General features: G+C 43.8%; 2 protein-coding genes across 3 annotated transcripts in view; both read right to left on the reverse strand.

Annotated features, from left to right (window-relative positions):
- Window positions 1-4,319: 4,319 nt before the first annotated feature.
- SLC2A12 (solute carrier family 2 member 12) lies at window positions 4,320-37,745 on the reverse strand. Its single transcript, XM_054819976.1, has 5 exons — window positions 37,349-37,745; window positions 28,333-29,655; window positions 9,667-9,789; window positions 7,413-7,545; window positions 4,320-5,590 (listed from the first exon to the last, which is right to left on the reverse strand). Exons 1-5 carry the CDS (start codon window positions 37,479-37,481, stop codon window positions 5,494-5,496), a joined length of 1,809 nt encoding a protein of 602 aa, XP_054675951.1. The 5' UTR covers window positions 37,482-37,745; the 3' UTR covers window positions 4,320-5,493.
- Window positions 37,746-65,647: 27,902 nt separating this feature from the next.
- The window catches only part of SGK1 (serum/glucocorticoid regulated kinase 1), an 8,698-nt gene continuing 2,860 nt past the window's right edge, over window positions 65,648-71,485 (reverse strand). Inside the window, exons 1-12 of one of the 2 annotated variants that reach the window (XM_054819833.1) lie at window positions 71,272-71,482; window positions 71,090-71,165; window positions 70,578-70,653; window positions 70,027-70,131; window positions 69,489-69,572; window positions 69,254-69,385; window positions 68,854-68,966; window positions 68,528-68,651; window positions 68,097-68,192; window positions 67,823-67,978; window positions 67,627-67,716; window positions 65,648-66,885 (exon numbers count right to left, since the gene is read on the reverse strand). In XM_054819833.1, the coding sequence (XP_054675808.1) occupies window positions 66,718-66,885; window positions 67,627-67,716; window positions 67,823-67,978; window positions 68,097-68,192; window positions 68,528-68,651; window positions 68,854-68,966; window positions 69,254-69,385; window positions 69,489-69,572; window positions 70,027-70,131; window positions 70,578-70,653; window positions 71,090-71,165; window positions 71,272-71,350 (1,299 nt within the window). In that variant the 5' untranslated portion in view covers window positions 71,351-71,482 and the 3' untranslated portion in view covers window positions 65,648-66,717. Of the gene's footprint in view, window positions 66,886-67,626; window positions 67,717-67,822; window positions 67,979-68,096; window positions 68,193-68,527; window positions 68,652-68,853; window positions 68,967-69,253; window positions 69,386-69,488; window positions 69,573-70,026; window positions 70,132-70,577; window positions 70,654-71,089; window positions 71,166-71,271; window positions 71,483-71,485 lie in introns of those variants that run through there. The other variant, XM_054819832.1, reaches the window with a different exon arrangement.

A 71,485-nucleotide genomic window follows, 5' to 3' on the forward strand; every position in this document is an offset into this window, starting at 1 on the left:
CCCTTTTAAGCTCAATGTATGTAGGAAAGAGAGGACTTAGAACCATGAAATTGTGAAGTTGAGTTCAAGTCATGGTAAAGAGTAGGGAAACGGATGCTTGCTTTATGCAAGCTTTCCAGTTTGTATAGAAGGTAATGTGGACCTCAGCACTCTTGACACTAATGAGGATTTTGTGAAATGTCATAAAGAGCAAGGGACAAACCACCATTAGGGAACACTAGTGTATTTTTATTACAATTTAAAAAAGAAAAAGCAGAAGGCATTTGAACAATGAACAAAATTGAAATGGGTTTTCCGGGAACAAAGTGTACTCCTAAGCTGATGAATGAGGATTTGGCCATTATAACGACAATAGCTGCCTTAGATGAGGCCTGCCTCTCTTTCTTTTGGATCAAATTACAAAGCACTTGAGTGCTACCAGTGAAATGCTGGAGCTTTTGTGAAGCATATGCGTCTCCTAAATTTATCTATGGAGAAAGAGGAACATTGTGCTTTTTTGTTAGCACTGTCACATAATATGAAATCTGCCTGTTAGAACAAAAATGAAAGGTAATAATAAGCTGCAATGTATTAAAATGGGAACTGTTTCTTTTGAAGTGCTGCTTAAATCCATGCTAGCCATTTGAGGCCGCCTTAACAATCCGTAAGGGAGCCAAAAAGCACACAACTGAACTTGCAGGGGAGTATTGAGAAAGAGAGTAATAGCAAATAAAAGATTCCTTGCAATGTGTGCACACCTATCCTCCTTGCTCCAAGAGAGCCTCAAACCATTTGTGACAAATACGCTTTAAAACCTCTGATGATGAAGGGCGTTTGGCAGCGTACGTTTATAGTCGGGGGTATCGCTCTATTTCCCATCGCTGCTCTGAATCAGTAGGTCCCTGCCTCAGTGTGGAATGAGCCTTGCTGCTGCTGCTGCTTTCTGCATGCATGCATACACATGCACACCCCTTCCCCATCCTCACGAGTTGGTCTTTGTTTCCTTTGCTGCCGTGTTGTCCTGCCTCCACCTAGTCTCTCACCATCAACTCCTGCAGTCGTGATGCAGACCCCAGGCCAGACGGTATGCCCCAGCGTGCTAGCTCTTGCCTCAGTGTGAGGAGCCGTGCTCTGGGCTAAACTTACTTGTCGATCAATCAGCTCTTCCCCAATGGCCACGTTTTCTAGAGCACTGTTCATCGGTCCCTGGATTCTCCAGGTGGATTCCATGCAAAACTCCACACAGTGCTCAGCTGTGGCACTAGCAGTGCCATGGAAAGTTTATTTCATGTCGCTAGAGAGAAGGGCTGGTTCTATTTATGCAACCCACATAGGGCTCCTTTTTGCAGTAGAATGATAACTCTGACTCACTGCTAGCTTGTGAGTTGTCATAGCCACTAGATCTTTTCCTGCGGTCTCTAGCTCCATTTTATCGTTCTCTGACTTGCAATTAGCGTTACCAGAGAAATTTGCACTTATGCTTTCAGAATTGTATCCTTTTTTCAGACCTTTCTCACAGATTTGCAAAGGTCTGAATTACAATCCAGTCTCTCCTAGTTTAGTATTGCCTGCAAATTTAATAAGCATATTATGTTCTGTAATCCAGTCCATTAATGAAGATACTGAATAATTTTAGATCTGGGACAAATTTTTTTGTGGAGTGCTTCAGAGATCCCGGGATGTGATTTGTGAGACGTGTCCCTTTTTTCCCTTGTATTTTCATAGTTGATGAGGTTGTGAGTGCCAGTTCTGTCTCATCAGATGTGCAGGCTTTGTTATAAAAGACCAGTACAATTAGGGCTACATTTATAGGGGTATATAGGGCTAAGTCTGTAGGACTACAAATAAGACTAGCTATAAAGATTTAAAAAGCCCTTGATCACCACCTTTTGGAGGTATCTGAAGCTATTAGTGTCTCTGCAGTTAAACCGGTGTAGGAACTATGCCTTTGTCAGAAAGATGGTATTTTTACTTATTTGTTTCTGCACTAAATAGGTGTGCGCGGGGACAGTTCAGAAGAGCTCATAATGAACCCAAAACCTGTAAGGTGGGGAGACAATTTCTATGGTATTTTCTGAGTTAGATTTATTTTTGTAAGAACACTCACAAAATTATTACAGCAGAGGTTTGTTTGGGAAGCTGCAATGCTGAGAAAGATTTTGCAAAAGCCCCTTTCACTAAATGTGATGTAATAGAAATTGGAAGCCAGTATGGGCTCGGATTGCTTGTGCAAAGGTCTGCTATCTAGAGGCAACTGTCAGAAAATGGTACCACCAGAGCAAATGGGGATGCTATTGTCAATGCAGGTAATCCACTACCTGCTAAAGTCACAGATCAGGAAATGCAATTTCCTGCAATATAGTCTTACTAAAAATACATTGTATTACTGGATTTAATCTCAGGTACTTGATAGTATAAGAATGATGTTGATAAACTGGCAGTATATTTGGAAGACTACCCAGAGGCACTTTAATATTTCTTGTTCTGAAGCTGATTTAGTAGAACACATGATACTGATAACCATCCTCCATGCCTAACATGAAGCAGGTGGAGAGGTTTCAGTAGACATCAATGCTAAAAAACTGAGGAAGGTACTAACATGCCAAAACCCAGAAAATGGTGGGTTCAGACTGTTTTTTGACAAGATCATTTTGCAAGTGTTCAGAACTGATAGTGGAATCTGTAGGTTTTATAGAAAGAAAATGTCACTGTTGATCTAAGAAAAAAGCTGTACAGTATTAGTAGGTCCAGCCTAATAAGCACCCTTTGCTGGTGCTTGAGAAGTTCTCCCATATCTTTTGCTTTTCTTCAACAAATGCTTGCCAGGCTTCCAGGCTTGACACACACTCATTAGGCAACACATGGCACTGACAGTGTGTCCCATATTTTACTATTTCAGCTGCCCCTTTCCCCCCATCGCCAGAGTCAATCTCTGACTTCGCTTGCCCTTGCATTTCATTTGCCTTCATCCATGGCTCCAAACCCAGTTCTCCAGCTCTCCCTGTTTCACGTGGCTGAGCTCTCACACGTTTTGCATCCTTTTTCTGACTGTTTGTAGAAGTTACAGGAATACTCTTACCTTTTCCAACTCTTGCTGCTGCAGTGTGGAGTAAACTCTTACTGCTGTGGTCAGGGAAGCACAAGGAGACTCTTTGCTACGGGCGGTCTCCCATGCGGGGGCAAAGGGAGCTCTTCTCCTGGCCTCTTGTGGTCCATATGAGAACTGTAGACCTCAAACAAAATTCTAAGCAGAGTCTTCAATTTTTATTGGAAAATTCAAAGTAAAAGAAACCAAAGGTTTTCATGTCTGTGGAAAAGGAGAAAGCACCTGAGATCCGGGGTGGAATTTTAGCTTGGGATGGAATCTGCAGCTTCCCCATAGAGAATGAGAGCAAAAGGCTTTTGAGCTAACTGCTTCTGATGGGGCCTTTGGTCTGAGTCACCTACGTCTCAGGTGCACAGTCCCACTGTCTGTCCATGTGTCCTGGGTGTGCTTGGTCTCTTGTTGCTTCCTGTAGACTATATTGAAAGGGCTCACATGTACCCTTATCAGATGATTTTACTTAATCTTTGGTACACTGTGTATGCCAAAACCTGTGTCTTGCTGAGCCTTACGCATACTATCATAACCATTCTTAAAAGCAGCCCAGGCTTGTGACACCCATGAGGTTATTGTAAGGACTGCAGGCCCTAGGATCAGGACAGAAAAAAATAAGGCAGCCAAAAGCCAACTAGCTAGCCAGTGGCTGGTGGAATAGCTTCTTCCAGAGTCTCGCTTGCTTTAGATGACATCAGATCTGCATAGTTAAGAATCCTGCATTGCAATAACTACTTACCTGACCTTTGTACCAAAAGTTCAACGGGGTTTTTAAACTGATTCCCTGAAAGCTCACAATGCAGGAAAGTTGTGGTACAGATTTGGCTGGTAGGATCCCATCTTGAGGTAGCTAAATTTCCAGTGACTTCTGGCAAATCACATCCTTGGCTTCAATAGTTTATTTTCAGGTTTTGGACACATGTTCACTGTCTGAATAGATGTGCTCCTATAAATTTACCATGTCGGTATCTAGAAGTGCGACCATGTGAGAATCTGATCAGAACTGATCCGGTCTGCTCAGAAGTAAAACTTCACCTAGATCAGTAAGTTACTGTTCCTCCAGTGCAGGACACAGTCAGGTGGTTTTAACACTATGAGACAGCAAATAAAGTGGGATCATGTGCCTAGTTCGAAGTAGGATCTGCACTCCAGCTGACAGTGTCAGTCTTCTTTCCGCAATTAAATCCTGGAAGAGATGCCGCTGTGTGGCTGCTGAGACAGCCAGCATATTTTTAAAGCATGCTTTTTTTCTTTAAACAAAGAACCATTTATTTATTTGCTAATAAATATTTATCTACTGATCATTCTAGCAAGCCATTAACCTTTTAAGAAAAAACCACAAAGTTCTTTTATGAGAGCCGTATAGATAACCCTTTGTAGAGGCTTGTTGAGTACTTCAGGATACACTTACTAAGCAATAACCAAGAATTTGACACAATTTATGATTTGCAGTGATTACGGTTTCTGAACTCCCTTTGTGCTGCCCTGTACCACACAATTCTCCCTTTCTGAATCCAAAAGTCAAAGTCTAGTGTGCCCTGTATTGAGAAATAAAATTATTTTGGCATCAACTCTGGTACCTCCAGCTTCCAACTTTCCTGGGACTGTGAAGCCAAGGAAATCCTCTCTGTCTTCTGTAAGGACATCCTCATTCTAGAGTAATTGATTATGCAAATGTCCCACCATTAAACAGTTTGACTATGTTTTCTGAGGACTGTTTCCTAGGTCACTGAATCCTGGCCCTCCTAGGAAACTTTATGCAAAATTGTCTTATAAGCTGAGCATGCTCTGGTTATAAATAATTAAGTTCTGATAAACAAGATCCTTTTTCAAGTCTTGTTAAGCTGAAGCCTAAATTAATTCATAAACAGTTCCTACCCAGCAATTCTGCACTAACATCATCCTTTACACTCCATAGTTGTCCATTTTTGCTCCGTAGTGGCGTCTTCCCTAACGTACTGACAGAGAGTTGTTAACTCTTTTCAGCCCCTTTTTGGCTAGGCTAAACAGACCTGTCTTGGGTGGGCTCCTCCTGAGAGACAGGCTCTTCCTTCTCCTTGGCACCTCAGTTGTTCTTTGCATCTCTTCCAGGCTGAACTCGTGATGAATATGGATAACTAGAATTGTGCACAGCATTCCAATTTCCATTCACCTCCTATGTGCAAGAGCTAAGTAACCTCAGGGGAGGTGAGAGATGGTGGTTTGAAACAGATGGAGCCTAGGGTTCCAGTAAGTTATAAACTACAACAATCTTTAATGTTGGCTGTAAACTGCCACTGAAAGAAGCTCTACTAAGAAATGAAAGAGAGAGTATCTTGTGTATAATAAAGATGTCATACGTCCCATCAGAGCGTGAGCATCGCTGAACTTTTTTTTGTCTCAGTCTTTTGGTGAAGGCTGCCTTGGTCGCCTCAGGTCTAGTAGAGCTGCTGTTTCTCTTTCTTGGCAAGTTCCACCGGCATCAGTTTCTCTCTGCGCTGGCTCATCCAGCACAAGGGGGTCTTCACGTACTTCCTGGAGGAGCAAAAAACCCGCAAAGCTTTGCCATCGAACACAGCCGGCAGAGTGCTCTCCCTGTTCAATACGCCTGCCGCTGAGGACGCGGCTCTACAGGCTGCCCGCACCTCGGCAGATGCCCGAACACCCCGGGCCCGGGGATGCTCCGGCGGCCGCGGCGCTTCCCCGCCTGCCCGCGCGGGGGCGGCCCCGCCGCACGCTCCGCCCGGCTCCCCCCGCTCCCGTCCCCGGCTCCCCCCGCTCCCGTCCCCGGCTCCCCGTGGCTTTATGTCTGTCTCTAAGGAGGAGGCAGGAGAGGGCGCACGGGGGGAGGCAGCGCAGGCCGGACCAGAAACCCCTGTGACCGCGGCGAGGGAGAGCCCGGGGGCTCCGGCAGCACGGTTAGCTCCTGGTTTTCTACACTGGGATAATTGCTCTTAATTAGCCCATAAACAACCTCCTTCACGTTGCAACCTTTATATATTCTCTGGTAATCCAAAAAAACGCAAATAGAGGATGACCCACCGCACTAGGCTCTTCACACATTAATTAATTCCACTGTCAAAAAGTCTGTGTCTAATTTTCAGTTTGAATATTTCTACCTGTGCCTTCTAGCCTCTTTCTCTCCGTGTCCTTTCTCTTGCCGACAGGCAGCGGCCTGCTGGCAGGCTGTCAGCAGGGAGAGAGTGAAGGCGTCTGTGTTGCCCCATCAAGCCTGGGTGCGTGGATGAACTGGGGGATGCTGCCTCGCCTGTAGCAGCATGCTGCCAGCTGTGGTGAGGCCTGACGCTCACCCCAAGCCATCAGCCCTGCAAAAATTTTGTCCACTAAATTGTTTTCCCTATAATTTCTGTATCCTTTTATTCATTATGCTGATAACTTCTTGAGATGAGTCTAAAAAAGCAAGTAGCTGCTGTAGAGCAGCTCTTTGAACAGATCAAGAAAATGCTGCATTTTAAAAAACAGGGATGCTTATCTTTTTCTTATAATTTTTTATGACCAAAAACAACTCAAAAGAATGGAGACAGTAGCAAATTGATAATAAAAATCGCCAGTTCATTTATGGTCAATGACACCTGCATTTGGAGATTGGAAACAAACAGCATGTGTATCAGCAGGTCATTTAATTCTGTTATCCAAATTGATGTGCTAATTTTGTTGAACGTATGTAACTCCAAGGGCCACTCACTCTACTTCTGAGGGATGAGAAAAGACAGGTAGAGTCAAAAGACACAAAACCAGTCAGAATGGGTCATGTTAAAGGAGCAGGCACATGGCATTCATGTCGCCAACACTCTCTCCCTCTCATTGCTCTTCTACTCTTTTTATGTGGTGAGGTGGGGACACAAAACTTATGCTGGAAGAACCTTTTCTGGGTATAAGCTCATAGAGTCTACAGAGTCACGGGACTCAGTAAATGCACAAAAAAATGCCCATCTAGAAGAGCTATCAAAACTCACATGGAGCCTTGAAGTATTTGAGATACAGCCTCTCTCCTTTCCTCTTTCTGCATGCAAGCCAAGACACACAGCCCTAAATGTGAGAACACAGTTGCCCTTCTCTCCAGGAACACCAGTCAGCAAAAGTGCTGGGAAGCCAAGCCTGGCTGCAGGCGTTCCTCACAGGGGTACTGGAAACCACCATCCCTTTAGGGCCAGTCCTTCTGCACCAACAAAATGTTTGCTTGGCCACTGAGATCAACATATGCAAGCTCAAGCTTTGAGGCAATCTCACTTTTCCAGAAAAAAACCAACGCAGTTTCCTTTTTTTTAGCATGTGGCATTGAAAGGCTTTGTCCCTCTGGGCACTTGAGGCATGCGGTCACAGGTTCAGTACTTACTGTTTTGCTAGTTCCATGGATATTTGCTCCAAAGAGCATCCTTTCGTCTCTGGTATAAACACAATGACAAAAGCCAGGGATGCTAGGCTCATTATTGTGTAAATGAAGCACACCCAGGACAAGCCAATGAGCTCTACAAAGGAAGAAAACATGTCTTTTTAAATTTTCAAATATTATAATTTTTTTTCTGTTGCCATATCTTTATAGGATACAGCCCCTAATGGACAGGAAAAGTTAGAAAGAAACTAGGCTGTTATTCTTGGCTCACTTATTTGTGCCTGGCCATAATTTGAAAAAGAAGAGTGGTTTTGCTTTTTCTAATACTCCTTATGAAAGAAAATTGATGAGCCCATATTGACCCATTTAGCATGAACCTATTGATTTATTTTGCCTGTGGTCACTCTGCATGAAAACAGTGAGTAGCCATTGTTACTGGTCTGTGCAAAGGCACCAGGGGTCACAAGCGCCTCAAATTTCCACCCATGTCTGGTTTTGTTGCACATTATTTCATGGAACAAAACCAAGCATTTTTTCACACTGTTGCAGTTGTCTCCAGCTAATCCTCCCTGCCTGTCAGTTCCCAGCATTTCCACTACAAGTCACGGGTTCTGCGCCAGAAAGGCGTCCAAGAGTGAACTCCTAATGGGTCCAGCCAAGAACTAGTGGTTTTCTGAGCCTACAGTCCAGGGACAGGTAGGTCCTCAGGCTGAGGGATGCACTCTGCAGCTCCTGGAAAGTAAAGCATATACAAACAGGCTGCTGCAGCCCACTTAGCCCTTTTCCCTGCTAAAACTAAACCAGGAGGTTAAAACATTTGTCAGTGGTGTCATAGGCTAAAAATTGCAGCTGAAGCTACTAATCCAGCCGATATCTTCCATCAGATACCTAAGTGCAGGTGCTGCTGAGCACTGTGACCTCCACACATATTCATTTTAAGACAGAATTTCCAATTCTACCTTTCTGCTATAGACTAGGAATGCATATTTGCTTGTAGTTACACTTCCATAAACCCAGATTAGACCCAGCTAAGCCAATAGAGTTACTGGGGCTTTGCATTCATTGAAACTGAGACCAGAACAATGGGTGTGCATTCGCAAGTAACGCTGCACAGCAGGAGGGGGCCTTCAGGTGAAACAGTTGATGCTGAGGACCTGAGGTCCACACTATCTCTTTTCAGTGACATTTCCTTAGGAATAGCTCTAGTCTGGCCCAAGGACTGAGCAAGTGTTGGCAGCTGGAGTGCATTCACTCTGCATTTTCTGGTTTGGTTTTGTCCAAAAGCTTGCTCAGTTCAGGCTGCCCTGTGATGCAAACCAAAGTGCAGTGAGCGGAGGCGGCTGGATGATTTGCTTCTGAGGAGGACCCTTGATCTAACAAAAGTGCTAGTGTGGACACAATGAGTTTGGCTTGGCATATTTTTCCTAGTTTTAGTCAAGTTAGTACTCAGGGTTTTCTCTTTTTTTTTCCCCTAGGAAAAGAAAATACCAATGTGAAACCCAGTTTAGTCACAAATCACACTTATTTTCAAATCCATCTCAAAATGCATCCAACAGGATGAAAACCACCTCAACTTTTTGTGGGTTGATTGCCTGCCTCCGGTGGAGAGTAATGTAGAGTTAAAGGAAACCTGGAATTTCTGTTCTCTTATATTTTGATTTTCAGCACATATTTTCCTCTGAATAAGACTGAAAACTAAAATTTGCAAAACTTCTTATGAAATACAATTAGAAACAAATATTTGCCAATCAGTGAATTTCAACATCAGCATTTTCCCTTGTTTATCTTCACATTATAAGTTACTGTATGATAATCTCTTGCATTAAAGCATAAAACACTTCAACATGTGAAAAGGAATGATTTCAATGGGATTGTCATTAAAAATATTTGATCAGAAAAGCTGCGGTCTGTTCTAGAGCAGAACTTCCATTGACTTCAGAAGGTGCAGGAATCCTAAATATTATGTATTTTCAACCTACTGAGGAAACAGTGTTTTTAAGAGGTGGGTTTCAGAGCCTATGGAGTCGATGTGCAAGGTGCTCTGATAGGCAGCACCGTGAGGCTGTAATTACTAGCACAAACCTAGAACGATGTGGTGGGAATGGTGAAGTTACACTAACAAACAGCACCTAAACAGAGATCTGAGTCTGGCTCCTGAGGCATCATGGCTGCAATTTTAGCAGTGCTGTTTGTATAGGAAAGATTGATTTTGCCCACTAGAAGACTATCAACTTGGAATGATACAGAGAAATCTTACCGGTTACAGTCAAGAATGTCAAGGAGATGAGGAGATTGATACCCCAGTTCATGCTAGATGTCAAAGCCATGGCCCGTCCTCTGATCCCACCGGGGAAAATTTCACTCAGGACCAGCCAGGACACTGAAATGGAAGAAGAAAAATAAAAAGATGTTATCTTTGAAAGGATGGCTTTCTTTGATGTAAATTCAGGTAGTCCATGAATGCGGGTGAGGTGACCTGAAAGAATAAGGTAATTTTCAGCGAAGTTAGGTTTGTGTGGGTCCAAGCCCCTCAGGACCACCCTGCTCTGCAGTCAGCATCACCCCTGGTAGACAAGGGAAGGGCATCATTGTGGACGGAGCCTGGCAGCCAGCAGCCAGCATTCCCTTGGTGGACAAGGGAAGGGCAACTGACATCATCTACCTGGACTTATGCAAGGCATTTGACACTGTCCCGCACAACATCCTTGTCTCTAAATTGGAGAGACATGGATTCGATGGATGGACCACTTGGTGGATAAGGAATTGGCTGGATGGCCACACTCAAAGAGTTGTGATCAACAGCTCAATGTCCAAGTAGAGATCAGTGATGAGTGGTATTCCTCAGGGGTCAGTACTGGGACTGGCACTGTTTAACATCTTTGTTGGCAACATGAACAGTGGGATCGAGTGCACCCTCAGCAAGTTTGCCAACGACACCAAGCTGTGTGGTGCCGTCGACACGCTGGAGGGAAGGGATGCCATCCAGAGAGACCTTGACAGGCTGGAGAGGTGGGCCTGTGCGAACCACATGAAGTTCAACAAGGCCAATTGCAAGGTCCTGCATGTGGGTCAGCGCAATCCCAAGCACAGCTACAGGCTGGGCGAGGAATGGATTGAAAGCAGCCCCGAGGAGAAGGGCTAGGGGGTATTGATTGATGAGAAGCTCAACATGAGCCGGCAGTGTGTGCTTACAGCCCAGAAAGCCAACCATGTCCTGGGCTGCATCAAAAGAAGTGTGACCAGCAGGTCGAGGGAGGTGATCCTGCCCCTCTACTCTACTCTGGTGAGACCCCACCTGGAGTACTGCGTCCAGCTCTGGGGGCCCCAGTACAAGAGAGACATGGAGCTGTTGGAGAGAGTCCAGAGGAGGCCACAAAGCTGATCAGAGGGCTGGAGCACCTCTCCTGTGAGGACAGGCTGAGAGAGTTGGGATTGTTCAGCCTGGAGAAAAGGCAGCTCCAGGGAGATCTAACTGCAGCTTACCAGTACCTGAAGGGGCCTACAGGAAAGCTGGAGAGGGACTGTTTATCAGGGAGTGTAGTGACAGGACAAGGGGTAATGGGTTTAAGCTGAAGGAGGGTCGATTTAGATTAGATGTTAGAAAGACATTCTTTACTGTGAGGGTGGTGAGGCACTGGAACAGGTTGCCCAGAGAGGTTGTGGATGCCCCCTCCCTGGAAGTGTTTAAGACCAAGTTGGATGGGGCTTTGCACAACCCGGTCTGGTGGAAGGTGTCCCTGCCCACAGCAGGGGGGTTGGAACTAGATGATCTTTAAGGTGCCTTCCAACCCAAACCATTCTATGATTCTATGATTCTACCACCCTGCGAGTGGTGGGTGGTAACCATGGGCAGCGCCAGCGCACACAGAACCGGGGAAGTGAGCTCTGACTGCACATCTGTGTATGAAAGGGAGCTCTGACTAAATAGCTCTCAAGTGACGTAATGCTAATGGAAGTGGGGCAGCAAACCAAAGTAATCTTCAGCCTCAGAGCAGCACTGTGTGTTTATGCCACCTTATAAATCAACCTGCCACACTGAAGCAGGTTTGCTATTCCAGCTGTCTGCTCTATATAAATGAGATTGCTGAGGTATAAATGAAGAGAGAGGGCCTGATTTTTGGCTCCTTCATATCACACCACAACACAGGTGATCTAAATGCTGTTGTTGCTAGCCCACAAAAACAAATTCAGACATGAAGAGCTGGCTGCACAACCACCTCGATAGCAAGAAAAAAAAAAAGACATCACGTTTCTGCACCATTCCTGGTTATTAAAAAAAAACCAAACCCAACCCCTCAAAAAAAAAAAATTAAAAAAATCCCCTCCTTTTGTTCATAAGCAAGATGCATTAGCAAGAGGTTGTTGCGTGGAGAGGTTGTGGGTAGGTAGATGACCACAGCACAAGACCAGAAAGGTACATGTGGATGAACTGTATCTTCAGACCCTTGGACATGGCTCCTGTGCAATGTTGGTTCTGCAAAATAACAGATGGGAATTTCCTCAGGACACCGGGAAATCTTGAAGTTACATTTTAAAAATAGGCTCCTGTGCATCTGAGTGTGCATTGTGCTTGAATATCCCCTCTGATATTTGTAGGAATCCTATGTGACAGTACTGGTAAGGGTATAAAAGCAAAAAGTGCTGTGGAAACAGACTATAAAGGACCAACTGAAAAAAAAAAAAACCACTGAGCCTTGAGTCAACAGAGCAGATTCAAGCAAACTCTACTCTAGTTTTCTTTGTAACACAGATTTGAATTAACTAATGTTTTTTGGAGCTGCCCCAGATTTTTCTTAATTTTTAAGGAAAAAATACAACGAGCCTCATTCCCATACTGGAAGTGACCTAACCAAGTGGTGACTTTATTCTGGAGAATCAAGACTATACTGCATAACGGTCTGACGCTGTTAGGCATAGTCGAGTGGCACACAGTCATAACACAGCCACCGTGTCTAACAGCACCCGTAGAGAACCTTGGGGTTTGGTTCTTTTCTGACTTGGGTCACAGCAAAGTTTAATGCACTCACTGCTGACAAGACAAACTTTGCTCTAAAGAAATGCCCCGGGCATGTTCTGTGGGGTCTCTATGCATGGGGAGGGGGCAAAGGAGAAGAGAACTGGCTTTGCAAGCAGGTGTTTTCCCCTGTCAGGCCAGCTAGGCCTGCGCCTGAGCAAACCCAGGCCTTGGCAATGCATGGGCATCTCTTTATTGTATTTTGCCCCTCCTCAGCATCAGGGCCGTTGAAACCAGTGTCGTTAGTCACAGCCGATACAACATGTCACAACAGGGAGTGCTAGCTGAAATGCAAAGCTGCAAGTAAGCGAGAAGCAAAGGAGCCCTTCTGAGCGGTGCACGCACAGCCCGTGGAGTTTGTCTCCGTAGGAGAGCCTGGCAGCCAGCAGCCGAGCTCAGCTGGAAAAATGGTTATTCACCGTGACTGGCAAAGGAGATGGCATAGTCATGTTTGTTAGACAGGATTAAAATAAAGTTTGAAAGAATTAAACTTGCTTTCTGCTGGGCGTAAACCAACCTCCAGGAATAAACTTTTTCTGTGGGTACTTTGGTCACGCCACAGCTGAAATGTGCGGCACTGTGGCAGCTCCACTACCATGCATTTTTCCAAGGACAGACTGGCCCTTTCAGGTGAACTACAATTTGTCTGGAGGTTTGAAACATGTTGTTTTCCTGTTAAGTAACCAAAATACTTGAGCATCTGCATCAGCTGCGGTGGTGCTTTGCTACTCTTATTTCAACCAGTTATTCAGTTCAGACAGATCCCACCGACATACCAGATCTGTTCTTCATGTCTGCTAATGGTAGCTACTTCCTCTGGCATGGCCCTGACCTCAGCTTAGCTGGGAAGGAGTGGATAGGCTTATTCCCCACGGAGAAATAGCACTTACAGAAATCTGAGACTTATTACATTCTGTTTATCCCTTTCCCCAAGCTGAGGCAGCGATAACGATCGATTCTTTGCTTTTAGCACCTCTCTGGGATTGTTTTTGCTATTTGTACCTTTGCCAAAAAGCAGCAGCTGCTGTAGGTACAGCGGGGATGTGGCTTTCCCTTGGGGAGCCAGTAACTGGGTTCAGGCTCCTGTTCATAGTGACTGCTGCTACCTCGTGCGCTGTGTGCGTGCAGCGCTGCGGAATTTTAACCTGCACGCTCCCAAAGTCACTGCAGTCAACTACGTGCTCTGCCTTCGCTAGCCTAAGCAGTGACATTTTACAGGGGAAATCAACCCATCCTTGAAAAGAGGGTCCCAATAACCCCACCACCACCTCTCCATCTGCTGTGTAATCTAACATTATTTCAAAAAGACGCTGTAATAGTAACCGCATTGCACGCACTCAATAGTTTTCAGTGTCTGCTCTGGCCACCCTTGGCTGGTGTTTGTGAGCTGGTGCTTTCCAGGTCAGATGTGGATAAGAGATAAGGCTGAGGGCTCAGTGTGATTCTGTGTGCTAGGTTCAACAACTACAGGATTTGTTCTTATAGTGGCTGCAGGTAATAACTCACCTTTGCTGACCTGGAGTGAGTAGTATATTGACAGCAGCTGAGAAAAACTGTATGGTTGAATAGTCTTTTATTATGGTACAGTCTAGAGAAAAGAACACCCAGTGCAAATGCAGAAGAAAATAATGCATTGACTCAGAAAGTTTAACTGTTTCATTAAATATCACTGAAACCTTGACATTCCTTGCCCAAATAGGAAGAGCAGATATACAAACAACACCTTGACCAAGATGGTGACATGCACCTCTAACAAAGTCACAGGAGCTGTAAAGGCAGAAAACAGAATAATAATGGAAGATTTCAGCTGCTCCCATTAAGGCTGAATAAATTGCATAATGGAGCACAGAGCTGGGACTACCATAATCTACTTTTAGATACCATTGATGATGGTTTCTTTTAGCACTTTGCCCGATACTTAATGAGAGAAAAAAAGCAAATCTTGCTTCAGTGCTGAGCAAGTTCAAGGGTAGTTCAAGGTGTAACTGTCACAAAGATGCTCTGTTATATTGGTTATAACATTTCAAATTCAATATTCTTGCAGAAATGGAAGAGCCAAGAGCCTACTACATTTTATTTCAAAAGGAGAACAATATTTGAATAAGCCTGCTTTCTACAAAGAAATTAAAAAGATGAGGGTAAATTCTTTAGTGGTGTTATGGCAAATGTTTAAATTAGCTGATTAGAGTTGTCTAGTTTTTGCTAAGGAAAGCCGTGTCTCTCTGAAATAGCTAAGGAACATGAGGATCAAAACGAATGAGCCACTGTGCTTTTCAGTTTCAAAGAGCTTTGGTGAAGTGTCAGGGGATAGAAGAGAAGGTATTCATATAGTTCAATAACTGTTAATAATAGGAAACAAAGGACAAGGCCAGTTTTCACAGTGGAAGGAGATTACTAGATCTGCTCAGTATATTTCCAGATCTCTCAGGAAAGTGAGGTGAATGTACATGCAGAACTTACTGATGGTACAAAATTTTGGGGGTAATAACAATGAAGAAGGATCATAAAGAATTGAAAAAGGACCTCAAAATATTGAGTTCTTTGAAAAAATAACCCATAAAATTCCTTATAAACACATGCAAAGTAACATGTATGGAGAAAATCAGCCACCAGTCCCCACACCAGCATGCCACCACTGCTCAGGGCAGAAGTTCTGGAGCCTCTGTGGGTAGCTCATGGACAGCATCAGCTCCCACGAGACAGAGGTTGTGGATGCAAACAGAGGCTTGGCAATTTTTAGGAAGGGAATACTGAAAGTGCCACTGCGCACGCCTGTTGTGCCTCTGTATTTGACACGCTGTGTGCAGATTGGGTCAACTCAGAAGTAGATGAGCCACAGGGAAAGGTGTGTAATGGGATCTGCAAAGAGCAATTAAACAGACGAGGACTCTTCAGCTGAGATAACATACAGTGTAGGGAAAGAGAGTTGAAGTTTATAACATTGTGGCAATGAACAGAGGACAGGTTTTCATTACATTTTTAAAGACACAAACCAAGAGAATCCAAGTGAAGTTACCAGGGACAGCAGTTAGGAGTGGCAGGAGGATATGCTTTTTCAAACAATGCGTATTTCAACTATGGAACTCACTTTCACAAGATGCTTCAGATGTGAAAAATATTAGTGGGTTAAAATGATTAAATGCTGGGTGTTAAGACATTATTTCTCTGTATGTGTGGAAAAAGATCCATCAAGGACTATTGTGCACAACAGTAAAAATAAATCCCCAACATTTTTCTTGAATCTCCCTAAACTACAGATAGCCGGAAGGACACACTGTGCATGCTATATGTGTCTTTTCTTATGTATTTTCCCTCAGCATCTGCTACTGGCTATTGCTGGAGGCAGGGTAACAGATTGATTGAGTGGCCCTTTTGTTTGAGCCAATATGGCCAACTTAATGAGCTTTATATTTGGGCTATAAGCAAAGAGATGTCCCAAACCCTCATGTGATGTCTTCCTTACTTTCTTACTTTACAGCTAGGCAGTAAATAAAAATAATTTTAAAAAAATTAACAGGCTTGCATCAGAGAAGCAGAAACATCTGTGAACATCTGAGAAATACTGTGAGCTTGAGGGTACTCAACATTCAAGTGAGGTACGTGAATGAAAAATGTCCTTGTTTCGACCTTATTCCTGCCAGGAAGCAGAAGCAAATTGGAAGCTGCTCAGCAGTTCTCATTAATGAAATGTTAGATTCCCTTGGTATTCATTTACTGCTTAGCATTTTTTCCTTTCCTATACCTGTATTGAGTGAGGTCAAGTTCTTTATGATGAGATTTAGAAAGCGACCATTGCAATACTTGAAAGAATTCAAGTTTCTGAGGTATAAACTCTGGGAAGAGATTAAGTGGATTTACAGCTTAGGAGGGAAGTAGGCAGAAGTATGTAAGACTTTGAAAGCGAGGACTGGGTTGTTAGCAACAAGACGTCCAAGGGAAGATAAGGAAGGGATTATCGCACCAGCAATGCAGACAGACCATCTAAGAACACGTAACAAATGGTCAACGTTGGGGAAGGATGCAAGCAAGCCACTGCAAAGCTGCCACGAGAGGAAGGAAGTCAAAGGACATGGCTATTGACTGGCTTTGCCAGGGCCAAATTTTTTTCCAGGCTTATGAAACCCCACAGGTTTTTCATTTAGCTGGTTTCTGGCTCTGCTGAGTATTAACACAAATAGCCAGCTGGCCAGCTACTTCTCACAAAAAGCTGCTTCAGCGCTGGTTTGCCTTGATTTGAAAATGCAGGTTTGCAGGGGACAGCACAACCCTTTGCGGTGTGCATGGTAATGAGGTGCGTACCTGTGAGGGCATGCAGCACTGGGGCAGAGCTGGGGTTCGGGGTGGGGGGCACCTGCTGCTGTAACGCACCAGCACTGCCCCGGCACCGCTCCAGCACACACAGAGTGCAACCCCTGCCAAGGGTTTTGCAGAGAGATTTGCAGGGCCTGGCAAAAGTGAGGGATGCTTAGACTGGAAAGAAGAGAGGATGAGAGGGAGTTTGTCCTTTGCCAAAGCAGGTAAAAGAGATATGACGCAAGAAAAGTGGACTGAAACTCTGCCCATTGTTTTGTGCAAGCAGCCAAAGCAGACAATCGTGACTGGCGTTAAAAATCAACGACTCTGCTTAATGAGAGCCATTTATCTCTCTGGCTCTGCCCCATAATATGAGACTGAAGTGGCTGCTCAAAATTAATAACGGGCAAATATAAAGCAAATGAGCAGCTATATTGCTTTGGAGAGTGTGTAAGCTGCCAGCAGAGTGCCAACCTGCAAAGGGTCAAATCAAACCCTGCGTGCGCACATTAAAAGGAATGGAATTACTCTGTTGCTGAGAGATAGGGGAGTCAGGAGAAGCCTCAGTTAATCTCACGCCCCTGGCTGCGTCCTGATCTCTGCGAGTGAAGGCAATATGTACCTCATTCTATGGCTTCCGAGGCGCTTCTCTCTGAGCAGCTTTATGACTACGGTTGCAAGATACCTGATACCATTGATGATCCAAAAGGAGCTGATGTGGTGTGGCAAATCTTAAATTCTTTTTCTTTTCTTCTGGTACACTACATTTCTGTTTCTAATGGTTAATCTTTTAGGCTGACTTCTTGAAGTAACATATGTTAGGACAAGCGGAATTTAATGCTTTTATCTCTAAGGCTGTATCAGAGTACATAAACTTTGTTGTTCAGTGTTTGTACTATTTGCATCACTATCTAATAGACAGGCTCAACATGTACTTTTTTAAGGAACCTTGCAGTGGCCCATGGAAATCACCCTTCACTTGTGCCTCTTCCAGTTTACATTAGAGCAGCAGGAGCATTTTGGGGGAAGGGACTGTGAGACCAACACATTAGCTCCTTCCCCTGTTTTCTGGGCCACTTGAGAAGGAGGGCAGTGAGATGTACTTCACCTCCGATTTTCCCCAGCCATCCTTCCTCCCCTAATCTTCTCACCACTGTGTGCCTGCATTTTAACACTTTCTTTTTTTACTATTGCAATTTTCATCTTCATGAATGTGAAAAAAAAATTTAATGCCCAGTATGGGTTTTCCTGTTTCAGGCAAGCTTTTCAATATATTCTTAAATCTATTTTCAGAGATTTTCAATTACCATCCATTTTCAGCTTGAAAGAATAGTCACAAACAAGAGCTTTCTTACAGACAGTGATTCCCATCTAAAGGATTGCTGGGCAAGAAGTGATAGATATATAAGGATCTAGGAGTGGTAGAATTGTCTTAATTAATGTGATTTGTGGCTCATCTTGCCCAATAACAGTACTCAGCAGCAAATATATCAGTAGGATGCATCATAGCTTTACTGTAAGCAGGCATGTAATAGTCTGCACCTTTTTTAAGGTCCCCTCATAGAAGTTGATTTGAATTGATGTATGAGATGACAATTCTGTTTGCAACTGGATCTCACAGCCACTGTCTCTCTCTCTCATCCTTTGTTATATAGACACTTACAGTGTCCCATCAAGACAGAGCAACTTGCAGAGCAAGCAAAAAAAAAAAAAAAGGAGAGAAAAAGAAAAAATGAAAACAAGCCTTCAGGGGAGAATGTGGTTATTGTAATAAATCACATACTATCTACAAAAAAAGAGCCTTTTAATTAAAACCTGAAATGTGTATTCCTGTTTGTAGGTGTTTATTTGTTCGGAATATTGAATCTAGGATAATCCTCTTAGGCATTTGCAGAGGAATGACTGCAGAAGCCAGGGGCACTAATTCACGAGGAAGTTGTGCATGAATTAGTTCAGATTATCACATATGTCACTTCTAAAAAGTATGGAGAGGAGAAATTACCCAGCTAAGTTGGTAAATGAACCCGTTTTTCCAGTATGCAAGGGCCAATGTTGGTCCTTAAGGGGGTGCACAACAGAAAAGAGCTGTTGAGACACAGCAGTTTGGGGAAATGTAAGCCTTTGCTCTTGCAACATAGAGATTTGTGCGTATGCTTTAGAAAACTCCCAGTGGAAAGGATAAGCAACCATTTACAACATGGCTTGTTTGGTGAGAGACCTGCAATGATCCATTTTTTTAAGTCCCTCCCTGCCACTGCTGCTCATGCTTTGCTTGGGTTGCTGCTGGAGGGAGGCAGCAAGGAGGAAGGTGTGAAGGCTCTAGGTCCACTCACTACAATGTGTCTTTTAGTTCTCCTTCATTCATAACAGTTTTCTGACTTGGGGTTGATTTTCAAAGGCAACAGAAGCTGGGTGCCCTCCTGTGTCCCCTTTCCCTGGCTTCCCTCCCAGAGCTCAGTGTGACACAGAAACTCAGGTGCCACGGGGAGAAGCAGCCTCCTGACCCCATGCTCTGACTTACCATCCTCTCTGCACTTGGGCTGCCAGTATCCGCCTTCCCTAGCAGTGCCAGTAAGTTACGTGATTGCACATTTTTACCTTTCTGGCATAATTATTTTCTCATACTTTATAATACATGTTTTATATTGATGATCTTTACAAGTGAAATAAAATACTGACTTTGCACTTGAAGTCCTACTGACAGTTCTAGTTTTCACACAAAGCTGGCCCAAGATCAGATTCCCTCTACAAAACTCCTCCCAGCCCTCTCTCCCAAAGGAAGCTAGATTTTATGGAGCTTTTATGAAGCTTGTCATATATATACTTTTTATAAACATATATAAACTTTTTCATAGATTTCAGTGTCACAATGATCTTCTTTCCAAGAACATGGTCAGTGGAAATGAATGTAAAATCATTCATTGTCTTTGACATGATTATCAAAGGCCACTATCATTTACTGAATGCTTAAATGCAACATTAACCTACGAAGTAAGAAGGGCAAATTTGGCTAATGATAGGCATCCTTGATTATCATACAAAAGCTTGTACTAGATGGTATGCTAGACTCACTTGACTGTGCATCACTTTACAGAAGATAATGTCCCTGTAGAACAAAAAGGGATCGTTAGTTCCAATAACTAGTTAGAATGGCAGCAATATTCATTCTCTAGATTTTTTTTTATAAAGTGCGTCTGGAGGTAAAATGCTTCATTTTGGTCAGCAACGACTAACTAACCTGAGTCGAACTTTAAAACTATGCCTAATTTTAAGCACAGGAGCCATTCCTGTTAAGCAGTGCCCTTGTGTCAATAGCTTTATTAACATATTAGTAGAGAGCTATTTATATAATCCAGAGCACCAAGATCAGAATATTGACTCAAATTGCTGTTTAAGTGAAGCATAGTATGCCAAAAGACAGGTAGTCCCCTACCTTTTCTAGGTAGTTCCCGGAGCGCCAAATTTCGTGCTCAGGAACAGCAGATTGAACCACCGTTCACAGGCATATTGGCTGGGGCATGGCGTTGTCGCTCCCTCTTTTCACAGTACCGAGGGTTCTGTCTTTCAGAAGGCAAAGTCCTTGGCCTGATCTGCCAAGATTTTTCCTTATTTATATACTTAAAAGTAAAGTTTGAAGAGAAAATGATGTCCCACATTTCAGTTGTGCACCTCAGTGTATAGTTCAAGTTCAGTGTTGAGGTTGAGCAAAGCTCCTTGCAAAATGGTGTCCTAAAATAATTAAGGAGAAGCTCCCACTGACATTGTCTCATTACTGCAAAAGCATTTTTTTCCTTATTATGACCTTTTTCACACCTAAAAAAGCCTTCCAGACTTGTAGGTTCTATCAAGTTAGATAAGATTAACCTATGTGGCTGGTATTTTAGAGAACACCTCCTGCAATTTGAAACCCTGTAATTCAGCATCCAAGTATCCAAAAATATCTTAAATTGACTTGCACTTCACCACTACCGATCATCCTGTGAAAAGGCAAACTGATTCCTGGGTTAGCTGATGTGTTAAAAAGGGCCTTCAGATAAACTGTGTCTGAGGCAAGGCAATAGGAAGAGCTGGCAATTTGCAATCCTTGCTTTATTTTTTATTTTAGCTTGCCCTGTCCTTCTACTGCAGCTTCGTAGTACAGATGCAGTGTGAAATAAAGGCCACATGAGGCACTATTTGAATAGCACAGGAATAATGAACTAGATAAATGCTAGGAGTGTCATATTCAAACCATGTGGATGCATACATTAAAAGATGATTCAGTACAAATGAACAGTGCTAGGAATCTTGTCATAAAATAAAGAATCCAAGATAATTTTTTAATTAACTAAAATAGGACTTTCTTTACTGCTCCTGAGTGAAACATGCACATTTCCAAGGCTTATTATTCTGCTTCAGATCCAACAAAGCATTTAAGCACCTGCTTATTTTTGAGCACATGATTTAATCCCCACCACTATCTCCCTTTCCAGAGTAAACCACAAAACAATATAAAACTGATGTTGCGCATTTCTGTGACATTTAAGGCCAGGCCACAGCCACTCTGCAAAGTGTAGAAGCTCAAAAATAAAACATTGCAAACAGATGTCACACAAAGCAGTGCTGAGCATGAATGCCTGTTAACATCAAATTTATGTGCACTATAAATTAATGCAATAACCACGTTTTGTAAAAGCCTAAAATATTTCTCCAATGCCAAAGATACTGATGTGAATTCTAGATGCCCCTATCTTTTACCAGTGTTTTCCAGGCTAGTGCAAGGCCATACAGCTTACAATATTTCAAAACATAAGACCAACCCACTACATCCACAGAAGGTCAGAATTTCCACACTGACAGTTCTCTCCCACAAGATTTTCCAGCTTCTGGTAGGACATTTGGAGGCCAAAAGCAGATCCGAGAGCATTTTGTGGTAGAGAAAAAGCAGTCCTAGGCAATCTGGATCATAAGGGTGGCAAGAAAGAGGACCTCTGTGATCAAGTCCTTGGGCTGTTCAGTGCCATATGTGAAACTAGCTGTTCTGGGGTTTGTTCATATATGCATTTAGTGACTGAGGTGAAAGACACAGAAAAGGTTCTGCATTTACCCATGCTAATGAATCATGCTTTAACTCAGGCAGCCAGTTAATCTAAGAATCACAGGAGCTAAGTCAAGGAGACTAAATTTGTCTCAAGCGTAATTCTCTGGCTTTAGGGGAATGTTCCAGGTCTGAGTTTTGGCTTGCTTAATCTAACAAAATGCATAAAGACTGCCACAGACCACATAAGATTGCATAAGAGGGACAGAAATGGATGGAAAGACAGACTTATTTCCTTCCTCACCTCCATGGATTTCACTTTTCTTGTCAACCCTTGAGCTTTCTTCCATCCTCCTTGATCTTTCTTGCCTGATCCTTCTTCCATCTTCCCCACTGTCCCCAACATGGGTTTAAAACTGCATTTAAATTACTTCAACAACTCACAATAAAATGTAGACAAAACAAGTGGGTTTTTACATGGGAATGGAATGGAATGGAGTGGAATAGAACAGAACAGAACAGAACAGAACAGAACAGAATAGAATAAATTCAGTTGGAAAGGATCTACAACGATCATCTAGTCCAACTGCCTGACCACTTCAGGGCTGACCAAAAGTTAAAGCATATTATATGTGGAAAGCTATCACACAGTCTAATTTAGCTTCCTGATCACCCTAAACTCTCTCAATAGCCAGTGAGGAAAGGAGGGCTACGCCAAAGGAGGGGTCAGAGAGCAGGGGTCAGAAAGCCCCCCGTAGGTGGTGAGAATATTTTCCTTTGTTGATTATCTAAGGAAACTGGCTCCCATATCAGCAAAATTTCCAAACATATTGAAACATCTGTTCCATTTTAGGTATAAATTAGCTCAGGTTTAAAGCATCCATTCAAACTGATATAATTTTAACTCTGATATACTCAATATGTAAAATCTGCCAAGGTTTAATCTAGAAATGGGGATCTCTCATTCCAAACTAGACTTTCATCAGTAAAAAATTGCTCCTAAGATTTGTGCTCACTAGGGGCTTGCCTTCACTGACATCCCTGCATGGGTTTTGTTGCTCACGGGGCTGACAACTTACACAGAGAGCTCCCGCGCCAGCAAGATGGTGCATTGCAGCAGGGCTTGCTGGAGATCATGGTCACTGTCCCTTCTCAGGGGCACCCAGGCTGGGGGACACAAAGCCACAATCCCAGGTTCGTCATGTGGGAGGAATTCCATCACTGTGAAACTAGTAACCCAAGCTTGGTGCCCTGCTACCCTTCCATGCGCTAGGGAACTGCTGTCCCCAAAACTGCCATTCATTTTGTGGGCCCTGTGCTGACCCTCCCCTAGTACATGGTCCTCAGACGTGCTTCACATCCACTGCAGGTCTGGACTTCACAGCCCTGGGCACTGGCGAGGTGCTCGCACAGCCAGATGGTCCCCTGGTTTGTGGGTAATGTGCTCACTTCAGAAGTTAAAAGGAAACACTGCTGTGAACAGAGTGATAAGCATGAAATTTTTTTCCAGTTTTCCAATCAGAAATATTCACCTGATGGCTGAGGCTTGCAGACAGCAACAGAGGGCATAATATCGCAGTCTGAGAACACTTTCCATGGGTATTTAATTCCACTATTTAACATGTTTTAATCAATACCAAAGTCCTGCCAGTCCTACAAGCACCCACTCATGGGAGCTGTGCTTTGATGGGACTGTAACAGCTATGTGGAAAAGCAGGGTTTGCAGCAAGTTCTAAATCTCTCCTCCAAGACTCTGTTATGCACTTATTTGTCGACCACAAATATGCAAAAAATATTTTTTAGATTTTATATCTATGTGGATGGGTATATGTGGTATTTTTTGTCCGAGCCCTGAAACTCAGAAGACATTTCTCCAGCTGCAGACACTGATCTGCCTCAGGTGTGTTGTGGACACAGCTGTGTGTGTGCCAGGTGGGTTCTGAGCACTTGGGGCCAGGGCACCCCTGCAGCTCCACGAAGTCCCCTGGAAGAGGAGCCTGTGATGGCCTCCAAGAGAAGAGCTCTGAAAGTTTGGCTCTTGGCTTTGGAGAGCCACACGAAGCTGGCAGCTGCTCTAGAACACACACTAACAGAACATCTTCAGTCCCCAGTTGGCAGAGACATAAATACTTTCCAACTTTATGCATCTAAGTAATTTTAAGGATGATTCATCTCACGAAACTGCCCCTCAGTCTCTCACTTGTAGGTGCTTTTGTTGATTTGCATCCACACCATCAGCATGAACTGTGATGATGTTGGCAGTACTGGTGTTATTTGCACCAGCAGATTATCCCGAAGTTCACTGTCCAACTGCTTAAACACCTTTGCAGAACAGAAACTTGTTTTAAGGACTGACAGAGGGGGAGGCAAGGCACCAATGCCATACATGCAGTCCAAATGCACATATTTGACATCTCCCTTTCAATAAAAGTGTTCCGTACTCCACAGCAAAAAAACCCTGTGATGTGCATGGATCCCATTGAATTGCACTCCCACAATATGTGTAAAGAGGTATTGCCCAAGGCCTGTTTGCTCACTTGCTTTTTATTTCCTAGAACAAATTCAGACTGTAAAAACATGCCCTGTTGGGTCCACACTGAGTTTGCATCACTTGCTTCTCAGCTTAGGACTTGTTGGAGCTCCTCTGTTTTTTGTTCCTTAGAGAGGATTGCCTCCAGACCACATAGCATCCCCGTATTAACCCGTATGGTGCTGCTGTCTCTCTTTCTTGTTGACTTGTTGGTGAGATCACCCAGTGAGATCTCCTCACTCAGGGGATATATAGGAAAATACAGAGGGAAGTTGTCCCTCTTTAGTCTTTGGTCTTAAATGGTGGAAAAGGAGATGATCAGGGCAGAGAAGCAGATCTTTGGTAACGGCGACCATCTGACACCTAAATCTGAATTTTGTTTGTGGGGTCTGTGAGGAAAGCACCAGGACTCTGGACACCTACTCTGCTTCAGAAATGCTAGAGCTGCCTACAGTTGTTAACCAAAAGAACTCTCTTGCATGTGCTCCATCCAACCCCAAGAGTCCCACATTTACAGCCTTATTTTGGAAAATAAGTGTGATACTCCAGGAGTCTGGCTTTCCTGATTCCTGCATCTCAAAATGTTTTACCACACAACAGTGATGACTGAAGGAGGTGACACCTCTTTATAAGAAAGGACCACTATTTTTTGCCCCTCAAGTAGTTTGAACAGAGCATCTGGCAAATGAGATGCTCTGCAACTATTTCAGTTAATCCTGTGTAATTTAGTAAGTGGTCATGCATGGTCGTGGCCCTGATTAGAATTTCTCTGTGTGTCCTTTGTGTTCAATTAAATTCCAGGGTCACATTGAGCTTTTAGCTTGGGTGACAAATTGGTGATCTACCTCCACACTGCACTCATCTCATTAGCCTGCACTCACTGCTCCCTGTGCAAGGCACAGCAACATTTCTGCGAGGCTCAGATTTCTCCTGTCCACTCCTCCAGTGGCTCGAATGTCTCTTCTTGCAAACATGCACTGAAAACAATGAAGAGTCCCTCTGGCACCCCTCACCCTTCACATGGCAGCCAGAGAGAGGTTTCTAATGGGTTCTGCAGGCATCTTTCCCTGATGAGAATGGTTCATCCTCGTTTGACCTTTCTGATATGCAGACAAAGGTAACTCAAGACAATGATGGGTGTCGAGTAAGTCCCCTTAGCTAATAACTGCCTTGAAATGCCTCTGCAAACATCCCTGGAGAGACAGCATGTGCTGTTCTGCGATGTGATGCAACACTGATTTGTTGCACCTACAAAACAAACATCCTCATAATTGTGTGAAATTGAGTGTGAACAAGCAGTTGAATCGCAGTTCTTCAAACGTAATTAATCCGAAACAGAGCAGCAGAAATACTCCTTTTATCTTGCCTAAGGGTTGATGATATAAATACAGAGCACCCCAGAATCAAAAAAGTGACTAAGCAGATGCTTACTAGTCTGAATTCTTTTATAATGCAAAAATGGCTTTTATCTCTCACTGTCTATTTTTGAGTGCTCATCACTGTGCTGCCTGGGTGCTTTGATAAATGGCAATAAATATATTCAGCATATGTTTAGTTCATTAAAAAATCCATTTACTTCATGTAATTTGGAGACAAAAGAGAAATCATGGAAAAATACAACATTTATAAATGTCTGCTGTGCAAATCTGGACTGTAACTAGCTCTTTGACCAGAATCCCCCAAAAAAGGAAGGGGGGGGGGGAGACAAAGTAATTAAAAAAAGATGATAGAGCTCAGGCTGCATGATCTGCCCTATGAAGAGTGTGCCATTTTCCTAATGGTGCTACATAGACTGTCCTTTATCCCCACAGAACATAATGTAGCATGGACTCAAAATAAAGCGGGTGAATTTGTTCCAGAAATGGCCTTGTGGGGTGGAGGGAAAAGAGCAAAATCTTCTTTGTTCAAAAGAGGCTGATTTGATCTGTAGGTTACAAACAGACACATCCCCGGCGCTGCTTCCACCTTAGCCAGCAGGATGGGCAGACATCGTGCAGAGTATGAGAATTTGCACTGAAAATACAGTGGTGCGGGGGTTACAGTGCTTCTGTCCCCAGGCTCCTGGGCATCGCCTGGCTGCAGCAGCCCGGTGTGCAGCCTGGATGCCTCCCTCCCATTGCATTGTAGACAATGGCTAATGGTCTGGTCCAGGCCACAGACCAGATTTAGAGAGGAATAACATAAACATGTTAAAACTGTTTACTTTATATTAGCAGAGGGGCTTTTTTTTCTTTTTTTATGCTAAGAAAGGCACACTGAGGATAAGAAAGCTAGGCTTTTAAAATACATTCAAAGATTTGGACTCCAAACAGCAGATGTTGAAGGTTGTGTATGAGACACAAATCATAACCTCGCGTCCCAACCCAGACTATTTAACCACAATAGATCCTTTGCAGATTCCAATAATCTCTTGGTTCTCTGACCCTTGCATTTTCTATATATTGTCAATTTTAACATTGTATTTTTAAAGGCATGGAAGTGTTTTGAAAGTACTTATCTGCATTTTGAAATACCTGTATCTCCCCTGGACCTGGCCTTCACTTGCTACACAAAGGCGTCTGTCAGTTCAAATTGCTTTATCATACATGATTTCAACATGCTGGAGCTAAGATGGTGCCTGTTGTTTCCCATTTGCTGTTTGAGAGCATTTGTGCTCTTAGTCAAGAAAGGGATCAGAAAACAAGCAGGGGGCCTCAAAGACTTCTCAGATTAGCCTGGCAAACACATCTCAGTTTCTGTAGCCCTCAAGGAAGTAGAGGTCGTTAACATTAACGTCACATCAGGCCAACTCAAATGACCAGGAACCCACTTAGAGCCAGGTCAACAGGAAAGCAGCTTTCAACAGGAGGCCAAGCCTGAACGCGTGCCCCTGCCTTGAGGGTCATTAAATGTGTGTTTGAAACACCCAAGTAAGAGCTCAAGTAACATTTTCTTTTCAGGGCTGCACCCCTGGTTATGAACCTCTGTCACAGAAAGCAGAATCCAGCCTCAAGATGGTCTGCAAGGGAGGGAATAATACTTCAATAACACAGTCAAGCTCGCTGTCCTGGCAATGAATGCTTATCACACGCTGCTCTCCCAGTGAGTAATGTTTAAAATAAATAAATACTGCAGGGGTGTTGCTGTTAGTGCAATTGTTGGGTTGTATTCTTGTGGCAAGCTTTTTATCATAATAGTGCCTCGGGAGTACAGTGTGTTTGCAAGGCAAGTTTGAGCCAGGGCACAAAAGCACATAAAGTCTGTTAATAAATAATGGACTCTATGCATGTGGTTTTTGCAATATGGCTTAAAAAAAATCAACACCTTCGAAGAACAATAATATGCAAGTGCTATTGAAACAAAACAAACAAACAAAAAAAATCTCCAACGAAATGAAGAGATTTAATTGCTAGTGGCTGGGACATGTTCTCCTCTGGAGAAAGTGGGAACCCTGCAAGTGTGATGGTAGCTGTAGCAGTACCTCATTTGTACAGTGATGCTCCTTTGTGTTCTTCCACTTGCGCTGTTCAGCATAGGTAGTGGAGATGATACTACAGTTTACTAATGAACTATGATGCCTTAAATTTCTTTCCTGTATCTGAAGATTGTTATATAGTCAAGCGGCCAGATCCTCAGCTGGTCTCAGGCATGTTGGCATTTCATGGATTTGATGGAGCCATATCATACAGAGGTCTAGAGCTCGTCATTATCTTGGGTTTATGAGTTAGCAGCAGGAAATGCCTCACCTTAACAGTCCCAATGTGAGGTCACAATAGACTAGGAAGAGGAAGGGTAGCCAGGGGCCCCATATTTTTGCTGTACAAAGCTCACACCAGTTCTTACCTTCACTGAAGGGGAACAGTTAATTTCACTGAAGGGAGATTAGGCCATTGTCCTCAATGGGAAGGACCTATTCCTAAAAAGTACACTCCAGGCCCACCAGGACAGCTTGTGACAATACCAGCACATATTATCAGAAAACACTGTTTTGCCCAGCTTGGGAACTGATGCCAAGCTGTGCATGTTATCCCAACACTTAATCCCGTTGTAAGTAAATCATTACAAAGAGTTAGAAAAATCAAATACTTACTTGGTCCAAGACCTATAGAAAATGCAGCAACATAAACAAGCAGGCTGGCCAGCGAGAGCCATTTCAGGACAACAGGAACCTCCCCACTTTCCATGTGAGACCCTGTTGTGCTTTTGCCTCCAGCCAGGGCAGTCCCGTTCAGTTCTCCTGTCCTGGCAAAGGCTGGACTTCTCTGCGTGTCAAATGACAGCCTTTCTGGTAAAGCCATGCTCGCAAAGAGGTCCTTGAGACTCCCATTGGTGACATCAGCGAGGTTTACCGGTCTCTGGAGAAAGAAATCCTCTGGAGATTGGCTTCTACAGACACTGGTGAAATTCACATGTATGTTACGGTTCACTAAGCCCATAGTGACCAATGATACTGCCATAACAGAAGACCCTATACACAGAAAAGTTTTACTTCCAACTTGATCCACAAAAACCGTGGCTGGGACTGTGCTGACCACTTTAACCACTCCAACTCCAGTAGAAGCCAAGCTGGCAGCTTCGTTGCTCTGGAACCCAACTGACTTCAAAACAGTTGATGCATAAAATAAAATGTTGGGTTGCCCAGTTGTTTGCACAAAAAAGACTAGAGTGAGTCCTACCAACATTCGGGCCCTCATGTTGTTTTTTGAACGAAACAGGTCCAAGAAACTATACTGATGTTCATCTTTCAGGGAAGACTTGATCACAGTAAGTTCTTTAGTAGCATCTGATGTTTCCCGTAGCCTCTCCAGTACTTTTCTTGCAGCTTCCTCTTTATTTTTCATGACAAGAAACCGAGGACTTGGTGGAAGGAAATACATGGCAATAGCCTGCAAGGCACCTAATGGAATCACAAGGCCAAACATGTACTTCCAGCCATGAGATACACTGGCAAATGCATAATTTGAAATATAGGCAAAGAGAATGCCTATCACAATCATGAGTTCATTTAATGACACGAGGAGGCCTCTTCTGTGCTGTGGGGCGATCTCAGCAATATACACACACGTTGCAATTGATGATAATGATATGGAAATACCTATGGCAATCCGTCCCACAATAAGTATCCCATAGGATTCATAGGGCAGTAAAAGCAGACTCCCCAACACAAGTAAAGATGATGCAATAATAATAGCAAGTCTCCTTCCAAATCGGTCTATCAGGAATCCACCAGTAAGGGATGCAAATAAGGCCCCAAAAAGCAGGGAACTTACAACGATTTCCTGCTCTTTGCAAGAGAGTGCTAATATGCTGCTCATCTGAAGAAGAGCTCCAGAGATAAGGCCCAACTCATAACCCATCAGAAGTCCACTTACAGCAGCAACAACAGAAGATAGAAAAGTAAATGTTCCACAGCCTGAAACAAGAGAAAAAAACACAAAAGTTGAAAGTGTGACTTCTGCAACATTCTGACAACTAATAATAACTTTATTTAATATATCAGTCCATAAAATCTTTTTGTAACTTTTAGGCAAAGCACTTATGGGCATACAAACTCAGCAGCAGTGGTGACATAAAAGGCTATTTTGAAAAAGAAAAAAAAAAAATTAATTTAATAAGATTTTTTATTTTAATGCTTTTAGGTTCTTTAGCTTTCTGATCAGAAGTCAATAAGATTTTGATCAGATCCTAAATAATTAAACCTTCTGCCTCAGAATATATTGCAAAAGGCAACAGTGACAATTCAACCTTTTGGTAAGAAAGCCATTTTTGCCTTGAGACATTCTCAGTGTTTTTCCTGTACTGAATTGAGGAAGTCTTGTCCACCCAACTAGTGTACCATAGGCAAGGAAAGCAGTAATTTCCCAGCCACATTGCTTCAACCCTGACTTGAATAATTTTTCCCTCACCACTTACTAATTCTTTTGCTTCACCTGAGGATGCCATGAAGGCTGCTGGTGCCAGTGTTTTTTCTTTGCCAGTGGAAACATACCCACTGAGCACCAGGCTGATCCGGATAGCTGGGATATTCTAGGGAAACCAATTCGTGAACCTTCTGGGCTTTGCTCATCACTAATCTCAGATTCTTTGGAATATCAAGAGCAAATATTTCACATAATTTATGACAGCCACAATGTCAGGAATAAAAAACAGATGGTGAAAACATAAACCAAATGGAGATTATATGCCTTTGAACGTCCACTTTAAAACAAACTCATTTTATACAACTGCGACTCATTGTTTATTGTTACAAGATAGATTTAACTGATCGTATTCTGCTAACTGTGAAGCCTTTTGCACCCTAAACCTCAAGGAATATATCAGTTTGTTATTGTTGGTCTTGTTCTTTCTCCCAGCATTATTTTCCTCTTATCAGGATTTTGGCTGTGACACAACTAGGAAAAGAATAAATTGACTTCTGATTTTCCGGTTAATTGGAGAGATAGGACGTGTCTGATGAGAGGTAGTTTTTGCAACATAACAGAGTCCGTATTTAAGTTAATTCTGCTGGAACAAGTACTGTCCAGCTTGGCTGAAAAGTGGTATATGGCCTAATTGAAAATGATACATAGACTTTGTTTATTTTTAGCTTATTTTTCTAAGGCATTAAGGCTCTTTGATCATACTGACCGCCTGAAGTTCCTTGCCAATAAATTTTGAGCACATTGGCAAGGATCAGTCCCATTTGACAGAGGATATTACTTTTCCAAGGCAAATTGTGAAAAGAGAGGAGGAGAGCGGCCCTAACAGTACGTCTGCACTGCTAAAATAAACAGTGCCAGAGCCCAGGCCCAGACCCTGGCATGTGGCCATGTATCCTACTAAATCTCTGGCACGGTCCCTGGCATGGTTGTGCCCCACGCCACCTTGCGCTCTCCTAACAATTCCATGAGGCAGCTTGGCCACCATCACACCCCGCAGCCACCCCACAGCAAGCCGGGTTATATTGGAGGGTAGCAGAGATTAGCTGTGTGAATACAACTGTGCCTCCAGGGCCAGGGGAGATGTGTACGTCCATTAAGTCTATTAAGATAAGTATCGCCTATCAGCTCTCCTACCTGGCTCTGGGTTGGCTCCCTCTGAGCCAAGCAGAAGCCAAGCGGCAGCAGCCCCGAGCGATTGAGTGCACGGGGCTCCGGCGGCTGGAAAACCAAAACCAGAGATAGACAAGAGAAGGGCAAAAACCACATGGTTTTGTTATGATGGGCCGTAAGGGCATGGGGGAAACAGGGGTATTGTGAGAAGTCTTTCAGAAGGTAGGGGTGGATGGTAGATTTATTGCGATGGAGGTGGGAGAGCTTGAAGAAAATGCCAGAAAAAAATTTGCAAAATGCTCCAGTGATAGAACATTTTTTTTTTGTATTGTTGTCCATGTCTGTATTATGTCTAAAGCTTTTTCTTCCTTTACGTCTGCAGTATCCAAGATCATCACACTTATTTTAAAGAGAGGTTAGCACATGAGTTAGGGCAAGGTCCTGCTGTACTTTCTTCACACACTTAACAGCACTTCAGTGGAAGTACTACTGACTCCAGTTAAGCTGCTTTGCGCTACATGTGCTCCATCCCCCAATGCATGCATGCAATATACGCTTTATCATTGCAAAACCTAATTTCTCCCTCACCTTTATACTTTTGACTGGCCTGCTTGCTGTACATTACTAGATCTGGAAAATATACTCTTCCAATGAATCCTAGCTGGAAATCAGGGATGATAACAACATTGTGTTGTGCTGAATGAATGAGCTTGGGTATCAGAAGCTATACTGCTGATTTGATCACAGTGCTCTTCCCAAACTACTGCTCACTGCTGATATTTGTGCTTTCTTGGATATCTCTGTATGTTATGTCATTGGTCTATGTAGATTTAACCTAAGATTTTTCTTGAATTTATATATTATGAAGCCAGAAGAGACCATTGTGGTCATCCAGTTTAACTCTCATGAACAGCATGACATAACCCTTCAGGCACATTTAAATTACATTTTATTTGAACTAGGCCATTTAAAATATTCAGCTTTGGTTTAAAAATTGCTAGTGGTTGAAAGCCAATGACTTTAATCATAAGTTGTCCCAATGGTTAATTGCTTTCACTGTAAACTATTTGTAATTTATTTCTAGACTTAATTTCTGCAACTTTGGCTTCCAGCCTTCAGATCCCATTCTCCATTTGCCTGCACTTAGCTGTGTTCACTAAGTACAAAATTATAGCCTGTCATTGAGTCATCCCACAGACCTCTCCTTGATAAGCTACTTAGCCTGTGAGGCTTTACAAGTTTACCATCCCCTTAAGTATTCAAAGCCCAGTTCTCTGAACTCTCTCCAGATTATCAATTTCTTCAATAAATTGTGAGCTGAACCCAGCACTCGTGCAGTGGTTCCATGGTGCCAGATAGGAACTTGACATAATTTCCTGCTCCTGGTGGACATTTGCCTCTCTACTCATCTAAGATTGTCACAGCAGTGTACAGGAGCTCATCTTCCACTGGTTATTCTCCAGGATGACCAACTTCTTTTCTGACTGGCTTCTTCCCAAGACACTGCCTTTCCTTTAAATATGGCCTGCCTTCTTGCATCCTAGCTAGGAATGCCAATCAGTTTGCCTTGTGCTGTATTAAAACACATAGAATGGGTTCAGCTTACCTAACTGTGAGAGATCCACATCTCTAGATTTCTTCTATAACCACTTGCAAAAAATAGGCACTTCTAGATGTCTGAAGTAGGTCAGATGCCTATTTCTCTCCATTGCCTATAAAAGGAATCTGTGTGGCTTGCTCAGATGCGGATGTCTAAAGTTAGCTGAGCGGAACCCCAGACAGCACATTCACTTGCAGTCAGCAGGCCAAGCCATCCTAATTGCTTTCAGCCAGTGATGTATCCCATTTATTAATTACCCATCACCTTGATCACCCTCAAATAAGCTGTGATCATCTTCTTCCAAGCAAATGAGAAAAAATGTTAAGTAACAGAGGGACAGAAACTGAGTTTAAAGCTCTTCAGCAGAAGCAAAGCAGTGCAAGCAGTGTCTCCTACTGATACTTTAAGATCTGTGTCCTGCATGGCTTTTAATTCTTTAAATGTGTGACTGTCAGTTTTGTTCCAGTTTCTGATATAAAATGACAGTGCCAACACAAATATCTTGAAGTCTGTCATCAGCACTGTTCTTGTTCTCCTCAGCTGGTGGTCCTCAGATCAGAGCAACGAAGGTGATTATTTTTTTTTAATCCGAGAGGCTGTACGAGCTGGGTGTGGAGTTTGGACACCTGGGAAGTTGCTAGGGAAGCACGCAAGACCATGTATTTCTTACATCTCTGAGTACAACAGCTTGATCAATGTCTCAGTATTTCTTTGGCTTATTTTTACTGGGTCAGCTGGTGTCCTTGTTCATGTGTCCAGTGACCCACGCCCACAGTTGTATAGAAATAGCGGTGGGCTGTAACTAAAGCAGACCCCTGAATGAAAAGCAGATTCTGATGTGATGCAGAGGGAGACACGTTATCTTTCTGCATTAGCAGCAGCAAACACAGCAGTCAACTCGCTGTCTCTTGTCCCTCACAGAGCACTATTCTGCTGAGAAACATCCTTACATCACTATGATGTTTTGTTGTAACTGATATACCTAAGACTTGCTTGCTCAGAACTGCCTGCTGAGTTAAACCCTGAAATCTCTGCTCAGTTTTCCTCCATGGTCTTCCTCCAGACAAAATTCTCTCCGACTTCAGCATCTGTTTTGCTTTAACATTTCCAGATAAAGCATGCTGCAGTAGTTGTACTCACAATCCTTTAAAGTGTCACTTTTAATGATGCTGCTGGCAGTTCTTAGGCATTCCTTTTTTTTTTTTTTTTTAAAAAAAATCTTCTTAAAACGTATGTTCCTCTTATTTTCATGAGATGCCTGCAAAATACATGGCAGTGTGCAGCCCAGGGGAATAAAATATTTCAGTGATGGCTTCCAGAGAAATTTCTCCTTCTGCCTGCAACAAACACCATGGCTAAGGAGCGTGTGGCTGGTATGTGACAAGTGATTGGAAAGTCTATTCTCTAGTTTCCCCATGTAAACAAAATGGTTTCTCACGATTGTTACTCAGGTCAAAAGCAGCATTACTTGGCAAATAAACTTATCTTTAAGAACATTTGCTGGAAATGTTTATGCTTGGTTCCTGAAAAGGAGACCAAGCGCAGTTGCAGTATAGCACAGTGTACTGCTGATGAGAGTGGATGGGGCCAAGTTAGTAAGGGTGTGCCCCTTTACTTATTTTCAAGCACATATTTGGGAAAATACAGTCCTTCCAAAGGCAAAATGTTTGGTCTGTGCATGTATTTTATTGGCATCACAGATAAATGATCTATGCCAGGGGAGATCTACAAGCAACCCGGGCTGGGAAACACCGATCTTCCCCTGCTTCATGTGCAGGAATGCTATGGGAGAGGTGCCTGGGAGCCCTTTCCAGCTCACGCTGGCAGTACCACACTCCACATTAGTCCAGACACTGAGATTTCTGAGAGGCAGTTTTTCTTTCCTTTCTCCCAAGAGAACATGCAGTGTGCGTAGAGAAAACTAGTGGGATGGAGAGGGGGAGATTACTTCTGTAGGTGACCTGTGCAGATACATCTGTTTTGATAGGAGGGGACTCAACATGCTGTCTCTTCCGACATGGTGCTTTCTTCTGTTGACTTTGATTTAATCTGAGGTGAGAAATGTCTCAATTTGGGAGTGAAGGAAGGTATTTTCCTGGAAGGTCAAATACATGTTCTTTAAATCCTTGGGGATTCTTTGATCTATTTAGACATTTGGAAGTTGAAATCAAGCCCTGTCAACCCGTGGTTAATAAGCACAGGTTAGAAAATCATGAGCTCAGTGCATTGCATAGATATGAATCCACAGCACGGAATCTCCCTTTTTCAGTAGAACAAGGCATCTACTTTTATCCACGATAAATCTTAAAACTACAGCATCTGTATCTGAAAATTTTAAGCTACCTTTAACAACATATTTCTTCGCCATCTGAGTGCTGTCTGACATACAAAAAGTTTGCCTTTACAGAGAAATAGTGTTTAAAATTCCCCAAATTTTCTTTAGAGGAGGATTTTGCTAAAGTGTATAGCATGTGGATCACACGGTTTTGTAGGATTTAATGGCACGTGTTGGGAATTGCTGCATAATTAAATCATGGTTTTGCTTCTTGTAAAAGGTAATTATCACATTTTCATGCCACCATGATCTTTGCTGTGCTGTCACAGCCATCTTCTCTGTCTCATCCAGTTTTCTGGTGTAAAGACATATATATGTCACCCTGTTGATCTATTCTAATGCCTGAGGTTTCTTTAGATCAAGTAGCTGCTCAATAGGTGCATTTATCCTATCAGCTAGGATACATCTGATCTAACTGTCCATCTAGAAGTCTAGCATGGGATCTAAAACTGTTACCCAACAAGACCCTACAGGATGAAACAAATGGTGGCTTTGGGACAAAGTTATGTTGCAAGCAGAGCTGGAAAATCTCAGAAAATATTAAATTTATGCAAAAATAGTGTCAGGGCCATGTGGGATCATGACCATTTTACAAATGTGACTCCTCCCAGCCAAGTATGAAAGGCAAAACCAAAACAAATATTTTGTAAATTGAACTAAAAAGAAGGCAGAAGGAAGCTAATGTATCACACATCTTCACACATCTAAATTCCTGCAATGGTGGGAAGTATTGTATACTTTGTACAGCGTAAGCTCAATGAATGTATTATGTGAGTAATAGTTGAATTTCATGAACAAAAGCACCCTGGCACTGATGGACAGACAGGGAATGCAGGTCCTGAACAGACCCACCCTGGCCATCTCTCCATCTTTCTTAGTGCTCTGCCATGTATTTTTCATTATGTCAACAGCCAGCCTGGCCCTGCATTACATTAAATGGGATTTGGGTTTTGGGGTTTTTATTTCCCAGTAAGAATCAACAAGTTCTTTTAATTCCTAGCTAGGTAATTATAAATTCCTCAGGTTACTGCTTTAATTTCTGAGGGCAAGGCCAAGTGTGTAATTTGCATGTCCTCTTCTAACCGTAGCCCTTGTGCTGCAGTAACTTTGCTGTCTGTTTATTGTAACTGCTGTGCTTCCCTTTGATAACGCTATCCTATAACCATCTGCATTGCTGCCCCCATACCCTAAGGTAATGTTAAATATGACTGGCTTTCTGTTCTTGATTAACCTCTGCTTCCAGGTATCAGTAGATGTTGCTGGACTGCTCACTATTACACTCCAACAAAGCATTTGTGCCTGTGGTATCTGAACACTCATGGGTTAGTCAATTCATTCATTTTTAAGTGAAAAAAACCTGCTTGGGACATAGTCATTTCTGGCTTACAACTGTACTTTCCTGTTTGGGTACAGCTTTCTTGTGGGTGAGAAATGTCATGCTTGCGGGTCATTTTCCCTTTGATCTTATTATCAGTGAAAGACTCAAGATGCAAAACTATGCTGTAACCTCTAAAAACTGGCTGGGTAGGACAGCAAAGGTGAACAGCTACGAAACTCAGCTTCAGCATTCAAAAATCTTTTGCAAAGAAAAGAAGAAATTCTACAGCTGACTTTTCAGGGTGTCAGCACAGAAACCCTGTTTCTTCCTGAAATGCTAGGGGAGAAAAGACAGGAGGGATTCCCCGTCCCCCCAGCCTGTACTTTCCCCCCGCATGAGCAGGTGCAGTGCTTGCCTGGCCTCCCTCCACTTCAGTGAACAGGGCTGAATTGCTCCCAAGCATGCACGGACCAGACCACCGCTGTTACCTTAGATGGCAGCGGGTTCTCTGATTTTTCAGGTGACTGATCTTCAAAAAGGAAAGGGATTTGCACAACAGACAACACATGCACGAACAGTTGGACAGAGGCCTTTTGGGAAAAGTATCGCATAAACCTTCATTCAAAATTCAAGCCAGCATTCCCCTTCCTTACTCACGTTTTCCTCTCTTTTGGAAATTGAAAGAGCATGCCCCGAGAGTCCCTTGGCTTCGCAGGGCTGTTTTCCCCCAGCCCCGCGCATTAGCTACGCAGGCACGTTGCTGCTACGCAGGCACGTTGCTGCTGCTGGCTCACAGCTGGCATTCAGCCCCTGCCACTGTACCTGGTCCAGCCGGGAGCTTGCGGAGGTGGCGGCGGCTGCTGCGGTGGCTGTCCCGGCTGCTCTCCTCATCCTCCCCTGCTCTCATCGTCTGGCTCTGCTGGCCGAGGTCCTCCGTGCTCTGCCCAGGTACCATTGCCACCCCCTTTGCACCTTGGGGCAGGAACACTTCACGGGGCAGCGGTCTTTCCCCGGCCGCCAAGGAAAGCGCAGGTTATTTTCCTCATGGCAACAAGTTGCTGAAGCTGGCTGAAACCAAATGCAAACCACAAAGTGGTTTGTGAACAACTTTGTTGCTATTTCAGAAGGCTTTGCCCTTTGCAGTGACACAGGCTGTTGCTATTCTTGGGAGCCTATTGCAGGCGAGGGGAGGGCCGTCTGTCGGAAGTATTGCTTTTGCCTTTTAACAAATAGTTGGAGACATCAGACGTCCACGCGCAGCTCGATGCACATTCCTTACCCATTAGCTTAAAGGGTCTCTCTCTCTCCTTCTCTCTCTTTTTCTCCTCTCTCTGGTGTTCATACGCACAATCTCGTAACAGAGAAGGCACGCCGAAGGGGAGGATTTGAAGTGTTTGCTGTGTCAGCTAAAGTTAGGGCACAGAGCACACACATGTGGCATCACTTCAGTCTCGTAAATTGTGAGCAAGTTGTGGTGACAAATAGCGGAGAGGAAAAAAAACCATGGCAGCCCCTTTGCAGTCTGCGACTGTAGGAGTCAGGATTTTTCACGGCATAGATGCACGTGCTATTTTACAAGCAAATTAAAGGCAAGCCACCCTCTCTCCCATGACAATTATTTGTGGGAAAACTGAGACTGTCTCAGTTATATCGAGTCAAAGGCTTGATTTTGAGAGCTGCTAGGAGTCACTCCATCCCTACTAGCTTCATTGGAAGCTGTGGCCAGAGGCTGGACGGCAGCGGTGGGGAAAGCTACAGCAGGTGCAGGCAAGCTGCCTACAGGGCTGCCTGCCCCGTCCTGGTCCTGGCCCTGGTCCTGGCCCTGGTCCTGGCCCTGGTCCTGGTTCCGGTCCTGGCCCTGGTGTGGGAGCCTCCGAGTGCTCTCAGCATAACCGCTGGCCTCAGTGAGGCAAGTTGTCCAAGCTATCCCCAGTGGGAATTGCTGTTGTATAATTTGGCAGTGCTGCAGGCTTCTTGTTTGTGCTCTTTTTCTCTTTCATTACTTGCTGTTTTGTCTTGGTTGTTTTTGTTTGAATACACTAATGCCTGCAGATAGCGTGGGAGGCAAGGCAGAGGTGGAAAGTTGGTAGTTTTTGCAGTATTTTCAGGAAGGAGAATTTTTCCTTAAGTAGAGCAGGCCTGATACACCCATTATTGGTGGTTGCTTAATAAAAAAAATTGACAAAAGACATTGTAACTGCCCCATCTGACAGCTGCCTCACTGTTAGCTTCAGAAACTGGAGCGCCAGGGATGCCATGGGGCCACCGGTTCCAGTAAGGGAGTTTGGTTTCGGCAATGCCTTCGGCATGGAGTTAAATGAGTCAGCCTAGGTCTGCTCTCATGTGTAACATTTTCCATGTAAAAGGTCCACCTGTCAGGCAGTACGGGATGCTATCAGGGCTGTTAACAATTTCTTGCCACATCCAGAGAGGTGTTGTTTCTTCATGGGGTATGTGCAAAAAGTAATGTCGACTTTTAAATAGCTTATTCTGATGGTTTAGGGAAAAATGAGAGGCTGTTTAGGCTGAGGAAGGAGAGGAAATCTTTTGAAAGATTAAATTCATCTGTGATAAGATTTGTCTGTTACTATGTAGTGTGTAACTGACCTCCTCTAACAGCCCACACCTCATATAAACCCCAGCTCTGCTCAAGCACCTGCTCTCTGGAAACTCAGCTAAATCCATAGCTACAGAACTGTTCCCCGCTCTCAAATGCCTTTATAGGTAATGGTCCTGGAGAAGTCAGATAGCTGCCCAGACGCCTGTGGCAGCTCACGGGGGAGCAAAGCCATGCTCCCAGACATGTGGCCCTGGGATGCTCTGGGGTTCGCTCCTCCTGCCCAGACCTGCTGCCTGGGGAGGGCTGACCCCGAGGCAGCGATCCCACTGCCTGCTGAGGAGCTGGAGAAAAAAGAGAATTCAGTTCAGTGTTCAGTTGAATGGCAGGTTCAGCTTCACAGAGAATTGATGGGAGGCTCTCTGGGCTCTTGGCGAGGTCTGGCAGAAAGGGGGGATGTTTTTAAGGGGGAATGCCCAGTGGGAAGTGAGGCATCCTGAACAGCCTGAACTGCTGATGGACTTCCCCCATCCCACGCTCTCTTTGCACCGAGGTTATTCAGATATTCTCAACTGTTAAGTTTGTACATGTGGACTTACAGAAGGTTCCATGCAGAAAATTGGTCCCACCCTTAGGGAATCAGATATGCAAAAACCAACTGCTTAATTTTACAATTAGCTTTTGCCATCCAGCTGACGGGAGGCTGCTTTGCTTAAACAGGGACTGCTGTGTGAAATTATCGAGACAAGCTTGCAGCACAGCGTTGGCAAGACTGGAAGTATTCATTGCTCCTTGCATTTGTGAAGAACTTTTGCAGCCTTTCTTTGTCCCCTCATTCCCCCAGTTCCACCCAAAACTAACTCTGTAAATCTCTACAAAGACAGCCTGGGCAGGCGTCTCCACTCCCGTCACACTTGTAGAGTGTCCTTCTTCAGCTGTGAGCTGAATCAGACTCATCAGCTATAGGGTATTACTAATTTTGACGGAAGTAAGACACGTAATGCGACTGCAGCCCTTTCTGTTCAAAACTCCCCCTCTAAATGTAGTCCTCCAACTGAATATACAGATTATGTATAGCTGCTGGCACCTATATACTTTAGGAGAACTTAAAAGCCTGTCAGGAACTGCACCTTCCCCTGAACAAAAAACATACTACCCCCCTACAGGGAGTAAGTAATAAAAAGAAAAGGCTTATTTTCATTGAGTTCCCAAATCTTGTGATGAACAGATTTTAAGTGATTTATGTTAAGTGAATACAACAGTGAAATTCATTCTTTGTTTTTAATAGAAAAAAAATATATTTTAGACAAACAGCGGGATTTCTTTTAACTGTGTTTAAACCTGGAGTTCAGTGCTACCTACATTCCCCTCAGAAGCCAGAGCCTAGACTGATTTTTAAATGTTTACCTACTTGTTTACTCAGAAATCCAGCAGACTAATCTCCTCCTGAAAATAAAGACCAAATAACCCATTTTCCCTCCCTAGTTCTGCCTTTATTTCACGGTATCTATGCCAGCTGCAGCACAGCAAAGGCTTAACTTTGCCCCCTGTGGTAACCCCAGGAGGTACCTTGCTGTCACAGATGGTAAAGCAGCCAGTACAGTGCCCAAACCATAATGGCCAGACAAAAAATGAAGAAAGACATCGTTATTCTGGGGACTTGTGTTTGGGCTGCCTTGGGGGCAGCGCACCCTTGCCATGCTGAGCTGAGGGTCTGAAGAGGTACCACGGAGCTTCCTGGGCTTTGACCTGCTCCCTAAGTTACACCCCATGCCAAAAACACTGTATCAGGGTGATAAGGTCTTAGGGAAAAATGTTCCCAGTAAGTGGAAATGTGAAATATTTTATCCTGAGATCTGCTGCTTGGCATGGCATTGGTATGAGGGATGTTCTACGGCATCATCGGTAGCCAGCTGATAGTGAAAAACCACAGCTCAGCAGGTGTGAGAATCTGTTTTCACATTTGTGTCTGAAAAGCTGAGGTATCGATGTTATTGGTGTTAACTGGCATTAACTGGCATCCCAGAAAAGGAAGGAACTGGAAAAAAGCGGGTTCCAGCCAATGAAAGCAAACAGAGGGAGGGAAAGCAAACAGCCTGTGCTGGTTTTGCAGCCAAGGCGATCATAAAGGGGTCTTGCGAAACACAGCGACTGTGAAACCCTTGTTGGTGGCCACGGGGTCCTGGTTCCACAGCCCTGTACCCCCTCCATTTCCCAGCAAAAATAAACAGGCAAGCAAACAGGCCAAACTCCAGTACAACAGACATGAACTGGATAAGGAGGAAGAAAAGGGAGTGTGCTTTGCTACTTTTCAATTCTCTATTCTTTTCCTGTTAGTGCCTTGCCTGTGTACGCTGTTAAAACAACCGCTTGGCTCGCGCTGTGTGCCCGAGAGGTGTCGGTCAGAGCAGGGGCAGGGGGGCTGCCGGAGGGTTTGCAAGGTGAGACAGGATTGCACCCGCTCTGCCCCTCTCACTGCTGCTTGGGAAGGGAGTCCCGCTGATATCGGGGCAGGGGGGTGGGGTGGGGTGGGGAGGGAGGGGGGAGATGGGAAGAAATGTTCCAGAAGGCAAAAAATCCCAAACACCGAGATAGGCAAGCAACTTAACTGTGCTCCAAAGAGTTTGAGCCCCAGCTCCACAACCACGCCGTGTGAGGCTGGGCAGAAGGTCACGCGCTTCAGGACAGAGAAGAGTGGAAAAGATAAAAAAGCCAAAAGCATGAGAGGGTCAGGAGACAAGCCAGGGTGTGAGTGTGTCACCATCATGAGATTCCCCTGTCAGTTTTGTCCATGTGCAGTTGGTGAGAAAGCATCTTTTCTGATATTTTCTCAATTCCTTGCTTTCAAAACTGACAAACAGTTTAGAATTAGAGGCATGATTAGGCTAGAAAAAGAAGATAAGATATTCACATTAAATTGCTGAATAATCTGCCTGGAACATCTCCGAGGCTGAGGTCGGCATTTCTTCTAAAGTCACTGGTCCTGATTTGTATTTGTCTGTGTTTCCAGCGATCCAATAACTCAAATCTGGGATGGAGAGACAAGAAAGTTGGTGCTAGGCCAGTAGGAATGAATCAAGAGCTGAAGGGCTTTCTGAATCAGTTTTCTTAGACCATTTTTGTCAGAGTTGGAGTAAAGAAGGTTGTCTTACTTCCCTGTAGATTTTATGACTCTCAGAAAGAAGATAGTGGAACTCTCCCAATTAATTTATTCTAAAATATGGAAATAAAGCTTTTCAGCAAAACTATGGAGAGGATTTTCTTGACATATCAGCTGAAGTTATGTTGCTTGCATCTGTGATTGCTGAGCTTTGCTCTCAGAACTAATAGTTCACCATTTGCAGAAGAGTTTCCTAAGATAGCCAGCACAGCCAGGACAACGTGAGGGAGGCTGGGAGGACAAGAGAAGGAAAGAGACATGGAGAGAAAAGAAAGAAACAGTGCAAAAAACCCAAGAAAAACATATCTTTTATTCTAGAAAAAAAGTACCAATCTAAAAAACCATGAGTAGCCTTTTCCATTAGTGTTGATGCATTGACACCCACACAGAAGGGGGAAAATGTGCCAAAATTCCAGTCACAGAAATGAACTCTGAACATCTGAACTAGATGAAAAAGACAGAGAAAACTATCTCAAGAAAGTGAAATGATCCATCCTTGAGGACCTGTGAATATAGAGAAGATAATTGTTATTACTGCTGTGCAGCAAATTAATTGTAATTTAGAAGTCAGCTTTGCAATGATGCTTTTTATAAATGAATGATAAATTTCATAAACACAATATTTAGGCTAGGCCATTTGCATCATTTTGCAAATGAATAAATTCTAAATACATCAATAAATGGATAATGCTAAGTAAATAAATACATAATATAGTCTAACGTCATATAGCAAATTCATGACAGAACTGAGAACACAAGTTTCTTCATTCTGAGTCCTGTGGTTTCTCCCTAAGTCATTCTCTTTGTGTTTTGTTCTTACTCTTTCAGAGGGACTGATTTATACCAATGTACTTTTATCTGTCTTTCAAAAAGTCTTTTAGAAAAGTTCTTGACCTCTTTTGATAGAACAAATAATAGATACAGGACAGAGCTCATCGCACTTCACAACTCCCTCCAGGGTCTGAAAAACACCTGCAGACTCACTGCACAACTATTTATTCCTGCTGCTCTTCTGTTAGCATCTTCTTTAAAAGTACTCTTTAAAAGTACAATGTGGCCAGGGTCAGCAACTTTAAGAGCTATGTTTTGGCAAAAACTTAAAATCCAACTGAATGTAAGAATAGGAGGTTGCAAAATACAATACAAAAAGAATTGATCTGAGAAAACAAAATAAGAACTCAATTTTACTTCAGGTTTCTACTTTCATCGCAGTGTAGCCTTTCCACCAAATGAAAGGTCTTCTAGCTTCTGGGTAACCTGAAGGGCCACTTGTAATAGTTACTGAGTAACATGTCTGTGGTTTGCCGTCACACACTGTTCTTTCCTGTTTGCTTCAGCTATTTCACACGTAACTTTTTTTAACAAACCATAGAAACAGCATCCCCATACATTTGAAAGAAAGTTGTCCATCTGAAATAAAATCAGGAGGCAGTGATAAATGAAAGCCAGAAAGTTTAGTAAAAATGCCTGTTTTATCCAGTGCATTATCTTGTGGGAAGACAGTACTGACGGAGCTGGTGGAGGAGCTTGCCAAGCCACTCTCCATCATTTATCAACAGTCCTGGTTAACAGGGGAGGTCCCAGACGACTGGAAGCTTGCCAATGTGATGCCCATCTACAAGAAGGGCCGGAAGGAGGATTTGGAACTGGTGAGGCCGCGCCTTGAATACTGTGTTCAGTTTTGGGCCCGTCACTACAAGAAAGACATTGAGGTGCTGGAGCATGTCCAGAGAAGGGCAACGAAGCTGGTGAAGGGTCTGGAGAACAAGTCTCATGAGGAGCGGCTGAGGGAGCTGGGGTTGTTTAGTCTGGAGAGAAGGAGGCTGAGGGGAGACCTTATCGCTCTCTACAACTACCTGAAAGGAGCTTGTAGTGAGATAGGTGGGTGTTGGTCTCTTCTCCCAAGTAACTAGCGAAATGACAAGAGGTAATGGTCTCGAGTTGCATCAAGGGAGGTTTAGATTGGATATTAGGAAAAATTTCTTCACCAAAAAGGTTGTCAAGCATTGGAACAGGTTGCCCAGAGAGGTGGTGGAGTCACCTGGAGGTGTCTCAAAAACATGTAGACGTGGCATTTTGGGACATGGTTTAGTAGGCATGGTGGTGTTGGGTTGACAGTTGGACTTGATGATCTTAGAGGTCTTTTCCAACCTTAAAGATTCTATGATTCTATGATTCTATGAAATGGCAAACCAGTTTCTCTACTCAAACTGAAATTTTTATGGGCTTGATTTCTTTCTTACCTACTTTTGATATAACATTCTGGAATCAGTGGAGAAAACTCACTATGAACCAGTAAGAAGTGTATCAGAGCTACACTTTAAATGTCTTTATTAGTATCCTGTGCACTGCGTTGTGTAATCAGAGTCATTTCAACCAGCGACTTCACTGGAAGAGGCTGAAGTCAAGCCTGAACTTGGAGGAAGCGTCTCAGAAAGACGGAGGTGGGGAACAGGGAGTACCTCGCCCTGATTTCTCGCTTTGTTTCCACCATAAGTGCACTGTCACCTACGTGGTGCAGCGCCTGCTGGTGCACAGTCCCGTGGCAAGGGCTGGGCCTGGAGTAGCCAATTAGTAATGTCGTCCACTGCCTGAAATCAGGCGTTTTTTAGGAATTTCCAAACGAGTTGCCAGAAATGGAAGCCCTTTAGATCACTGTGCAGTGGAAAAAGGGTTTTGCTCTTTCCTCATGTGATGAATTGTTAAAAAAGTGTAAGCTGAAATTCCCTTTGCCTGTTCCAATTAAGGAAAGGGATGTACATTGCTAAGAAAAATGTGAGCTGCTGAAATGTATTTTTTTTTTTGTTGCTGGGAAACATTTTCTCCCGCATGGAATATGTCAGTCACACAGGAAATGCAGTCATTTGCATGGTTTTAATTATTTCCACTGAGATAGTGTTTTGTTTTCTCCTGAAAATCTTGTTGCAAAAATAAACAACTAAATGTCATTAATGCTGTGCTTCAACTTCTTGCTTTTTTTCTGAACACACTTGGCAACCTGAAAGCAGTTTTACATGCATTCATTAATACCAAATGTCTGGGTAAAGCTTTCCAAGGTCCATCAAAATTTTCAGATCTTTGCAGGCAAGCAGGGAACGAAAACAGCCCCCAATGCACAGGTCAGTTCATGTTCACCCAGTGGGTGCGAAGAAATAAGCAGTAATGGGATAAAACGTTTAAGTCATCCATTCCCCAGAACGCCTCTCATCTGGGTTCGTTAACAGGTAGCAAAGTCAATCTTCGATGGACAGGATATATTTGGAGTTGTCCAGAGGAAATTTGGTCCTTTTTACAGCCTCAAGCTGGGCGCTCAAAGCAGCTCAAAGTCTTTTGCGGAGCAGGTGGGAGGAGGAGGAGAACAGGAGGCAGTGCCACGCTGCGGGCAGGCAGCAGGGCTGCGACTGCCTCCACGGCTCTCCTCGAACAGAAAGGCAAGTTTCCCCTTCCCTCCCTCCCTGCCGGTACATTGCCAGAAGCTGTCGGTGCCCCAGTCTCTGTACTCACCAAAATACAGTCTTTTGAAATACAGGTAGGGGACGTACCATGCTGGCAGCGCTTCGACAGGGAGGTGCCAGCGATGTTTCCTTCCCCCATTGCGTCAGCCCCACAGGCCATGTATGCACTTTGCTGGCAGAGAGGCTGGGGAGGAAACTGTTTGTTTCTTGCTTTAGAAAAGAAAAGAAAAGAAAAGAAAAGAAAAGAAAAGAAAAGAAAAGAAAAGAAAAGAAAAGAAAAGAAAGGAAAAGAAAAAGATGGTTTCTCCCAGTCGCTATGAGGAGGGAGCACAGGGCATTTGGCCGCCAGCTCTCCGGCTCCTCGCACCGTCTGACGTCGCTCCTGCGGGCAGGCTGTGCCTGTGTGGGTAGTAGCTGCTTTGTCATCCGACACAGATCGGTCGGGTGTCCGCCCGTGGGACCCCAGGGACCTCCTAGGGGAGGAAACCTTTGTGGGGCTGCAGCACCAGAGCGGATCCCTGCCATACACCCTCTGGAAGTGCTTGGCGCTGGTTCCAGCCCGCTGCAGTTCAGGAATTGGCATTTGCTCTTCAGCCATTTGCGGTTTTATTTGCTTTTTGTAAAAGCCCAAGGTACATAGCACCTCTGGCAAAGCTGATTTAGTGATCTCCAGGGTAGAAGCAAACCCTTTCCTGTAATTTTCTGTTTAATTTACTGGTGTGATTTTTACAGAGGACTTCCCTGGGCTGCTGAGGACTGCAGCATGGGGGCTGACGCCACCTCCCTTCCCGCCGCTGGCACAGGCAGACACAGTCTTGTGAGAAGACAGCTGCTGCCTGTCACCAAGATCCCTGCCATGCCAGCACAGCTGCTTGGCTGAGCTACTTCTGTGAAACAAGAGATGTTAGCATCAGGACTTGGGCTTCTCCGAAGATTACAGAAGTCCTGGTGCACTCCTTTGGCTTCTCTGTGGCGTGGGCTGCCAGCCTGTGAGCAACTCCATTCAGCAGACACCCTTCTCCCTCACTTCTCATTCAGATTCAGATTCCGTGCTGCTCAGTTTGGCTTAAACCTCTCTGCTTCTGACCGGTCACTGAAGCATGAATTGTTTGAATCCACACTGACGAAATAGGCATTGGCAAAGGCCGAGGGGCTGGCAGGGGTACAGCACATGCTGTGCAGGAGACGCGCGGTGCCCTGAAGAGCCACCGTGCTGCCTCTGAGCTTGCATGTCCCTGAAGAAGGGATGTCAGAGACTGGGTTCACAGGAGACAGGGTGCACACAATGCTTTAGCCTTCCAGTACAGCTAGTCTTGTCAAAGAAGCATGGGCAAAGCACGGGTTTGTAGTTAGCTGTCAGAAAGTTTAGCTTTCGGTAAGGACTTTCCTGCTGCGGACATGGCACGTGTGGAGTCAATAGGCAAGAGTTACTGACTTGGCTGAAGGTTATTTTCATACCACAAAAGTAATGAGAAGCTCCAGAGCAGCACCAGGGTGGCTGCTTAGTTGCAGCTACTTTTATGAGAGTAAAGGAACTTGCTAGTCTCTTCCTGGCTTCTCTGGCAAAGAGAAAGATCCGTTTTCCTTCTCCATCCTCATCACAGAGAGATCGCACCAGTCCCGCTGACTTTTGGGGAAGCTGGTGAGGAATTTTGGCACTGCCTTCAACTTCTCCCCCTCCAGACAGAGAACTCTGTACATTCTTCTCATGCTCCACCTTCTTCACCAGAGCTTACCCTTTCCTAGGCAGTGACCAATACGTGCTCCAACACCAAAAGAAAAGTCTTCTCTTCCCCATCTGTGACTGAATTGCACCTTGGCTTTTTGCAGTGTCTGTCCTCTCCTGATGGACAGCTCTGAAATTTCAGTCATGGTCAGTGAACATGCCTTCAGACACACCCCTACACACACACACACTCACTTTCTTACTCCCAGCTCTCTGACTGTGTCTCCTCCTCTCCTTCAGCCCACCCAAGGGGGCAGAAGCAAGGATGGAAACTCAAACCTTCTGTTCCCTTCTGAAGAAAAGTGCCAGTTCGCTGCCACACATCTGACTTTTAAACAGCTCTCCCTGTGGTTTAGGGGGTTTTGTGACTAACAATGTATTTAGACATGTATATCCATGTCTATCATTGTAGAGTTTGGCTCCCTTGCAAATTCTAAAAGCAAATACACTTGAGCCAGCTCTCAAACTCTTGGATATGTGCCACTGAAATCATAGGCAACACGTTAAAGTGCCTAATTCCCGATCTTATGATCATCTACACAACCCGCCCTCTCAGTTGTAAAACTGGAAAGCCTGAGTCAGTTGAGCTTCATTCATAGAAACTCAAGAGTGAGAATATGAATGTAAATAACTCAGCATTTTTTATTTTTAAAGACCATGTTTTCTAAGCCAGTCTTTTGATTTTGATTTTCCCAAAGACATATGAAGTGTTTAACATTTCATCTTCAGCTTGAACATACATGACGTTAAAATTGAAGAGGAGAAGCAATTTTATGGATAGAAGAGATTTAATCCTTCGGGATTATGACAGCAGGATAGTTGGAACAGTCCAGCCCTTGCACCATTGACACGGATGGGGCAGCAGTGGGCACGTACCCCAGGGACAGTGCTCAGATGTGCAGCGCCTTTGCAACGCTCCTCTGACAGTCTGGTTCTTGATTTGGCAGTGAGAAGGAAGAGCCTGAGCACAGCCTGAAACTGCTTCATTCATCTGAAATCCTCCCTGCCAAGTGACACCCGTGCCCGTAGCAAGCAGAGCAGTGAGGGGTGGGGGACACAGCTGCAACGGTGTTCCCCTGAGCTGATGTCCTGCCTGTGTCTGTTTGGAGGCGTTGGGAGCTCGGGGAAAGCACAGACCCACCTTCTCATTGAAGTCTCAGCCTCTTCTTTGTCAGATCCCGATTCTGCCCAGATAAGGAGTGCTGAGCTACATGGAGCAAGTGGGATTTGGAGGGAGCTTCTTGGTGAAAAAGTAGTAGAGCTACACTGCACTGCACTGCGTTCCTCTGCATGGTAACTGCAGCTGGCCAGGTGCAACGCATGGTCTTGCACCCAATGCATGGGCTCTACAGCCTGTGGGAGTTGCACAGGCTGCAATCGCAGCAGTACAGTGGTGATTTACTCTCAGATTTGACATGGACCTCCCTCATCATTCCATCCCTCCATTTTCGTTTTCAGGTGACTGGTGGATCAAATTGAGGTTTGATCACCATAGGTTGCCATGAGTTCCAAGAGGAGACACATCTGGACAGCCCACTGGGCCAGGGGCCACCCTGAGTCCCTGTGGACATGGCTGCTGCCTGGGTTGCACCACCCTTAGAAAGAGGAAGGTGGGGAGCCACTCACAGCTGTCTCAGCAATAGTTTCTGTTGTGCCCCCCACTCTTGTCCCCCTTAAATGAGCAGGGAAAGGAAGCAAATAGCTTCTCCTGTTTAGGCTGAGTCTCTTGATGATAAGGCAGGTTTGTTTTGATGAATCTTATATACGTGTTCTTCATGTCTGAGTACCATATAGGTTTATTTCATGCACAAGGGCACCTAGAAACACTATTACAAAAAGCAGTTTCCCTATAAAATGCTAGATGGTACTGTAATATACAAAAATTTCATAAGCCTGAATTAATCCATCTTCACAACATGTCAATAAGATGAGTGGATAGCATTATCTCTGCATTGGAGTTGAGGAATTGGGATGTATCATTTTAAGTCAAAAAATATCCCTTAAATTTGGATGCTCAGTCTTAGAAACCTAGGATCTGTCCTTGTCATCTAGTATTAAACAGGTCTTAATACCTATAAAGGCAGTTACCATTGACTTGTTCACACTTGGGAGTCTTGAACACAGCTGAAAATAAAGCTTCAGGATCTCAGATCACACAAAGAGAAAAAAATAATTCTGACAGTATCTCCTGGAGGCCATCTAGTCCATCCTCCTGTCCTAAGGTCAGCTATATCAGTCTTCCCTGGGTATCCTTATGGCTAAATTGTTTCTGTCTAACCTGTTCTTAAAAATCTCTAAAACCAGAGATTTCACTGTCTTCTGAGGCGACTCTCTTCCAGTGCCTAATTATGCTTGTTCTTAAACTGGTGTTACTAAACTCTCCATACTACAACTAGTCCATCTTTCCTTGCTTTGTCCACAGGGCACATGAAGAACTGTATATACCTCTGCTCTTTGAAAATGTTGAATATCTGCTGCTGGCCCCTGGACTCCTCAATGGCTCACAGGTCTCTTTGGGGAATGCTGCCCAGAGTGGGACACCAAATGCCAGCAGAGGCCTCAGGGTGCTGAGTAAGGCAGAAAAATTTCTCCGTGCCTCTTACGTGGCACTTTTCTGCTTATATGTCCCAGATATGATCCTCACATTTCTTCACAACAGTGTCAATGTTATTGCTCATGAATAACTTGGGGTACATTACAACCCCAGTTCCTTTTCTGCAGAACTACTATCCATCCTGCCAGGTCCCATTTTGTAATTCTGTAATCAATTACTCTTATTTAAATGTAGACCTTTGTGGTCTTCCTTACTTAATCAGTTCCCACATTTTTTCAACTCACTACACTAATTTGTTAGTCTTCCACCCTTCTGTGTGCCTGCAGCTCCCCTCCCAGATGGGTGTTGCTTGTGATGTCCCACACAAATTTAATATGCACGTTCGTTAATGACATGAACGATGGAGCAGAAAGCACAAAAGAGAGGCAGATGCAGGGCAGACAACTTTGGAAATAACAGTGGATTTTTTTCCATTTTTAACAGTGATTTGTAAATAATTATTTAAGTAGAGTTCCCACCATAATTATTTTCCAAGCATCTAAGAAACAAGGCATCTGCAAATGAACAAACTACCATGGAAAGTCTGGTGTAAGTGACTTCCCCAGCATCAGGTAGCAACTCTGAGTCACAGGCTGGCGTTGAAGCTCAACTTCCATCTGCCTCCAGGATGGGGCACTGCTTGGGTGCCCATTCAGTTCGGAGGTGCCTGGGGTGGCTGGCCATTGGGGTTTAACCCCAGCCATCAGCTCAGCCCCACGCAGCCGCTCGCTCACTCCCTCCCTCCAGTGGGATGGGGGAGAGAATCAGAAGAGTAAAAGTGAGAGAACTGGTGGGTTGAGATAAAGACAGTTTAATAGGGAAAGCAAAAGCCGTGCACACAAGCAAAGCAAGACAAGGAATTAATTCACCAGTTCCCACGGGCAGGCAGGTGTTCAGCCATCCCCAGGAAAGCAGGGCTCCAGCACACATAACGGTTACTTGGGAAGACAAACGCCTTCACTCTGAATGTCCCCCCTTCCTCCTTCTTCCTCCAGCTTTATATGCTGAGCATGACGTCATATGGTGTGGAATATCCCTTTGGTCAGTTGGGGTCAGCTGTCCCGGCTGTGTCCCCTCCCAACTCCTTGTGCACCCCCAGCCCCTCACTGGTGGGGTGGGGTGAGGAGCAGCAAAGGCCTTGGCTCTGTGTGAGCACTGCTCAGCAGTAACGAAAACATCCCTGGGTTAGCAGCACTGTTTTCAGCACAAATCCAAAACATAGCCCCATAGTAGTTACTGTGAAGAAAATTAACTCTATCCCAGCCAAAACCAGCACACTGACCAGGGGCAGCTCTCTCCTCCTAAGGAGAAAGAAGAGCAAGGTGCAGCCCCTTGGGCACCAGGAGCTGGGGAGCAAGGACACACTGAGGACAGCACCTTTAGAAACTTCAGCTGTACGTGTCCTACTCCTGATGTAACCAAACCTAGACGGGTTTTTGCAGGAAGATGAAAGCATACATTGTTGGCACAAAAGTTATCTTTGCTAAATTTCAAGCAATTGATACAAGGCAGAATGGGGGAGTAATTACGACAGTAATGTTTTTGAAAGTAAATATATTTTTGAGCATTGGCAAAAGCAGATTTTTCTCCTAGCACTGTTTGTGGAAAGAACACTGTTTGCACTGAGTTTTGCTGCAAGCAGATCTTAAATGCAGCGGACCTGCTGATAACAATGGCTGTGGCTGGAGCAAGGTTTTCAAAGCCAGGGCATAGGGAGGTCAGGGACTGGAAAAATCGGGTATTGTACCAGGCTGCTGCTCTGTCCAGGAAACATGAAAAGGACCTGGGCAGGCAACCAGAGAGCCCAGGACAGGATGCTCAGCTAGCAGGAAAGATGACAGTAATTAGCCAATGCTCAAAGTGCCTCAAAAAAGCAAGGCGCAGTTGTACGGTTACACTCATGTAGCATTTTTTATAGCCCTGGGCAACTACTGAGATTGCCTCATATGTTTATGAATGGAGGGAAAAAAGCAACCCCTAACTCTTCAGTTGAATATATTAACTGGGTTGGTGTGTATTTAGTCATCAGGAGCTCTGCCTGTGGCCAGCCACGGCGTGGGTACTTGCAGCAGCTATTGACGTTCACCTCAGGACAGCTCTTCTTTTACTTTTTTTTTCCTTATTTCAACCAAGCTATTGAAGTGTAGTAAGACAACAAGCACCCCAAAACAAGGTACCTAGCACAAAGCGGTGGGCAACTTTATGAATACCTAGTGCCACTTACTGGGTGTTGATTGAGGACCTACCTTTGAGAGACCAACTGCCCTCACCTTCTCCACCCTCTGGTGACAGGGATGACCAACAGCAGACCCAGGGTGGGATTCAGAAGAGGTGTAGAGGGAATTGACCATTATGGGCTCTTCCCCTTCTCTCCGACTCCACGGTTAAATGCACTACACTGATGTCACATATCTCCTTTGTGCTGATAACAATATCATAATCTTCACCATAGCATAAATCCATGGGAACTATGAGCTCACAGAAGCAGGTTTTGTATTGTGATTAGGGTTTCTTGATCATAGATAAGCAAAATAAGTTTGTTTGTTTTATGGAGCTCAGATTAATACAGTTTGGGGAAAAAAATCCACTGCTTTTGGAGGAATTGAGATTTTCTGAGTTATCATAAAAGAATAAAAGATGTCTATTTTTATTCCACTAGAGGTCACCAGCACAATATTTTTACAAACAAGACTACAGAGAAGAGCAGGATAATTTCCGTTCAAAAAGTTCATTTGGGACTTAACTATGTGATGAATTTGGCCAGCTAATCATTCTGGAATAATTGTTCGTACCAAACTACTTTGGAGAAAATTCTCACACAGATTTCTGCCTTGGGAGCTGAGCATTTTTCTGGAGGGGGAAAAAAAAGTCACTTTAATTCTGTACTAGAGTGTTCACACCATAAAGACTAGCTTAGACAAGGTAGATGATAATACCAAAACAAGTACACTGAGCAGTTATTTTGAAGTGGTTAGACCACAATTAAAAGTGGAATATTCACTAATAAGAGAGCAAATTAAAATAAGGATTTGAAATTAGATTCTGTGCTACTTCTTTCCTGTGGCCAGCTCAGTAAATAAGGACCAGAGAGGATGATTGGTGGCAAGATACATTAACCCAGACTTAGGACTAGCTCTATGGCTTCTCTGAAGTCCGTAACACTTGGGAGTACGCTGGCAGATACCCCTACCTGTGGCACTTCTGCTGCCTCCTCGCTGCAGTGTGGGCATCTAGCCTGTGGTCACAGCAACAGCTTAAATCATCGGGGACGCACTCGGTCAGGCACCGCTTTTGCTGCAGTGCCGTGCCCTCGGCTACCCTGCCTCTTCCGTGGGGCTTGGAGGCTGTGCTCAGCAAGTGGTTGTCACACCTCGGTTGCGAGTGGCTAATATCAAATTTGTTGTGATACGCTACGCAACATGTAGATAATCAGAGCCAGGGGTGGCAGCAGCAGTTGTTAAATCAACCCCATGTGTCTCACACATCTAGTGACAGGAGTATCCCAAAGGGAGCACCAAAATTGCCTTTCCCCTGCAGCAATCTGAGTCCTCACGCAGCTCCCCTCTTGTTTCCCCATGGCCGCGTTGCAGCCACTTTTCTTCCCCCAGAGCTGCACGGTGCCATTATTTCTCTCTGTGTCACTGCAGCAGTGTCAAGTTGAAGCCTTACTTAACCCGTTATCCCAAGGTCTTAACATGGCCTCGCCTTGACACCTCATCCTATAAAAAGATCAGGTCGTATAGCAGAGCCGCAGGCTACATATATTGGTGCAGTTGCTGAAAAGTTGTATTTTTCCATGAATAATGCAATTGCAGGCCTCAGTGTGCTTTTCCAGAGGGGAGTAGGGCCATCACACATCCTGCTGCTCCAGGAGATAAGGGCACACAATAGCCCGGAGCCATGGTGCACAGCCCCTAGCACACCACCGGGAACTTCACCTTTGCTGACGGACAGGGTCAGGGGCCAGGCAACGGGAAACAAAAAGAGTCTCTTCCCAGAAAGCTGTGCATTGCTCGTGAATCACCTGATATCAATGGCAAATGCAGCCGCCAAACACTGTGCAGCTCCATGAGCGATGGCTTACGTAAACCATTTAATGTGTTCATATGCACCTTTGCCAATATTTTCCTTTTCCATATTCTACCCCCAACTCTTTGCAAAGCCTTACCTCAGTTATCTCCTTGCTCTTCAGTCCACTTTTGAGTCTACCTACCTTCCTAACCTCACCCCCTCTATGGGCATCACCTTGGCTGTGCTCCACCAAAGGAGGTCAGGAGACAAGGGGCCATCCACCTGCATGAAACTTGGAGCTACAGTAGTCCCCGTTAGGTATGGAGAAGTTCAGCTGCTACGAGAGAGCAGAAGGTGTCAGGCAGTGAGCGATTCATGATAGGGCACCAAATGTGTTTGCTATTTTGTCGCTGGGCAATCTGAGTGTTTGCCAAAATGCAACAAATGTCACTCCTTGCAACAGCCAGCTGTGAGGTGAGCATGGCAGAGAGCTAGAGAAGGTGGCTGCAAAACTTCCAAATGTTTCTGGCAGCAGGTAGTGGTTTAGAGGTATCAGAGACAGCAAAACCCCTAAGCCACTCACATTTGGAACAGCTGGAGCAGGAACCAAAGCAGACTCTTTCCAGTGCTCCACTATGTACCACATTTTTGGAAGGAACAGCTAAGCCACTGTATATGTGAACAATTTTATTCCTCATGGCGCTTGACAAGCACCAGTTGCCTTTAAGTCATGGCAGCCAGCACCTCTCAGCAGCATTAGCACAGCAACAAAGTCTGTGTAGTTTAGGAAGAGCACGATGTTCCTCCAGTTCTCCTCTCAGTCCTTGCCAACATCACTTTTGCCCTTTCTTGTTCAGGATCAAAAAACAGTCTTAAGTAAGACTCTGGGATGGAATAAAATTGGCCTTTCACTACATTGTGGATGTTCACCCCCTTGGTAATTGCTTTTGCTCTCCCCTGGCTGACTGTCATGTCACAAGTGGCATGAAGAGAGTGAACAGGGATTGATCATTCACGTCCTCTTAATACAGTAATTCTGGCTCATCAAGGAGAAGAGAGAGAGAAGAAAGATCTGGGAGAAGAGACAGCCCGTGGCTCCACCGCAGGAGCTGACAGGCAAGACATGACCCGTGAGGTATGACCTGACACTTTTCTCTTACATAGCAGGAAAGGTGGAAAGTCTGTTGCCACCAGAAGGTGTGATGACAGGACAGGGAAATGCGCTTGGTCGAAACTTAACCTGGCAAACTTGAATACAAGGGGTAGTGAAGAACATCGCACGTGTGGTTTCTGCACAGGCTCACTGCTGAAGTGAGCACCGTATGTCCCCTGTGGGTCTGCTGAGCCTAGACTGAAAGCCCGGCTGTCACGTCTTGCTGTCGCTGTCAGAATTAACTAGGATAAGCATCGATCAAGCTAACAATGTTCCTGCGGCAGAACTGAGTTGCAGATTGTCAAACCTAGCTAAGAAGCACAATACGTATTTGACCAGTCAAGCTCCCTGCTAGCAGCCCCCTGCATGGGGCTGGGGACGTTCACGTCAGCTCCTTCGGGAGACCAGCCTACGGGTACCTTAAATCTAGTTCAAGGGTGCCTGTGCGTTCATGCAGGCAAACCCTGGCTGCAGGGCGTGCATCCTCCCAGGGGCAGGTTCGGGCTATGGTTTAGGAAATGGGATTTCTTACTTCTGAGATGCAATACCATGCCTCCTCCTAAACTGGTAAGCACGGCAAACTGGTACTTTTATCACGTGGTTTTGGATTAATCCAAATGGGAAGAGCTTCTTATATCACTTACCTGGAGGTAAGTGCTCTCAGTGCTGTTTAGGTAAAAAGGTTGAAGATAGACGTAATATACGTAGAGTGAGAAAGTAACAGGGTATACCTCTGCTAATTTCAAGATGCACCTGCTATCAGCCCTTGGGTTTGTGTGTCTACAAATTCTCCTTTGTTATATTTGGAGTGTAAAATAACTTGTCATTCAAGTCACTAAGGAGATGTCATTAATTAGCTTATTTTGTACAGAATTTTTAAAAGAAATTGAATTAAAATGCTTTTCTGATGAAGAATTTACAGTATGAAAGATCTATAATCCTAGCTCTGGAATATATTGGCAAGCTGATACTATATTCAAAGGAGGAAAGGGGGGAAGGTTTTGCATTTGATGTAATCAGCTTCTGAAGTGACTCTTCATTGTAGTAACAGCGCTTTTCCAGCTGCCTTTTCAGAGCGTGGATTTCAATAATAAATAAAAAAGAGGCACATTTATAGATAACTAAGCTTCCTGAAAATACCACATTCGAACTCACAAGCTTCTTAACATCCTTTTTATATCCTCATGGTGTAATCAGTGTATTTCTGTCCTTAGCCAGCAAGTAATTTGGCATTAGCACCTCACCTTATTTAGGGCTGGTGCAAAAGACTCACGATTTATGGCGAATGTAAGAGGAGAATCTAAACCTGTAAAGACAGACAGTCTAAATTTAGGAAGGGTAATGGAAAGCATTGTACTTAGAGCTAAAATGGAAACCGGATAGCATCGTGGGAACAGATTACCATCAGACTATTCGGTTCTTTAGCAGGACCATGGTGGCCAAATTTTGCTTTCAGTTTAACTATGAACACCCATACGACTCTTTGGCCTTACTGTAATTTCTGTTGACATAAATAATAGCAGATTTATTCCCTTTTTTTTAAATAATTATTTAAAATTTTACCCTTTTTGGAAACTGGCCAATTTAAAAGCACTGAACCAAAGTCTGCAGTCTTTCAAACAGGAATAAATTCCTGTTTGGATTTAGAACCTCCAGAACTGATGTGGAACCTAATTATGCTGCAACAAGTATTTTGTGAGTCTATGAATTCAAAATCTCAGGTAGGCTAAAAGCTTTCCTGGAAATAAAAAGTGGATGATAGATGCAGGAAAAGCTGTGATGTGTGAGTCCTTACTTTTTAGATCTGATGTTAGATATTGTTAGAGATGTTGTCTACAATTTGAAAAAAAATTAGGGTCAGACTGTTGGGGCTTGCTATGCCATGATCAGGGCAGAACCTGAATCAAAAGACTTGGAAAGAAAGCTGTCAAGTGTGCACTTCAGTGCCTTGGATGGGAAACTAAGGCACCGTCTATGGTGGGAAAAGAGAGGATGTGAGATTGCGTGGTCACAAAGAAAACACCCTTGTCCAAAACTGACAGGGACACAGAGACAGGGGTGTCACAAAGGGCAGATGAGTAGCAAGGGTCACGAGCAACTGTGGTGATAGGTTTTCAGCTGTCATCTTTGTGAAACCAAATTGCAATTACAATTTGCTACTCAGTGATGGATAAATAGAGAGGTATAATAGATCCTGGTTTTAATACATGGTTACACAGATAGCTACTAGATTTTAAACTATAAGCAGTGTGTATTTTATCTCCATATGCAATGGGTTTGGGTACTGCATGTGCCTGTATGACTAATACAGTACACCTAAGTGTCCTCCATCAGCGATGAGCACCGTGCCAGGAGTACAAGAGCACTGAAAATTGAGTTCTTGAATTCTCGTCCAGGGAAGGGTATTGATCTCTATTTTTAAATGGTCTCTTCAGAAAGACAATTCTGGGACCCATGCAGCATTTTTATTTTTTTACTTGAAGAGGACTTACAGGATGACATGATAATATAAAGGTATATTTGCTACAACAGATGAAAGAACTTAGCTGAAATGGAAGCACTGAATAGAGTTCATATACTTGGCTACACATGGGAAAAATATCCACTACTTGGTTCATGCGCACCCATAAAATGCCAGAGGACAGATGCAAATAACCTGTTTGCAATTCCTCACAATTTGTAGATATTTGGGATTTAGAACTGTCATATAAAACTGTCCCCAGCAGAAAAAGGTAAGGATATATTGTCAAAAATTATTTTCACTATAAAAGCCTGCTTGTCATTTTAAAGTAGTTGTGGGACTAATTTTTTTCTTAATTGCACAGCAGAAGCTCAGACTAATTTCAGTGAAGTCAACCTTGCTGTGCCAGAATCAAACTGACAGAAAGAGAAGTGAGAATCAAGCTCACTCTGTTTTTTCTTACTTCACAATCAGTGATCTTTGCAATATAATTTTAGCAAATTATATTTATCAAATTTATCAAGTTAAAATGCATGAATTGCATTCAGACACTTAAGTTGAGCATTCCTGGATTTCCTAAGTGACTGGAGACGTGACTACGTAATGGGAAGAAGAAAAACCCAGATGCGTGAACGTACTTAAGAGAAGATTATCTGGGTTCAGTTTATGCTTATCTGGAAGATGACACTGCTTCTCTCAGAGCCTTCATGGGAACACTATAGTTGAAACATAGGAACCTTTTAAAAATGTTGTGGAGTTCACGAACACTGCAAGTGCATGCTAGATCATTGCTGCTGTGGTCCACAGCCCTGGCCCTGATACGTGGGGTTACACACAGGCAAAACAACAATGAAGGTCCTGTTGCCTACAGCTAACAACCCACCTGCAGCCTCGAGTGACCACCTATAACCTCCAGTTGCAACCACACAACTCAAAGGGATCAATTTTCCATAGCCCAGCTGAGTGACCATCAGTGGCTCTGACATGTGCTGAGACAAATTAAAGTCTCACTTTTGCCAAAACAGTGGGGTTCTGCTCCCGCCCCCCCTCCCCGACAGCTTCCCATTCCCACCTCTGTGCTGGACCCTTATTCTGTGCCAGCCCCAGGGCAGGACAGAAAGGAGGGCACCTCAGCTGATGGGCAATGGCTCGCTAAGGCGAGGGAACTCACAAGCTCTGTTACCAGTCTTTCTTACCAGGCTGCACCAACCAAGGTGACATGGAAAGCAACGGACATTGGACTTCTGGCCTGTCTGTTGCAACAGAAGTTGCATAGTTGGAATGGAGTGAAGGAAAACAGCAAATCACACGAAAAAATGGTCCTCTGATTGCATCAGCAAGAGCTAGAGTACACGCAGTGGTAGGGCAGGTACTCACTGGTGTTAACTTTTAATCATGTAAATAGTCCCACTGCAGCCAAAGGGACAACTGAATAATGTCGTGTGTGTTGTGTGTTGGGAGGTTCTATAATCTGGCTCAGAGTGACTAACCGTGGTATTTTAGCATGAACAGTTGGGGAAATATTTTTGACCCAGATGGTAACAGGCCCTCATCAAATCTTTGGTGTGATTCATGCTAGCCGAATGGCTCTGCTAACGATGCTCTCATGTTGTATGAAAAAATGGTTTACAGGTTTACGTGATTTAGTATAACTTTCTGTAGATTTTGGCACTGTTTCGTACAAGAACTACTGTTCTGCAAATGATTTTCTAATGGAGTGGCCTAGTATCTTATCTATTTCCAGCTCTCTGCCATTACCTGTCACAATATTTTGCATGATGGCAACATGCCAAGAGATGCAATGTCATGTTAATAACTGTTAATATATCATGTGTATTTCAGGGCAGATAGCCAAAGTGATAGGTGCTTTGGAAATAATAAAACAAAATCTATTTTTTTTTTCATATTTCTCGTTCTCCAGCGCTTTTCATTTTATAGACTGCTTGTTCTTCTTCTCTCCTTGTTCTCAGTTGCTGAAATATTTCTTTTTAGTGACCACCAAATAAGGAGCAGTATATCACTAGTCATCTGTAAACCATATTTTAAAAATCCATGCTTTCAAAGTATGTTAATCATCACATCAGATAAGCCTTCTACCGGCTTGCAATGATGTTTTAAACAAATACAGTTTTTCTTTGCTAAATGTTTTTAATTGCTTGCAGGGCTTATCAGCATCTGCAAAGGTAAAATACTTCAACTCCTTAGTGAGTTCCATCATTTCCAGTTAGTTTTACATCCTTTTGATATCAATCCCACGTGCCTGTAATGTGATCTGCTAAATACACATCTATGTTGAGCAAAATATGCACATGCTGAATGATCACTTGGGGGGGGTGTGTGAATCTGTTTTAACCGACTGCATTTACTAGTCAGTGAAAACTCCCTTTATAGGCACCCTTTATAGGCAATGGAAAGAAACCACCCCCTCCTGAGGGCCCACGTGTCTGTTTAAGACAAGTGAGATCAGTTGCTCTCCCTGGGTACCTGTTTCTTTCTGTAAAATGTAAAGTCACTGTAAAGGGAGACTAGATAACTGGCTCAGGTCTGACCCATATTTATAAAGTGATATGCTTTAATTAACTTAGCCATACACTGTTTACTGAAGTGTGGCTCAAGTATTTCCATGAGATGATATTCCATATTCAGTGTTGAATAAAATAGTGCGTGGATAATCACTTATCAAGCAGAAATGGTTCTTACAAAGTTTAGTCCAAGTCTGCAAATTCATCATTCAAAACACATCAGTAAATATAACTTATAGCCAGCCTGATGGCTGGAATTGCTTGTTCCTACACCACCACTCTGTTTCTTGAGTTTAAGGATGGCGTCTCGCTGGGGCTATGCATGTGATCCCAACCCTGAAGCTGAGTGATCCCAGAGTGCAGAGAAACTTCAGACCCAAATCTGGAAACATAAGTCATATCTGAGACCCTCTTTACCATTAGTCAATACAGCATGTCCCATAGCTTGTCGCGTGGTCATCACTTAAAAGAAGCAAATGGGTTGTTTTGTCCCTTCAGAAAAGCTGTATACCCACATATTATCTCTATTTCTTATCTCAGTGTACCTCAGCACAGTCAGTCATTAACTGCAGTTGTATGGCATATATTACTTCTGTTCAAATCCATACAAAAGCTATTTTTAGCATATATAACTGAATTGACACAGCACAGTTCTGAGTAGGAAGCTTCTCTGTATGGCATACACTTTGTACTTGGGGAGACATTAGTTGCACCACTATCTTCAGAGTAGTGTGTGCATTTACCTGAACTAATGAGTTGATTTCCTTGGGAAGAGCAAAAATGGTAACTAACTGACTTACAACATATTTTTGAAGCCATACAGGACTCTGTACTAGATCTCTACTCCACTCTCCAGTGTACTGTAATGAAGATTACATCTTTACGAAAGTAAAGATATGGGTATTTTCTATACCAGTACAGAAAAATCTCAGTATCAAACCACCAGAGAACATTCATAAGCGTATGTTCTATAGTGCAGAAGTTTATGAGTACTGAGAGAAAAGGATGAAGTCTAAGGCGGCTTAGGCCTTATCCTATAAACCACTTATTTGTGTGCTTGATGTATTACATTCATAAAACATGGCCTGAACTGTGGAATATCAACATGTGAGAGACCTTTCAGAGAGTGCTGAGTTCCTCACATCCTCCCGCAAATTGAGGACAGCTGATTCAGTGAACAGACCCTTACCAAATAAGCAGCTCAAGGCTGTGGACCATTTCCTAAACAGCTCAATCTTCCCAAAAAAAGGAACTGCTGAAGGAGCCCATAGACATGGTGCAATGTTCTTGCTGATCTGGTGCTGCTAATCCCTACCTGCTCGAGGACGGGGAGGGAGGCAGCAAGTAAACATCATTTTTTGTAGCAGTCAACAATCTACGCACCAAAAAAATAATGTGGAGGAAACTCTTGTGTTAGGTGGGTGCATCTCAAAGGCAGGTGAATCAGGAGAGGGATGCTACAGAGGACACTACACCTGACAGAAGGAAGGGTTTGTCTGGGCTGATTAAGGCCTGCACAGCTTCAGGAAAGTAAAAAACCTTTACCAGCGGGCAGTGACACCTGTAAGGAAGAGGAACTGTAGCTATGCGATCGTTCCTGTCCCTCACTTAACAGCAGCTTAAACCATTTGCTTCTCCAGGTGTAGCAGGACATCATTTTCTAGACGCCGGAGCTCCCACGCCCTCGTATTTCTGAGTTTTTACGGCCCCCCCCGCAATGCGTTCCTCTGGCAGCCGGGGCTGAGCGCTGCAGGGCGCTGACCACGGGGTGTCACCCTCGGCCCAGCCTGACACCCCCCGCCCGGCGCCGGGGCGGCCCGGGGCAGCCGGGGGCGGGGGGGGGGTGCAGGCCGGCAGCAGCTGTCCTGCGGGGATCTCCCGCGGGCAAACACGGGCACTGGTGGTGAAACAGCTCCGGCCCGGGCCCAGGCGCGCCCTCGGACAGGGCAGCGTTTGTTCCGCTTTTTGTTTGTTTGGGTCAGTGGTACCAGGGCCATAGAGCAGAGACCGACCGTGCGGGGGTGTTGGCTCCCTTCTGCAGCCCTTCGACATCAGGGCAAAGGCCCTTTGGCAGCCCAGCAGAAGGCACCTCGCCGCCGAGGCTCTCCGTGATTTACCTGCCCTGTCGCCACGGTCAGAGGTCTCCGCTCTTTTTTTGGTTTTGGTTTTTTTTTTTCCTCTTTTCTTTTAGTCCAACAGGTGGAGCAGGAGGAAACTCCTGAGTAAACAACAGACTCCTGCACTCTCCAGGGCTTGCAAACATCCAGAGTTGGAAAACTCACTTCACACAACTGCAGGTCACCAAACAGAAAAGTGTAGTGGTTATATGTGGTTACTATAGTGCCTGTACCTGCACGGGAAAGCCACAAACTACTGAATTTCAGTGTCTCAAAGAAGAGAACTTTCATTTAAAGCCTCACCTGACACTAATGCAATCTGCTGGCCAAATTGTCTCTGATTCAAAACATAAATACAGTACGTATCTATATTAACTGGTTAAAGTTTTCTTTTTTAAATAGCAAACCCCTCCTTTTTCTTTTTAACCCTCATTTTTTGGAAAATAGTTTTGGAAGCATTTTTGCAGAAACTTTCCATAGAGAGTTCCAGCCAACATGGAAAATTTTATCCTGATCTTTATATGTTGGTCTTGATAGCAGAAACTGTAAATGTGGGGATTGTCAGAAACCATCTCTACAATAAGCCATCTTACTCACTCTACTAGGGTAACTATAGCCACATGATATCACATAAACATCTGTAGAGCTGGTACTGCAGTTAAATTGGAGAATAATGTTGGGGAATATTTCATTTCACTTCTTAGAAGGGTACAGATGAGCCAGGATTCATCTCGCCTACCTTTAGGTGCCCCAGGTAAGATGCCCAATTGGGACCACCACCCAAAGCTCTTTTCTGAGCGGCGTTCCTCATTTTTTTTCAGCTCTCTGTAGAAATGTTTCACTGGAGGTGCAAGGTTGTACAAAAGTCCTGCTTTTCTTCACTAATTTCCACAAGCCCTTTATAAGAAGTGTACAGAAGATGGGCATAGACTACTTTTTGAAAATCTTCTGGGGGAGAAACAGGCATCTCCTGCTTAACTTGCTTAAGATCCAGACTGCTCTCCAGAAGTAACCGCCTGTTGAGTATAGAGGGAGCACAAGAAAAATACTGTCACTAAGAAGCTTCACTTATCTTCGTAAGGCTCATGAAACGGTTCATGGCTTATGGTACACAGAGATAAGTAATACAGACTAAACCATGCGAAATGTCTGAATTTATTTATTTAAATTTATATATGTTTATCATCAATACACTCCATCCAAGGGGTGAATGAGAGCCCAGGCACGCTCACTACACAAAATACAGTATGATGAGTGTTTTAAGGTTCATTGGGTCGACTGTTCTAAGTAAAGCTGCCCAAGCTGGTGGCAGTTACACCACCGCCACCAGCAGAAAACTTGGATGATTACTTCCATTTTAAAAATGTGTGAAATTAAACCAGATTCAGCTCAGTCAAAATAACACATAACATCTATGTCATATGGGATTTCAGGAGTGCTAGCCCTTTGCTTCTCAGTCCAGAGACTTTTCTCTAAAGGGAATGTAGACCTTACAAACAGGGAATTCTGTAAAACAAACAAAACAACAAAGAAACCCCCCAAACCAGCTGATTGCCATGGACTCCCGCCCTTCAGGCATGACTGTAATACAGCAAATTCATGGAGATTAAAAACATGGACAAATTTTTCACCTTTTCTACACTAAAACATCAAGGCAGCATGTGTTGAATATTCATTGCTAGCAGTTACAGACTTTTGCACAAAGCAGCAGCCGCATAATGAGCCTATGCACAGTAGAACGGTTAAAATTACAATCAGACACTGTTTTTTAAAAGTAACCCATTAAAATAATGCCCTACATCTTGGCAAAGATGAAAGGCACCCAAGATACACATCTGAGTTGCTGAAGTTCCATACTTCTTCATTATTAATGACCACAGTGGGTTATTTCTTGAAAATGACAGATCATATTTAACGTTTTGTTACCCTAGGGCTGCAGTTCTCTGCTCACATATCTGCACGTAGCACCTTGCTAATGCCTGGGAAATGTGGGGCAAAGATAATGCGTATCACAAAACTTTGTCGCTTAGCAAGTGCGGTTTCATTTTCTATAGGAGCAAATTAGTACTATATATTTCAACATCTCTAGCCTACAAGTCATCAACACAAAAGATGTTTCAGGCATATTATACTACTGGAAGACTTTGCAAGGCCTGTCAGTACACTATTCAAAGAGATATCGAATGTGTGAATTTGGGATTGTTGGAGTTTGAGGGGGAGGTGGCTGCATCTCTTTCATATACTAACATGATCTCAAAGGAAAGAGGTTTCTTGGCTGCTATAAATTAGCATTCTCAGCTCTGAGTGTGGTCTCCCAGACACAGTTTATAGCTGAAGCCGTACAGTTTGGGGTTTTTTTGTTCCTACATCCAATGGACAATAAAAGATGGAAAGTTACTGCACGCTTTTATCTTGGAAATATAACGAACAGAAATATCACCCCTATGAGAGCTTTGCTTACACTGCTGTTATCACAGTGGCTCGAGCAACAGCTGACTCTGTCTAGTTTTTTCCCAGCAACTGCTCATTTTGATTCTACGAATTGCTAAGACCACCAACTGCAATAACCAGTGGATAATGGGAGCTGTAAATAAGGTGCAGATACGCAGCACCACATAGAAGGAAGCCATCCATCACTGTGCAAAAGAAATTGAATGGGATCACCCCAGAAGAAGTGGTTATCTTAATTCTTCGCTGAAAGTCCCTCTTGCAGGCCACCCAGTAGTACTCAGCACTAAAACCCTGTAATTAACAGCTCAGTTTTAGATTAATAGTCAAGTTTTATCGTATCCAGGCAAGCATATCATCAGTTGGTGAAATTCACCTCCCTGATACAGATTTTGGCACGCTGGTAAACTCAGGGTGCATTACGCTGCACCACGTCACAGCAGCAATGCTTGGTGCTCCACGGCGGATTCCCAGGTAGGGAGTTTCCATCAGCCCTGCAACAACCTGCTTTTAGCACGACTGCAGCATCGTGCTACAACAGCTCACGTCTTTGCTAACACAACTGACCTGAGGACTTAATTCTTCAAGTGTAGTTATGTTTTGTCCACACTAGAGAGCAGTACCTTCACGTTGCTACAAGTAGAGAAACTCAATTTGAGGAAGTGCAAACATTTGCACCACATAAGAGCACCCGCACTGATACACACCCACTCAAGCACCCACAGCTGGAAGACCAAGTATTTTGCCAAGGTGTATCCATGATAAGACCTGTATGGATGCAGTTTGACAGAATAACTGTCACACACCCAGGCAAAATTACATAGCTCAGATTTGTTCTGAATTTTTTTTTTTTTTACAAAGCTGGCTAATTATTTTTTTTAATTGGTTTAAAATAAAAAATGACAGTTTATGGAAGTATTTTTCAGGATTTTACTGCAAACCAATGGGTTTGGTCACCAAAAAATATGATACATATAACCATGTTAATTATATTACATTACAATGATGGTTTACATTACAAGTAAGTCTGTAAGTTTAAATATACATCTAGAGTTACAACTGAATGTACAGATCTTTTTTACAATACATACAATCAGGAATGAAAAACCCCCAAACCCCAAAACCATAAATAATGCCCATTTTACAGATGACAACTTTTAAACTAAAAAGGCGAAAAAAAGAAAAAAAGAAAAAAAAAAAGAAACCAACAGCTTTGATCGACTGCAGCTGGGGCATTTGGTCCATAAAAACCCTTTCTAAAAAATATAAATCTTTTTTCATAGCAGCAATGCTTTCTTCAAGCATTTGGACACAAGTAATTGTGAGCCCATTTCAATAATTTTAGTTGACTGTATAGATTTACAAAAGAAATTTCAAAATTACACTTAATTTATCTTCCAAATATGGAAGAAACAAACAATGCCCCACATTGTGGTATCCTGCAAGTGTCACACTGATGCTTTAAACTAAGTCCATCTGTAGTACGCAGACCACACGCATACCATTTGTTCACATAGTAAACCCACATAAATGAACTGAGAAACACACTCTGCAACAGGGAAAGCTTTGGAGCTCACAAGATCTCATCAGAAAAAGGCACATTTCATAAAATCCTTATCACGCTCAGATAGATCTTCAGGCAAGGCTTTTCGGAGCACAATTTCAAAACAGCTTGCTCTTACTCCTACGATCTGCCGTAGCACTCTATGGCAGCAGTCACTCTTGTTTTTCTTTCCCAAGGAGACAGCACCACTTTGGGGGAAGAACGAATGGAAATGAAAAGCCTGTAAAGCTCAATTAGAGAGTGATGTGCTCTTCAAAAAAGCTTCCAGCAAACAGTGTAGTTGAAATTAAGGCTGCAAAGCTGCCATGGTGGAAATGTGCAAATTCTCTTTCAAGATGACTGGTCAACTGGCAGTTCCACCAGAAGGCCAAACAAAAATAAAAATAATAGTTATTATTATTCAAAAAGAAAGAAAGAAAAATGTTCACAAGAAAGAGTCCACGGGTGGGGCATACGAAAAGCCCAAAAAAGCCTCAGCGGCTTCTTTGACGCTGGCGGTGATGAGGATGCTGTCTGGGGACTGGCCGATGGAGTTGGGGACTGGCTCATCTGTAAACTCCGGATCGAAGTGTCGCAGGTCACTGGGGCCACTCTGTGGAAAGGGCAGAAAAGGAAAGACACAACATTTAGACCCAAATGTTTTGTGAGTGCAAGGTTCAATTCAAAATAGGGACAAGCACCCTTGTGCAGACACTCACAGTGTTATCACCTTGGGCTCACTGTTTAACAGTCTTGGTCAGTTTTAGTTTGACCTTTTTTTTGTATCCTGCTGCATATTGTCTCACTAAAAACAAGATGATTCAATTTAATATACTACCCTCCAACTAAGCTCATGCAACAGAAGCCAAACGCAAACACGCCACTCTGCCATGCAGCAGTTTGCAGGGGAGGACTTTGATCTCTGGGCTAGTTATTAAATGTATTTATAAAATGCTCAGAAAGTGAAAGAGAACAACCTCCACAACCACATCCCTCTCCTCAGATGTTAGTATCTGACAAGCCAAATGTAACTCTGCCCTTGGGAAGCTACTTGCTTTCTACACTTTACCTTCCCCCTTTTGGTAAAACAGGGATGCTGGGGATTACTTTAAAATAGCTATGCAAATGAAGCATACGAGAGGCCAAAAAACCCAGCTAAATTTAGACTGTCCATCAGCAAAAAGTCAGCTACCGCTTATTTTTAACCTTGCCTGGACAGCCACAGAGGAAGAGCTGTGTTCCCCAAACACAGCCACCAGGCCAGTTCCACCCCCCCCCGGCTCCTGGGCACCCCACAGAGACAAGGGGGGAAAAGACACTCTTCATACATTCTATAATTAGAAGCGATACGTACCACATTTGGGTTAAAAGGGGGTGTAATCTTCTTATTAATGAGATCATCCCAGTTAATTGGGGAGAAGAAGATGTGATTCTTAATCTCCATCTGTTACAGAGAAAAAAATAGATTAATTCAGACCCAAGCTAATGTGAGCAGTGTGGCCTAGTCATCCTCCTGTGCTGCCTACAGGCACTGGCGGCTTTGCACTTACAAAGTCCTCCTTGGCGCCAAGCCTCTTTGTCCTCTCCTTCTGCAAGAGGCCTTCCAGGAGATGTCTGGCTGAGTTGGTGATATTTGGCTTCAGCTGCAAGGGTTTGTTCAAGATGTTGTCGTACATTTCTGCCGTGTTCCTGCTGTAGAAGGGTGGCTGCGGGAACAGGAAAGGAGAGACCCAGGTTAATGAGGCTGACAGACGGGCACGGGGTTTCTTGTGGGGAAAGGACGAGTAAGCTGGTTTGGTCTGCCACAAAGGTCTCATTGCTTACCAGGCCATACAGCATCTCATACAGGACTGCTCCAAGGCACCACCAGTCCACAGTCCGGTCATAGGGCTGCTTATGAAGAACTTCAGGAGCAAGATACTGTGGAAGAGAAGCAAAGAGAGCCGCATTAGCCAAGGGGATCTTTATAATTAGGAAAGCCTCTGCATTCTGGAATGAAAGCAGCTTACTGAACCCCAGCAATAACACCTAAGCTACCAGAAAGCTGCAAGCTCTTTATAAACAGGGAGACGGCTCGAGAGCTGTTCTCTCCCGCTCAACAAGCTCTACATGTCCTACACGTCCTCAACTGGCAGCCTGGTATTACAAGACCCGTAATACCCCCCACTTGTCTGACCCGCTGTAAATACACAAGAGAGATGTCAGTTTTCACTGACAAGGACAGGACTTGCTGCTGGCTGGCTGGCCGGCCCTACCTCCGGTGTGCCGCAGAAGGTGGAGGTCGTGCCATTGTGCTCTATGTTTTCTTTGCAGAGTCCAAAGTCAGTCAAGACAATGTGCCCCTGTGAATCGAGCAGGATATTCTCCGGCTTCAAGTCGCTGTAGGAAGAGATGAAAGAAGACAAGCGTTCATTAGAGGAGCCACAGTGAGAATATTTTAGGTGTAATTGTTTACAGACTTCACTAAGTCATGAAAAATAATTAGAAGCAATTCTGAGCTCATACTGAGATCAACTTTTCAACGCTTATTCAACAAAGCATGTGGGGTTTTTTGTCAAACAAACTGAACGAGGTTGCTTACCGATAAACAATATTCAGGGAGTGCAGGTAGCCCAGTGCACTGGCAATTTCAGCAGCGTAAAATCGGGCTCTTGGCTCCAGGAAGCAACGCTCCCTCTGGAGATGGTAGAACAACTACAGGAGACAGAAAGAACAAAGTTATGTAAACGGCGCCAAAGCCTGTTAACAATGCACTTAATTAGACTCAACATATATAGCAAGGGAGAACAATAGCAGGAAATGGCCTAATGATCCTTTGGTAGTTCCAAACTTGGCAGGCTGGAAACATTCAATCTAGTAACTTTTCCCCCCATGACTTTTCCCCTGGCAACTCTTTTTTATTTAAAAGGAAGGGTAAAAAAAGTCTACCCTAACATTATGCACATGATAGGAAATACTATTTCATTTTTTTTACTGCTTACCTCTCCGCCATTGATGTAGTCTAGGACAAAATACAATTTGTCTGCAGTTTGGAAGGAGAAGTGAAGCCCAACCAGGAAGGGGTGTTTCACATTTTTCAGCAGGACATTGCGCTCTGACATAATGTGCTTCTCCTGAAAACATGAAAAATCATCAATGTTTCATACACTTGCTTAGTAATAGCAGTAAAAATATATTTGATGGACACTGCAATGGCATCATCAAGAAGCAACTTACCTCCTTCTTCTTCAGGATTGCTTTTTTCTGCAGGACTTTAACAGCATAGAACTGCTCTTCTGCCTTATGCCGTGCAAGGAGAACCTGAAAGAGGGTAAAATCCCAGAACTGAGCAATACGGAAATACAGAACAACTTGTAAACAAAATCAGAAACAAGCCTTTACGTTAACTGCTGAGCACTGCTCTGGTTCAATGTGCAAGCCCTTTGCTGGAAATGCCTAACGCTATTACCACTCTGGCAGATAAATCTAGCCCAGAGTTTTTATGTCTAGTTCCCTTCCCCTCTAGAAGCAAAGTATATATTCTTCCCAGCACCACTGCCTCCGCACTCCGTGGCTCTGTTATGACTCTTGCAAACGCAGCATCCTGCTCCCTCTCCCTGCAGCTGCGCAGGGAGTCAGGCACTGGGCAGCTGGGCACGCTCAGGTCTGGTTTAAATGACCACCATTTACCAAAGTCAGTACAAACCTGACCCTCAGGCATTATGTACGAGAGCTGAAGAGTAAATAAATTACAGCAAAAAGAAGTTAAATTTACCTTCCCAAAACTGCCTTTTCCAATCACTTTTAAAAAATGGAAGTCTGATGGTTTGGCATGTGGGTTGGACGACGGACCAAGATTGATCTGCTGTGAAGGACTGGGCTAGAAAAATAAACAGAAGAAACCACATTTATTAAAACAGCTTGGTAGTGAAAGTCTCAATGTCTCTTTTTTAAAAACATAAATAAAGTGATCTTGAAAGTGAAGATTGGTACTCTTCTTATTACTAAAAATTTAATCTTGACATCTACCAGCTATCTTAAATTATTAGGTACTGCCTAATGAGAGTATATAGCCATAATTTACTTAAAAGCTCTTGTTGAGGTCTCAGCCATGTTCCATAATGAATCTAACAACCAATAAAGCTTACTTTTTAAATTTCTTTTCCATGTCAGGAACAAGTTCCAGACTAACTTCATAACTCTTTTTCCCAGTTACATCTGCCTATGAGCTAAACTAAGTAACACTCATGATGCTAATTTTGCTAGGCGTCTATTACTGGCTGATGCGATGTTCTAAAAATGTTTCACTGAGTAAAATCCACTTACCGGAGGAGAAGGATTAGCATTCATAAGTTCAGGCTCTTGAGGCTGGGAGATTTTCAATATAGACTGAACTTCAGGGCTGCAAGGATAAGAGCATGCATGATGAGAAGAGTTACCAGAAGCATCAGGCAGATCTTTCCACCAGAGGGCACGCATGTATCACAAAAGATGAGTTTTGGTTTGGGCTATTACAGAAGGCAACTGAAACAATCTATTCAACTTAAGGAGTAAAATTAATGTAGAGAAAGTTAATTCTGTCATTAAAAAAATGTATTTATACTGTAAGTACAGTTTAAAATAGGGATGAGGCTCTAGAAGTCCCATCCAACTAATTTCTCCCAAACCCAGCTCACGAAGATTTGTTGCCAAGTGAGTAATACCTCAAGAAGATCAATTAATTCTTCCGTAACAGTCATGCCAGAGGTATTACAGTAAACAAACATTTTTTTTTATGAGATCTCGCAATACATGGTTATATTCATGACTGAAATCCGACCAAAATTTCTGATACTTACTGCTTGCATGCATAGGAGTTGGTGGCTATCTTCTGAATGAAGTCGTTTAGCCCCATTCTTCTCTGCTTCATGAAAGCTATAAAGTAAAAGGACAGGGAAAGGAGAAACAAAATCGTTAAGCCATCCTGCGAGAGAAATCACAGCCCCCCGGAGCATCGTCGGAGAAGCCCCCCGCCGCTCACCGATGAGGATGGCCACCATCCCCCTCATCTTCGAATAGGTCAAGGTAGGACCCGACGCCTCAGCTGCTTTCACGGTCATTTTGGAGTAAGGAGGAGGATAAATAACGAGCGCACGATACTACCGACTCCCAGCACCGCACTGACTCGGCGAGGAATCCGACGGCGCTTAAGTGGCGGCGGTGATGGGCGGGACTGGGGCGGAGCGGCGACGCTC

The sequence above is a fragment of the Grus americana genome, chromosome 3, assembly GCF_028858705.1.
Source record: "Grus americana isolate bGruAme1 chromosome 3, bGruAme1.mat, whole genome shotgun sequence".
NCBI lineage: Eukaryota > Metazoa > Chordata > Aves > Gruiformes > Gruidae > Grus > Grus americana.

What these genes read in the sequence shown, in the direction of transcription:
- SLC2A12 (XM_054819976.1), bottom strand. Translation starts at nt 37,481, where the DNA reads ATGGTACCTGGGCAGAGCACGGAGGACCTCGGCCAGCAGAGCCAGACG. An exon ending in CAAGCTCCCGGCTGGACCAG is followed by an intron (nt 29,656 to 37,348) that starts GTACAGTGGCAG and finishes CTCTTGTTTCAG; the next exon opens with GCTGTGGAACATTTACTTTT. An exon ending in TTCTATAGGTCTTGGACCAA is followed by an intron (nt 9,790 to 28,332) that starts GTAAGTATTTGA and finishes CTTCCATTTCAG; the next exon opens with TGTCCTGGCTGGTCCTGAGT.